Consider the following 72,089-nt stretch of genomic DNA (forward strand, 5'->3'; position numbering starts at 1 on the left):
AGGTATACTATATGACATATAGTATATGTTATTCAAAGACAGATTCACACAGGTTTTCAGGTAATAGTCATGAAAATAAAACAATACAGTATGATAACACATTGTAAGGCATTTTATAATGACTTACAAGGATGATCCACTGTAATTCCAATTGTTGTAATACATTATAAGAGTAATGCGACCCTGTGTGTTTGTGACTGTGTTCTTGCTTTTGTCAGACAACTGGACTTAATTAACAAAACTGCTGCCATGGCCTACATTTCATTACAAGTACAGTGTCCAGACACACACAAGCACAGAATCAGAGTACCCCAGTGCCCACAGCTTATACCAACTATAAATCAACTACAGAGAGGTGGTTGACATGGAGGAAACCCCCTTTTCCTCTCCATACCCACCTCTCCCTCTGGCTCACTCCCTCTCTTTCTCACAGCATTTTTCTATGACAGCACCAAAAACATAGATGCCCTCCCTCTGCCCTACTTTCAACTCCATTTCTCTCTCTCCTCTCACACTCTTCTTTAATCCTCCCTCACTCTCTCTCTCTCTTAAGGGGAGTGCCCAAGGATTATGACAATGGTGATTTTTGTTTTGGGCATCTGTGTCTACTTGACTTGTTGAGAAATGACTGAAGTGGAAGGGACTTTTAAAGTTCTAACCTGTGGGGTGGTTGTGTTGCATCAATCGCACAGTAAAAGGGTTTCAAATAAACTGCAGGAGATGGCTCCGCCCAGGAAACTAAACTTGATAGAAAATAGAAAAAATAGTGTTTGTTTTCGCAACAAACAACTCAAATTTACTTGTATTGCCCAATATCAGATAGACCTGTAATGACCTAATGCTTGATTTTAGAACCCTGACTGGGCATCTGTCAGGAGGAAGAAAGAAGAAGAAAACTGTGTAGAGAGGAGACATACAAAGAATAGCCAGAGACAAACCCACACAGAATTACAGACTCTGCGGTGTGCCGCAGCCCTATGGAGCATTTAAGCCTTTTCAGCTCATTATTTTGTTGGCCCACAACTTTATGGTTTTGAGTCAGCGCTCTCATCAACCTTGTTTCAAGCGGGATCAAGTTGTCCTCATATTATTTCTTTAAAAAAATGTCTATACGTGTCCTGCCCACGACAAATTTAGCAACTAGCTGGTGAACGCATTCAGCTGCTAGAGAGCACGATATTTCTCTCAGTAGTTGGTAAAGACCAAAAGAAACAGAGAGAGAGACGAGATTGTGTTGGACTTACATTCATCTGGTGGGCAGAAACTCAACTTAAAACAAAGCTAATGCTGGCCCCTGACCGCTGGATGTGTAAATAAATAGGCACCTGCTCCGTGACCTTGCGCCAGAGTGGCCAAAAAATGTATTAATGCCGGTTTAACAATTTCTAAGCTAGCAACTGACTTGGTCTGAGGTAAACCTAGCTAAGCCTGCACTGTACTATTTGTTCTGCATTGTGTAGATAGAGATGCAGTTTGTTGAAAGACAAAACTTTGTCAGGGTATGATGAACATATCGTGCCCAGTGGAAGTCTTCAGGCAAAGAAACATGGTTGAAGGGATTAAGTTCCCTTCCTGATCTTGTTTCACCGTCGTAAAAACATATTTAGACTTGTTAAGTTTCACACCACCCTGGTAAGATCGAATTCACTCAAACTGACACCTGAAAAGAATGACTCAAATGAATGGAAATCAGGACTCGTGCCACAGCTGAGATGCTGACATGACTCACATTTGTTTATTGTTATTTCATTTACATTGTGAAAATCACCTGTTTATTCGTGCTTTTAACCATAACAATATGTAATGCAGGACACTGTAATGGATAGACGGAGCAGACTCTGTTCATACCTTTAGTCCTTAATACAGATTTACTAAATTGGGCTTTTGACAATATATTTTTTCTTCAAAAGTAAAGTAAATGTTTTTAATACAAAAAAGTGCAGTTTGTCAGCATGTAATCCTATGAAACATAATACAAAATATAAAGGTCATGGACTTAGGGTAGAGTAATAAAATGACACATTTATACTGCTTATTAATACAGTCTTCCAGCAACGCTGTATTGTAAAGCCAATAAATAAAACAAACAATACTGTACATGGGCCACACAATTCATGTGTTCTTTCCTGAAACTTGAGGATTTCACATTGATTTTGTGACAGAAGACAACATTGTAGCACCGCTGAGTATGAAAGTCAGTTCACACAGCCTCGACCCATCTCAGAATAGCTCTCATGTATGATGCATTTCATTTTGCTCTTTCCTTTTTCTTTTATATGACAACACAAAGCTTCTTGCTATTGTCCAGCTATCGAGGAAGCCCACTTTGATGATTCCCTGTCTGTTTTTGATTAAGCCGTTGAGTAAAATGATGTTTTCTTACTTGCTTCTTTGAAACATCCCTTTTTATTATCAGACCCCAGATTTCCAAATTGATCAAGGATTGCAGTGCAGACCCGGGGCGTATCGCATGTTGTTGCGTGGCGGTGCCTGAAACGTCCTCAACTGTTTTTTCATTGTTGGCCTATCATCATCGGCCTGTGGTTGACCGGGAGATGTCGGGTGTCCTGGGTACAGATCTGTGCAATTACATACAGTATATAAACAAAGCTGGGGTTTTTCAGGTTTTCAGTTTCTTTTGGATATGTCAGGCCTATGCTTTAATCAAGATTCCCATTTCGCTAGTTTAATTCTCTCCTTTATATGTACTGTTCCGATCACTTCCCTGTGGAGCAGATCAAGTTCTTGCATCCAGATGTCCGGCATCACAGGGAGAAGAAAGGGCACTGCAACTGTCTGGCACTTCCATTGAAGTGTCATTTGTTTTCAGTGCCCGCCACACGCTTAAAGCAAAAACAATGTCTTTTCAAGCATGAATGCCAAATATAGTCTTTTGTCTATCTAACTACCTATCAGTCTGTGTCACAGACATAGTCCCTCCGTATGATTAAAGGTTTGAATTTGAACATGATTGACAGCACTGCTTTCCATAGAACTTGTGGTTGCAGACTCCATGCTGGGGCACCAGGTAACACCAGCTGAAGTAATCCCTACATGCAAGGTCTGGGGGGAAAAAAGGGGGAAATAAAAACTTATGAAAGCTTGTTTCTATTTTGACAGGATATTGTGATGACTCTGTTCCGACTACAGATTACAAGAGTTTGTATACAAGCATCAAACTAGTACTATAATCTGTTAGCGCTTCGGTACCTTTCTTCTCAGGTTGCGGGCAGAAGTTCGTGTTGCAGGCCTGGGACATTGAGGGTTTAAGATGGAGGGCACAGCCAGGAGAGGGCTTCCCTTGGACCAGACATTGAACTGTCCTGGCCTGCACTCCTCCTCCACACGTCACTGTGCACTGTGGAGTACAAAGAAACAAAACCTTGATAACAAATAGCATGCATGTCATGAGCCACGTATAGCACATTCAAATTCCTCCTCTCTTGTCAATCAACAAGTGTTGATTCACTTACAAAATGACTATTAACAAAAGCAGTAACTCATAAAACATATAGCTATAAAATGTATAGCTGTGCTCACTACGTGGTTCAGCAAAGTAATCCCCCTTTAAGTTAACGTACCTGAGACCAAGGAGATGAGTGCCACTCTGCTTGAGGCGGAGGTTGAGGGAGGGGTTGAGGTGGATGGGTGAGGTGATGCATGCTCCATCGGTGGACTGGTGGGGTAGTGCGGACGGGGCACTCAGCCAGGATGCAGGGCTTCTGGAGCTCTACTGAGGGCTTGGGGACGTGGTGGCACTTCTTGGCAGCGAGCTCTCTGTACTTTCCTGCAGTGTCCTGTATTATGGAAACCCCAAAAAATATTCATGTAAGCCAGAATATTCCACTGTGTAACATAACATTCTCAAGAAAACTATTATTTGCAATTAAATCTATAGCACTGTATGTATTACATACATATAGTACTAATGTATAAAGTTACTAATTTAATAATTAGGAATCAATGTTTTGCCATGTTTCAGTGAACATTTTTACACATGTAATACACACCTTCTCTGCACACTTGATGAAGCGTGCCTGATAGCCATGACCACATGTTGCTGAACACTGGACAATCAAAGCAGGAAAGAAACAGAAGAAATAACACATTTACACACTGCATTACTCATGACGTATTCATTTTAGTTATATATGTTTTTTTCATCAATCTTCATGACTAAACTTGAATTTACCTCCTGCCACGTGGAGACAAACCATTGGACTTTGCGTTGTTTCTGGCAGCGTTTGATGAAACAGGATTCTTGACTGGCGGGTTTCGACAGGCCAGCACACAGACTGTCTGCCAGCGTGTGTGTCTGGGCCCCTGGGTCGGTGCTCGTACACGGCACCGTCCTCTTCCTCAAGCCGCTGCCACACTTACGAGAACACTGCCAAATAAACAGAAACATGACAATGATCACATTTGATATCCTTAAATGCTTTAAGCTGTAACTGAAGTGAACTGGACACCATTTGTGGCAGGTAGTTAAGGATATTTGGGCTAAATGACAGTTGAAAAAAAGTTTATTAGGGAGACAAGTCACCACACACAATGTATAGGAACTGGACGTGGAACAAAAAAACGGGAGGTCTCAGTGGACTCATTCATACTTTAAAGCCACTGAGATCACTGTCATAAAATGTGGTGAAGCCATCAAGGCGTGGGTTCACTTAACAACAGTGTGTCGAGCTCTTGAGGCTAAATGGCAAGTGTGCAACTTTGAAGTGTGTTTTTCCTGCTTTGGATAAGAACTGCAGCAGTATGCCTTTACTGACTTACATCAAGCACATTGGAAAATCTTAGACTCTTGCATGACGTGGTTGATCACTTTCACACATGCTTACCTGTGACCATGGCCCAGTGGTCCAGACCGGTGGACAGCTGTGTGTGTTGCAGGCTTGCCTCCTGGCTGGAGTGGGCTGGGCACAGTGGGAGTCAGCCAGGGCATCTACGTTGGTCTGGCTGGTTCTCTGGACACACTGGACCTGTCGCATCTGCTCCCCTCCTCCGCAGCTCCGACCGCAACCCCCCCACTCTCCTACAGACCAGCTGGGACAACACAACACAAGGTCGAGAGTCAACATGCAGAGCTCCTCAATCACTTATTCAGACAGGCCTGTGGGAATTCACAAATGACATGATAACTGTGCAGCGATAGCAATTGCGGGAGACTCCCTGTGTCATATTCAAGCGACTTCTCTTCTTCGGTGGCCTCTGCAGCTTGATCTTCTTCAGAAACAACATAGAAGGGACTGTAAAACCCCAAATTATTATTCATATATCTTTGAGTTTGTTGTAGTGTTGCAGGCCTAAGTCTTTCACATGTGTTCATGGCAGACTGGCTTCAGAGCAATTCAGAACAGCCGAAACACCAGGCTTTTAAACTGTAACTTAAACCCTCAGCCCTCATCACCACTAAAACTAAACATCGTCACATATTTCTTTCATAATTACCGCCATTCGTAATGTACACTCCTAACAAATGCATATCTTGGCAGAAAATGGTGGCCCTCTCTACATAAATTCAGCATTCTTGATAATGATTCATCTGAGACACACAATCCTCTGACTCTGGTGAGTGCTCGGTTAAGGACAGTATAGTTTATGTTATTTTTAAGTCATTTCTTTCCCAAAGCTGCGTGGAGGCAGATCACATGACTAAGCGCTTAATCCCCGAGCCTCCGATTCCTTCTCTCTTCCTCGGAGCTTCATTGCATCTCTCCTAAGTGAACCCAAACTCAAGGTGCAGGCAGCTCAATCCCTCATCACACACACTCTGTCAACCTCTATCTAACTTCACACCAATGTACCCACCCAGCTTCCTAAGATCTACCCCAAACCATCCAAAGACATTGCTGTCAGCACAAAGAGTTGTGTATATTAACAGTCTAAACTTTATTTGTGGCAATTTGGTGCATCATTTGCTTGGAATGTTGTATAAGGCAGATGAGTAGAGTTTAGCTCTAAAGGGCATTATACATGCACTATGGAATCTAAATAAATACGGATGGAGAAATTCCATCTGGTTTTATATATGTTATGACTTGTCAGGAGGAAGAGACACGCTGTCGTATCATCAAAGGATGACTTGAGGGGAGGATGAGCGGAACGTAGAGATGAAAATCTACAATGCTTTAAACATTTAACCGAGTAATCAACACAAACATGAAACATATTTAAGACGATGACATGATGTGTATTGGCCCTTGGCGCAGAAATAGGAACTAAATCCCTGTGGAGTTATTGAATACATAAATAAATGGAAGCAGACGACCAACTAAAGTCACAGCAATTTTTAGAGCCACCTCGTGTCTTTCTAGAGCGGAGACATATTTGGACTCATTACGCTTGCATTGTTGGCTTCTAGAGAGAGGAAACTCAATACACCTTCTTAATTTGTAGTTCTTCATTCATATTTCAATACTTAAACTGTACAGGATCTCTGTGATGTAACAGACACGCTTGTAGTGGTTAGCCGATATCTTTATTCAGGTTTATTATGTGATTTACCTACTTGCTACAGTATGACATCATACTTAAGTGCTTATTTTGGCTTTCTTACATCGCATCTCAGATATCAGTTTCTGCACAGAGAAGTAAAATATAGTCATCTCTCGATGAAGGTTTTAATGTGGTAGACGATAAAGCTGATACATTATAGCTTTAATTATCACTAAAGGACATTTACTTATATCATGGATTTATTACCTCACTGGCATGGCCATTGGTATACTGATTAATGCCATAGCAAGTTATAAACCACCCTTGTGATCTTTGCCTTGGCTGTTATTTGAAAGTGGGGGATGTCGGAGGATGAGTTAAGCATCACACTCTCTGGACAGAGGGGATCAGATGTCCAGCGGACAGAGTGTCAGATCACCTCTGTGGTCTAAACGACGCTGTCTAGATGCTCACCGGAGGCATTAAATAGCTTCTGACCCGTGTTTAAGGCTGTGCCACTGTGTGCGTGTTTGAGCTTTCAAGTGTACATGACAGTGCGTGGGTGTTTCTCTGCTTATGTCAGTGTACGTCCACACTGTGAGAGAGAATGATATCATGCTCTAAATGTGAGCGGGCATCGGAGACCTTTTTTTTTTCCATGGTGTAATGTCAGTTTCAGTCCAACTTACTGGGTGCAGACACAGCAAAATAAAATAACTGCAGGGCCTCAGAATAGAATGAGCTGCAGAGATGGACGGGTGACCACAGATAACTTGTCTAGTCTGGCCTGCGTGTTGTGGTCGGTTCAGCACATGTTTCTTCTCTTCTCACAGTTTAATGCGCGAGGAGGGCCCGAAAACTGTAAGAAACCGGTACACTTTGAAAAACTTGGCCACATGCTTGGTGAAAAAAAAGAGAAACATAATATGCACATATACGAGGACAATATGTTTCAGTTTAGTTCAACAGAAATGTTTGATAATGTACCAGGCATTTCAAAAAAAGGTACAACTGAAATCAGTTCTGGTTGAAAGCTATGAAATTGAACTCTAATATTGTAGGATACACAAATCAATGTGATCATCTGATCCCAAACACCACAGCAACACTGTAACTATATTATTTGCATGTTATGAATGCTTCATGTGTAATCGGAAACCTTTATTCACTACACACTGCTGCAAATAACTGCAATCAGAGTGTGGCAAAGAATGGAAATAAAGCCTGGAGGCCTCGACTGCAACCAATCAGAAAATTACTTAATATTATTACTGTGCAAATTTTCTGCTGTAACATAAGAGCTCTCCTGCTTTTAACGTTTCATTTTTTGTCTGAATATCTGAAGTCTGGCAGTATATGTTGCTACAAAGCTTGATGGGTCCTGAACCCACAAAAAATGTACAAATTTCTGATAATATTGGCATAAAATGCTAAAAAAAAGAATGTAATACATATCCGGATATTTAATCACCTTGACAACTACACATTTATTCGAGATAAAATGATGCCATTCATAGATTATCTGACAGTTGTGTAATCATCAGTTCCCACATAAATATATAATGTACTCAAACACTAAAAATCTGCCACATATCACAAAATTAAAAAACACGTTAACAGCACAGTAGCTCTGTCAGTGTCTTCTTCACATGCTTCCACTCACACACATACATAAGCTTGTGTGTTCACACAAGCACACTTAAGCAGCCCCAGCTGTAGATAGTGAAGGAGATAGGAGACAAGTGTTAACAGTTGTGGGATGACTTTACAGCCACCATTATCAGTGCTTTCTCAGAATGAGTGTAAACACACAAATCCATTAGGGAGTAAATGCAGACTTGGGTGGTGTGTGTGTGACTTTGTAAGTTGTGGAACAGGAGAAGGTAAAGAGAGAGAAAAGAAAGCGAAGGGGGAGAAGAAATATCAGAGATAAGCATCAACATCTTAGCTTAATTATAGGTGACTTTTAAAAGATGCAGTGAGACAGACAGACACGCAGACGGAGTGTGTATGTTTGTTATAAAGCCCCACAAATCCCTGCTGAGAGATTGGAAGTGCTGCGACCAAAACACAACAAAGTTGAATGACTATCCTTGGCTGGCTGCTTGGTGTGCGTTTGTGTGTGTGTGTGTGTGTGTGTGTGTGGAAGGACAGGGTTGGACAGGTCACAAAGAAAAAAGAGACGTTACATCAAAGTGTCCAGGTCATTAGGGTTATGTTTACAGCTGAGCCAGAATAGGTCTTACAACCAAGCTCTGTGCAGTGTGTGTGTGTGTGTGTGTGTGTGTGTGTGGGTGGGTGGTTGGGTGAGAGGTGGGACAGAAAGATCTCACAACTGACCTCAAATGCTTCACCTATGCCTCTTTGTGTGAAAGAGAGACAGAGGGAGACAGAGTCAGACAGTGGGACAGACAGAAACTGAGGGGGGTAAAAGGACAGAGACAATTGGTGTGTGTTTGTAAATGAAGCATCTGTTGTACCTACAGTATATCTTGAGAGATGAGTAAGCAGTTAAGTACTGACTGAAACATATGGAAGGGAAACAGTCACGGTCTCTGGCTACCAGATAATGACAGCGTGACTGTAAATGTGAAGATAACGCTTGAATTGTTTGGCCTCTCTGCATAAACCCACAAACACAGTGAGCAAGAGTCTCCCGATATTCTCCTTGATGGATGCCCTCTTCTCTCCTGAAATGTTTTGTTTCCGACTGCTCTACAATCCATTCACCAATAGGAGCGTAATTCAATTTCCCAATGTAAGCGTGGCACAGAAACATAATACACTACATAAATTGGGTTCACATACGTATATATGTATAGAGTTTTATTTCCATTTGTGTTATCTGATTTCTACAAGTCTATAATCGACAAACCTAGTTAAGACCATTCAGTGAGTCTTGTTTCAATATACTGACATTTGTAGAGTGCATAAAATGAGCTCTATATTACATTTTGTGGTGAAATATTATCTTTTACTGAACTTTTGGTTCCAAAACTTTTTCCGTCATGACCATTATTGGAGGTAGAAAAAAATATCATGCTCCCCATTGACGAGTAAATTGATTGTCAATAAATAACAATACTGGGGAATCTGGTAACAAAAAGAGCCAGGATATGGTTTCTGTTGCTTACAGTAAGTGCAAAATGCCAGTTTGGAAGTTTTTACTGACAATTTATTGAGAGTTTCTTTATAATTTGGATTTAACTGCCATGGTTGCTTGATGGGCATCACTAGCTTATAACAAACAAAAGCAAATAATAAAACGGTAACGTGCTGCAAATTCAAAAAACGTGACACAGAAAGCCAACACAAACACATTAACAGCTAACACGCTGCACATACAGAAACGATGCAAGGTCAAAACCAATGAAACACGACATGAAAATGCTGCATATCCAGTCAACACAATGGAAGTTCTCCAGGCCTGTAGGAGGGGGAATAGCTTGGTTTTCGAACTGGAAGAGAGAGAAAGACCCTGACCAGAAAGTGTGTTTATTTTTGAGCTGAAAGAAAGGTGGAGTAAAGAGGCGATATGAAAAGTTACGCATTCTTTTCTACATTTGGCTTCTTTTATAAAAGCTACTTAAATCTGTTGTTCTTTTATCATACTGTAAAAGACCCAGTTGACAGTCTAAAGATTCCTATAAGCTTTACACATTACATTATAAAGCAACTAAAACATCGTGTTGTCTTCTAAAAGAATCCATGGTAACCCAATAGTTAATAAGCTAAACTGTAGGTGGAGTTTCGTGGTAGCCATCCTAACATAACATTTGGTGATCTCTTTCATCCAAAGTGCCTGACAACTCTCTGAGTGCAGACATTTCTAGCCTGGGTGGGAATAATCTGTAAAACTGGCACGAGTGCTCTCTGCTCACAGTACCAGTTTGTTTTTCTTGAATACAACAGTCAAACAAAGCAGTAATGACTGCATAACATACTGCACATTAGTACACATGATGACAAAATGAACCACAACCGTTTACAATTTACAATTACTTAAAATGTCTGACCTTACAAAGCTCTGGAGAAACATGATCTCCTTTTCTGATGATTTACTTATATATATATATATAATATATATTTTTTCTTTTCTTTTCTTTTCTGTCAACACGATCGCTACTTTATGTCAGTGAATATGAGACAGCTCTGCGGTCATCACGCAGGATTTTCCTAGGATACCTGCTCCAAAACGGAGACAGACACAAAATGAGCAAGAAGGAAAAATAAGGCGCTGACACTGCTGTACAGAGGATAGAAATCCCCTTTAGAGCAGCTGTTAGTTCCTATAAAACATGAGATGGATGGCAATAACTGGGATTCCATGATTTCAGTGCTGATCATATAATATTGGTGCCATGCAAAATACTGTGTTTTTTCAGCAGGTTTCGGGACACCACCAAGGGAATGCAGAATAAGGAAGAGATGACTTCACACAGAAGACGGGAGGTTTCAAAGAAAAGCATCCAGAACAGAAGATAGAGAGATATGTGCACCGGTGTTACTGTAATGTGTTATATCGTAGTTTTAGACTTTGTACTGCAGTGTTCATTGGGTGGGGTGTAATAGAGAAAAATGGTGAGAGATTTTGGGTGTGAGTGAACTTCATAGTAACCAAACACCAGCACTGTTCTTCTCCTGCCCTGCCCTGTCTTCTTCTTCTTGTGTGTGTGTGTGTGTGTGTATACATGTGGAGCAGCTTTGCTCAATCTGCTCTTGGCAACATTTTGACAGCAACAACAAAGTCATACACTTCATATGCATGACAACAACTGTAGTGCAAATTCAACAAAACCTGCATCATAGAATCTATTAACACTTAACATTTGATGCTATTTGCTCTTCCTCTTTATCTGTTTCTGTCCAGGGATTTTATATCTCATTGCTACTCAAACGCCGGAAACAACTACATCATATTACATCACGGGCATTTACCAAACACTGTTATAAAAAGCAGCTCACAACAATAGAGGCACTGGTGTCCAGGGGCAAAGATGAAACAAGGCCTTGTTGTGGCTGTCTCTGGCTTTGCCTTCTAATATCGAGAACTATTGAGACTTCTAAAATATTTTGAAAGGCTTGACTCAGCCACAACATAACTAAAGTGTTTTAACATGCAGGGGACAAAGTCGCAATTGGACACACAACAACTGAATTTTTCTGGACATGCACAGGCAACACTGACCAAGATGAGGTCAGCGTCTCAGCCTAACCACTCTCTGCTTGTAAATCAAAGCACAACTTGTCAACAGTGTCCACTTCATTTTCAAGAATCTGGCTGATATTTCAGACTATAGCGAAGAGCGTATGAGGGAACACTCAGAATAGCGGCACAGAGGAATTGACGCCCCAACAGCAGCTGTCAAAAGCCTCTAGATTAATGCTCTTGTTATTCCTTTGGAGACAGGCATCTACTATACTCTGTAACTCTCCTCTCTCTGTGCAGTGGCAGTCCTGATAGATACACATACTCTCTTTTGGTTGAAGCCTACTTACCACTATGTTTTGTTCCTTCGGCTAATAATTGCGGACAGTGACGGAAGTTATAAGCCAATACCAGAGGTAATATATTGAATTATTTTATACAAAGTGTAGAATAATTTGACTGTTTGCTCCTCTCGAACATTGTCCAATTATAACTTCGCAACTAGGAGGTCGGTGTCTTTTTCTAGCCTCTTCAAAACAAAAAACGGAATGTGTTTGTCTCCTCTAACGTAAGCAGCAATAGCAACCTAACACAGCGTTAACTTGACTTAAAAAAACAAAATCCCATTTTCATCAACAAAATCTCCTCTCTCTTTAACGCCGATGTTATCCCAAGAGTGTCTTTTGCTGAATTGTTTCCTGGCCAAGGCTTTACCCTTCGTGACACTGTCCAGAGCAGCACATACAAGGGAGGGATATTTCCCCAGTGTGTGTCTTAAATGCGTGTCTGTGTTCATACATGTCCTGCCTGTCAACGCACGCACCACTCCCTATGATGTCCGCAGCATCGGACCACGTTGACTGATCTTTGATCCTCTGCCTTGGCTCTGTGTGTCAGGGGAATAGACAGTGATCGAACCAACTACGCTGAGCCAAGATCCCACAGAACCTCACCCTAAAACCACAATAGCGCTCAAACTCTCTCTCTCTGTCTGGTATCATCAGACATCATGGAAAATGTGTTAGTGCCACTCTAAACGACGGCAATGACATTTTACAAATGCGAGAAAAGCCCTCTTGGCCACAACATCCTGGATGGGAACCTCAAAATATGATGACGCTTCCTACTTTGGTTCCCAACTGCAAATCTATCTTGTTTCTGGTGCTCTCTTGCGGGAAGAGAATGATGAGGATCACCAGGGTTTGGAGGAACCAACATGCACCCATCACTTCAGTGAAGCAGTTCATTTTGCATAAAGCACTGCTTCTTAAACTACATTCAAAAGTGATATCTCTGGTGGATCTTCATGTGGCCAGATAACTGGCAATTGTGTTATGAGCTTGGGTCCCACAGTGATGCTACATGTGAAAAGGTTTACAAGTCCTTGGCTTGCTGAGTTAAACAAACACAGAAGCTAACCCTTCCTGACAGTTGGTGAGGTATCATGCTGAACTGGATGAAGACACAAAGAGAATATCCAGGGAAACTTCCCCTTTTTCCCCGTGTCTCTCACACATGTTGAAGCCAAAATGCAAGTTATTTGTTCATGACATGAGAGGAAATTGTCATCATCATAGAACAGGTGCTCTGCTGGGCTGGGAAAGGGTGGAGGAGACAGCCAGCGCTGCCTGGCACCCCTCATTCGCTCTATTATGAGGAGATGGTGTGGGAAGTTTGGAAGAGTTGACTCAACCAATAAACAGCTTATTTTGACACCGCATGTCAAGAAATTACAGAACAGATGTGTAGGTGTTGTAGACCAATAACACATGGCGGTCAGGAGGAGTGAGCGAGGAGGAAGGTGAAAAGGACAGAAGGTAGGAAGACAAAGGACTGGATGAGAGATGCAGAAAGAAAATACACAGACTAAAAGGATATTAAGACTAAGTAAAGAGAAAATCTAAAATACAGTCCACAAGAAAATCTCTTCACAAACGTGAGCTTGACAACTGTATCAACCTATTTGGCTGGTGGCCCCTAAAGCTGCCTCCTCAAGTTCCAAGCATGAACATTCTGTGCATGCATGAACATGCATGCACAGAATGTCGAGCAGTAACAGCCAACAATGTATCTGGCTGTCACATAGCCTACAGTCCACAACATAGCCCTTACAGGCTACGCCAATTTAACAATTGAATCATTGACATACCCCAAAGTCTAGAAGTCTGGATGGGCCAACTATTCTGTATTTTTCCATCCAAAAGCATGTATGATGAAAATATGAGGAAATGTCTGCACCTTTCGAATACCGTTTTCTAATGATGTCCACAGTGAGAGCCAGAGAATAGGTATATGGATGAGGTCATTCATATTACTGAGGAATGGGTTGAATGAGTAGTGATTGCATAAACTCTAATCTGAACAACAAGACTCGACAGCCATGCTAGCGGCTCTGTGAGGCTGTGAGGCAGCATGTTAACATACTCACAATGACAATGCTTACATGCTTATTTTGAGCAGGTATAATGTGTACCATGTTCACAACCTCTGTTTAGCATGTAAGCATGCTAATATTAGCTAATTAGCAGGAACACACACAGTTGAGGCGGTTGGGAATGTCAAAAGTTATTAAGTTATAATCCAAACTGGACAAATGAGTCATCCTTTAATTTTGACCTAATGATGACTGGATAAAAACTGTGACAATCACCAAAGTGATTACAAATTATCCTGAGGGGGACATAAATGTTTGTATCAAATTTCATGGCAATCCATCCAATAGTTGCTGAGATAGTTCACCAAAATGTCAACCTCATGGTTGTCCCAAGTAAAGTTATAGGATTCATCTCCTGGAGACCATGAATGCCTGCACAAAATGTTATGGCAATCCATTTAATAGTTGTTTAGCTATTTCAGTCTGGACCACAGTGGTGGCCATTCATAGAGCCATCACGCTAGCATGACTGAAACAGAACCAATCACAATGGAGAACCCTTTGATTCCATGAAAAAAACACTACTGTCGCGGAGTAGATTTGTTTGTATCACTAACTATGGCTAGCAAACACAACATACATGTGACAGAGCAGAGGGTCTGACCTGGCGGGACATGGTTGGGTGTTGCAGGGCATCAGTCCAGTAGCTGGTCTTGATCTGGGATTGCAGTAGGATGTATTCACTTGCACTCTCAAGTCTTTGTAGCATGCTGACTTGGTGTTCATCTGACCTGTATGGGTGATTTTTAAATAATTTCAGGCACATCATCGTAAAAGGAGAATATCATTTTCATTTTGACTGACACTCTATTCCATCTGCCACTTGGCTACTATGAGATACGAGTAAAACAAAACTTCAGGCTCATATTTACATTGATGGATTAAATAGTTATGGAGAGGGGTGTTATAGATTATTGGCACTGTATTAAAACATCAGTGTTATTGAGCTAAATGGCTCATTCTTGGCCTTGGAAAGGGCAGTTTGTCAAAAACCTTATTTGGAACAAAACAGCATTGTTGCGTGAGTCTTTGTGTGTCAAGCTACTTGTCAAGATGCTCTCAAATGTTTGCACATAATATACCTGCAATATGTGAAACCTGTTTAATAATGTTACAGCGTTTTACCTTGAAATATATTCTAGGTAGTTAAAGGAATGTTGATGGATATCTCAACATGTGTCTTTTCAGCACACCTCCTTCTGCATGTCTGATGTGCAAAGGAACTTTCAGTCTCTAAAACATTTGAAAAAACCCAATTCTTTCTTTAAACAAAATAAATAAACAAATACCGTGACTTTGGTACAAATGTCGACCTGATTTGATTTATGAGAAACACGAATCCGAGCTTTACAGATCAACTGGTTGGTATTTGGCCTTGGGCATGGTCAATCTGCACATCCTAACTCATTCGAGTCAGTTAGTCAGTCACACTCTTTAATAAAGCAAACGACCCCCAACCCATCATGGCCTACAATCAGGACACAAAGAGGCGGAGGTGGTTAGGGTGGACCGCAACAGACCAGGGTGGGGAACTTTAACCTGCAGTGTCAATCAGTAGGAACTCTACACTGGGCGCTTTGTTCACACTTAAGTGCACACACACACGGACACACACCTAAACACACGCACACACGCACACACACACACGTGCACATACAAGCACTCACAAAAAGCAACATGTAAACACACACAAGCAGTCACACACACTCTTGTGCGTGCTCGTTTAATACTAGGCCTCAGGTGGGACAAAGGCCACTGGTCAAAGTCATGCATGTGTGTGCTTGTTTCCTTTAGCGTATCTGTGCGTGTGCATGTGTGTGTGTTTGTGTGTGTGTGTGTGTGTGTATGTAATAGCAGGTCTCCAATAGAACAAGAAGAGGTCCCACCAGTCCCAAACAAGAGCTACTAATGATGGGAACACTCCCCTCACCATTTAACCTGCAGCTAAAAGCCTCAGCAAAGATCAGAGAGGTTAGACTGAGCTTTAGATGAATGGCCAAGATTGAGGATCTGAAGGTGATCTGTTCTTTTTCGTCCACATAATAGACTTTTTAAAATAAGTTTAGAATTACATCTACGTAAAAAAACACACAAAAGTATTGTTTAAGAACAGCTAACGGCACAACATATTTGATTGACAAGGGAGATGAAAAGGACCATACCACACTCTAAACACATCTATCATTGCAGTTTTAACCTTAATTTCTGTGTGATTTAATAATGCAATAAAAAAGATCTTTGTCATTCATGCTTACTCTTACCTCCGGCACAAGTAGCTGAGCATTGGGCGCGTATGATGGCCCATGTATAGTTGTGTTTGATGTGGTTCCTTTTCTCATCAGCTTTCTTCAGAGTGTATTCCCAACGTACACCTGGGTTCCTGCCCTGCAACAATATCTACAGGGGAGAGAATGTGGTAAGAGCCATGAGACAAAGGACAACAAGAAGTAGCACAATTATATAGACCTACGTAATAATGGGAAGTAAAGAAAGTATGTCACAGGAATGAAAGACACCTAGTTGCACAAATTGCATACATTTATATATTAAATATATGACATCTTTCTGTGTCCAGGGATCCTTTACCTCTATGACTAGTGTCTCATTAGTGGGGCCAGTTGATATGAGGCTCTCTGGTCTGTTGTAGGGTCTCTTGTACTCAAATATAGCTCCAGCGATGGGGTGTCGGCCTGGCCAGTCCACCGTCCAGTGCCCGTTCAGGTAGTAGCGTCTCTGGGTGTCCCTGACAGCCAGGTAGGAGCTGGACGTATTCAGTTCCATCACACGGATGCTCCGAGCTCCTGCTGGGATTGTTACCACCCCAGAGTACTCTGAGAAAGAGAACAAAATATTAAGCGACACGCACATATTGCAGCTGTGTATAAGCTGTAAAAGGCAATACAAATTCAGTCGGGATAAGGAAACAAATCATTAAAATCCCCAAAAGCCAATGAGGTGAACAATTTAACCTCTCTGACTTACGGTTGGTAAAATACTGCTTGGTGTAATGTCCTTTGTAGATCTTGCAGGTGGAGTTGTCTCCGTTACACACCCCGCAAGCGTCGGGCACAGCCGTGGAGCCCAAAACACGGTCACAGCCCACTTTCTGTGGGAGAAAAACATCATTGATTTAGACGAAGAAAGTAGATTATACACATAACATGCAACATAATGCAAAATGAATTACGTCAGTTGAAAACACCCATCGTTTAGCCTGTCCTTTATGTGGTGACAAGTCAACGTTTTCTTTTTCATGACATTTAAAGTAGTAGTGAAACAGCACAACAAGGGTGTCTTTTGATCTTCTCCTGGTGCTAAATCCACACTCAACTTCAAAGACTTCAAATATGATATCACCTTCAAAAAAGAAATGGAGCACTAACTCCAAACGCTTTGAAATCATTCTTCAGTTACCGTCTCACTGCTTGACATTTAGAAGTATTACCTCACACAGTCCGTCAATGCAGACATTAGAGCTGTCCTGTGAGCAGAGTGTCCCATCCTTAACTTTGCTGGCCAGGGCAAAGAAGAAATCATAGCCCTCAGCGAAGCAGTACAGTTTACATACATCTTGATCTGGGAGGAAAGAGGAAAACCACATGAGCCACAGTGAAAGCAAATAGTTTACGAACATGATATGGCTCGTTGGTAAAAGCCTCTCCCAAAATGTATTTTCTACCATTTTCAAGTATTTTTTTTTTTCTTGAGTAATTTTGAAAGTGAATAGGTGAGGGACAGTTGTCTCACCATCCACTCTGGTGTATGGCCTCCAGCTGTAGTACCATCCTCTGAACTGTTTGCCGTTGAACTCGGCACACTGCTGCGCTCTGTACTCGGCGGTGTTGGGGGGACAATCCTCAGTGTTGCAAAGTTTGTACGCCCTGAAGGAGCCCTCACAGAAATTCCCTCCATATGCAGGTCTGCAAAGAGGGATTGAAAAATATGTCTTCATTTGTTGCATAACACTGTATATTTGATAAAAATGTAATGCTAAATGGTATCAGATTGCACTGTATGAACAAGAAATTCTGAGGAAGAAAAAAAACACTTGTGTTGCATTTGAACTGACTGAGCAAAAGTGTGTTAAATTACAAAAATCTTTGAATTTAATTGTAATTCTGTGTGCCATCCTGACTAATAGGTGCATATGCTTGCCAGTATATGCGGCTGTGTGTGAGTGTGCCTTTGTGAAGGGTTCTCCAATCACAGGTGTACTGTATATCCCCAGGCTATGTTCCTTAAAATCTCTTCCACGGCCCTCTAATCACATTCTCACTTATCTCTCGCTCGCTCTCAGATTCTCTTCTTTAATATTTCTGCATTTCATCTTTTGCTTTTTTAATCCCTTCTCTGTCATCTCTCCTAGCACCCCCCCCCCCCCCCCCCTCCCCCCCTCCCCTCCACCTTTATCTCTTTCCCCATGCCTGTCTTTGTCTTCCTTACCCTCCACCACCATCTCCCTCTCTCTCTCTCCTCAACACCCTCTGTCTAATTTAACCCACCACTTGTCAGGATCTTGGCATGACATGATAAAGAGGAGGCCCCGGCATTTGGGATGGGGCCCCTTTACTGACGGGCAGAGCAAATAATCCTGAGTGACTGATGAGTAGAGAGACTAAGTGAGCAGATAAGTGATGAAGCGACAGACCCATGTGAGTGATCCTCACTATTTTAATCACATGTCTTAATATACTCTTGGCCTTGAGTCTTGCAATCACAAACAGTACAGACATCTTCAGTGTGTCCTGAAAATGAGGAAATGGTCAAAGTTGATGTTTTTGATGTGATTCAAGTTGCAAAAAGGCAACAACAGCATAATAATGGTCAGCTTTAGCTGTGGGTTTTACCCTTGTTTTTGAGTTTTTCTACTGCATAGTTTCAATATATTAGTTTGAAAGGTGTACTTAACAAATCCACTCCGAGTTGACAGATTCATAAAAGACATTTTTAGATATTTTGGGAAATAATTTTTCACTTTGTTGCGTTCGAGAGTTATAGAAGAAGATCCATTGCTAGAGCCAGGAGGTGGTCAGCTTAGTTTTCCATAAAGACTGGGGGAAACGTCTTGCTTGGCTCCCTCACGCCCCCCAAAGCTCAGAAATAAACTATTTGTGATTTTATTTGGAGTACCATGCAAAGTTGAGCTCGTACCGATCTCCTTATCTACATCTTGATAAGAAAGCAAAGCATTTCTCAAAATGTCAAAAGCCTCTCAAACGATTGCAACAATATTTAAATTGTTGCTAACATGTGCTACTGTACTTCTTTTGTTCGGGCCTGTTATTGTGTATATCTCTACCTCGGGTTGTTGCACTGGCGCTCTCGATAGGTGACTCCGCTCTCGCAGCTCCGCGAGCAGGCAGACCAGGACGACCACTCTGACCACTGGCCGTGCTGAGGCCTCGGGCCCTCGTCACCCTGCTTCACACACTGGCCCCTACGACACCACTGGAGAATGAGAGAGAGGAATTATGAGTGGAGCGGAGGGAGGCAGAGAGGCCGAGGCAGCAGAGGGGAGGTACACAAGAGCAAAGAGTCATAAAAGTGTCAAAGACTTTCCAGTGGACCCTGCCCTTTATCTTCTTTATGACGACTGTCTGTCAAACCATAGAATATGTCTGTAAACCATAGCTTTGAGGTTTAAATGCTGTCAAAAATGTTGTGGACCGGTCCTGGTTACATAGTCACAATCTATCAGGCAAACTCCAGTGCTGCTGCTTTTTGGACAGCCTCTACCTTAAGCTTTCACCAGCTAGAATTAAGGGTATTCTCCTACAGTAATAGTCTGTCATATTTGCATTTCAAACACAATAACAACAATAAAACATGAAACAGGTTGAAATACTATTGCCAACAATGCAAAAATCAATATAATAATGTTTCTATGCTGCTGAAAAACATGTTTTGAAAGTTTTTTAGTGCAAAAACAAAAGAATAAATATCTGCTAAGGCATAAATCTAACGTCTTTCCAATGCAAATCAACTACTAAAGTGGGGTATCGGCCTTTTTGTGAATTGTGGCGTCGACATAAATCTTGAAAGAATTAAACCAGAACCAGCAGGTTTCTACCATGCATTTGAAAAAACATATGCCCATGTTTTCCTAATTTGGTGAGGCAGAGAGCCAGGTGCTCACATGAAGTCACCAGCTGCTTCTTTTTACCCTACAGAGAGGAGCGTCAGTGGGGTCACAATTACCTCCTCAGATAACTCCTCTGCACAACAGTCACACTGACCACGTGGCTTTCCAGCCATGATCACTGCAAAATGTGTTTCATGATGAGGCAACCAGGCCAGGCAGGAGAGGAATATTAAACTAAATGGCAAGTAATGTAAATACAGTTTGTCTGAGTTGGGACATGCTTTATTGGATGCACCTTTGAAAAAGGTTGAGTCATTACCAAACCAACCAATTACACTTTCCAAAAATGAGCAGTACTTCACTCAAAATCCCTAAATGTAAAGTGAGAATCTAGACTTAGTTAAAGCAACATTGTGTCACATGGCTGTTCACTGGCACAAGATTGAACTGGATTAGTGTGTGTGAAGACGACGTCAGTCACCAACTGCTCGTCTTGGAGTGATCTCAGGCAAGCACAAACACACACTGTGCTCACACAACCCAAGCATTAGTTTTGATTTGGTGACATATATTAAGCTGGTCTTGTTCCCATTGTGTGTCCATGCCTGCCACAAGATGCACACTAGAACACACACAGTCTCACACACAGCACAGTCTCACACACCCCTCCAACTAATCTCGAGGTCCTTGACTCGAAAACTAGAACAGCTGATTTCCCCTCAGTTTTCCCCCTGCGGCTGAGTGCCACGGATTCCTAAGTGAGCCTGTCATTGTTTGTGTTCAGTTAATTGTCCCGTGGAGGGAAAGGGTGGGATTAAACCATCAAGTTCAATATATTGAGAAGCGAATGTGGATGAGGGGCTGTCAGGGGAGAGAGAGTAAGAGAGAGTAAGAGCCTTGGGGGAGAATCATCTTGAAAGAAGTAAGAAATGAAACAAAGAATAAATAAAGAGCACAGATTGCTTTTTGGCCCAAGCCCCAATGGCATATTTTTTGCTACGTCAGCAACAAACCAATTGCAGCTGCTCCCTGAGGTAAAATAATGAAGGGAGAGTGTGGTACCTCTATCAAAAAGAGAGATTTTTACCGAGACTGCACTCAAGTGAACCCAAATCAAAGTGAATCCAAACTCTTTGCGTCGAAGTTGATTTATTAGTCTGCACTGGGACAAAGGCATTAGTGTGTAAAAAGACGCCTAAACAAAGTGCAGTGTCACTCAGTTCAAGACCTTTTGTTTTGAAATGGCCGAACTGGGTGGAAGTATTTGCACTACATAACCATAAAACACTCAACAAATTTTACTTTAATGATAGCATCTCCATCAATTTCGCTCTGATCACCATATAATATAATATCGCTCTTTGTCTAGTGCAATTTACTCACTCAGAGGTCAGTGGTATCCCATGGAGGAGGAATCTATGCATGCATTTGTGTGTGAGACATCTCTTTACAAGCTCTACCTCTCTTAAACTAAATGCCACACAGCTGATTATACTAAGCAGCACAGTGAAAAAAAACCCTCAATGCCTTAAAGGGAAAAATCCACTCTGCAATTGAATTCACTTATTTCATCCGTCTTGTGCAGCCCAGTCTGTTGACATGCAGGGAATCTGAGAGCTGTCACTTCCAATGTTCTTGTTTGAATTGTGTTGTTGAGCATATTTTCACCAAAACTGCAAATAAATTTGTGAGAGGCTATTGTTTGGTGCCTTTCATTTGTGGATTTATTTGGCATGATGTTGCCATGGAGCAGTGTGCTGGCGACAGTCAAGTAAACAGAAAAAAAAATCACATGCTGTCCTCATTTGACAAAACAGGCGTACCAACTGCAAAATCATTTTGGCTCCTTTGGCTAAAATGAAACACTTTATCTCAGTGTCGGTATGATTAAACGGTAATTCTACACCCTGCATGGAGCATGCATTTAAAAAAAAAACAAAGATATGAATAATGACATTCTGCAGAAGGATTTAGCTGCATGTTCCTGCAAGCTGCTAGAAATGTTCTTTGGAAAGAAAACTTGAATTGCCTCAAAGGCGAAGGATAAAAAAGTCCAATGGAAATGAATTGGTTCCCATGCAAGTCATGTGATACTGCTCTTGAGGTGACCAAGCTTGTGAGCATATCGCCCAGCCCCCTCCACCCTCACACACACACACACACACACACACACACACACACACACACACACACACACACACACAAATACACGTGTTAAGTCACCATATTAGGGCCGCAGGTGGAGCCTTCAGCAGCTGGCATGAACTTGGTCTCACACTTCCTCCCAACACGGTGGCACCACAGAGCCTTGCAGATGTCCTGGAACAAGATGGGAGAAAGGCAGGGAGGGAATTACACGGCGCTACTATCATGTTCTCGTGCTCAGTATCAGTATCTCACAACAGCTGTAAACAAGGCTAGCGATGAGGAGGACAATAAATAATGCGAACATTGCTGTTTTGCCACTCGAGAGCTATTAAAACATGCTGATGGAAACTTGCTGAAATAGAGATTGTCTGAATAATGATCTTCTGGCAAGCTTTCAGTGTGCAGCAACCTTGTATCTCCAAAATATTTATGCTGTATGCAGTAGCTAGGATAACAACATTTTATCATCCCACAGACCTTGCATCAGTTTAATACGAAAAAAATGCACATCCATTGTTTCTCCAGCCAAATGACAAAATAATGAATGATAAAGCTGATGTAGTAATTTCATACATTTTCTTTGCCGAACATACAGTGCATCTTAAGGTCAGAAAATGTGGAACCCACAAAGGATATGAACAGAGATGATGCTATGCAAGTATGTGTGTATTGTAACAGGGTACAATTGACTTAAACTTACACGACTTCATGGCTGTGTTTCTCAGCAGAGGTCTGAAAGATTCAGATGGGAGCACCGGGTGCTTTCCCTGTTCACATTGCTTGAGAAACATGGCCTGCTGCTTTTTTTTTAACATATCCACTATATTACTTTCTGAATGGCTATATCAGATTTTGACAACTCAGTGCAGATGTTGACAGGCACCTCGGCCTCAGCTTGTTGCTGCCAAGAACCACCATGGAATTCATCCCAAGGCCGATTTGTCCAGCTGTTTTGCTTGCTCAGGCCTTTTGTAGCAGTAAAAATAGCAGAGAGAAGCAGGGAAAAGAGTGAGTGAGTGATGGAAGTAAAAGACAGAGAGAGATGATGGACAGAGTGGGACAGAAACTGAGTTGAAGAGAGAAAAGGTGAAAAACACCCACACTTATTATTTTGCTTTTTGCAAGGGTAACCCAGCTCTATCTAACCACACACACCATAGAGAGTATCATTTAGCTCCTCCAGCGGTACCTTATCTTGACATCGCCTCCCAAAAGGTTTCATTAAATATGAATTCATTTCACAATGAATTGCACCACTGAGGACGATTCTCATATTTTTTTTTTCATGAGTAACAAGTGTCTGGAAAGACAGTGAGCATGAGTGCTGCTTGGGGACTGTGCACCTTGCCGCTACCAGGTGCATGAAAAAAAATAGTGCAGGACCAAAAACAAAACCATGTGGGAGCAATTCTAAAATATCTTGCAGTTGAAATGATGCATAGATGTTTCAATGTTCAAACGGGCGGGCTAAGTAGGGAACCATGTGCTAATATCAAGGGTATCCTACAAATTATCTCTGAGGCGTTTCAAAGCCCCTTTCCAAACTTTTTCCAACATCTTCTTCAATAAAGGATTTGCCAGTCCCGTCCCATGTCCCAACTCATTACAATCCATTCAGTTTCCAAACAACGTGAACCACAAGCTGTGAGAACGTTTAAGAATGTTTGCTACACAAAGACAATTCTGTAGCCTAAAAAATGTACTGTGGAACAAGGTAGTTTTACCATTGCGCATATTCAGGAGTCATGAGTGGCATCATCCAGATAAAGTTGATCAGTTTAAGGTGCGACAGGAACAACGCTGGTTGAATCATTGCCAAAATAAATAAATAAACTGGATTGGAGCGTGGAGTACGCAATAAATCCCTCGGTGGGAGATAGGTTCACTTCATCTCAATCAATGGCAACACAAATGACCATAAGGGCTGCACACAGGAGAACAATTGTATCACATGGCCTGAAGTTCTTTTATGAAATGCTGTGACATATGTTGCTATAGTCTTGCAGTTTAAGGGGCCAATCACACGCTGCCCTCAAATCCATTGTTGTCAATGTAGATGTGCGGAAGGAAAGAGACACCATCTCAACAGTGCGCAAGCGTTCCCAAGAGCCTAAGACGATATAGTATAGTACGGTAATAGCTTAACTTTAAGAACGCTTTGGATAAAAGGATAAAATCGACATTACTTGTACTTTCCACACATTTTTACCTGTGAACCGCCCCTTAGATTTCTATCTGCCTGGAGATAAACATGGTGGCAGTTTGTTTTGGTGTAAATGGGTCTGCTGAAAGAGTTCACGTACGCACACAGTGTGCAGGGCCGGACTAACGTGCAAAGTAAAACGTGAGCTGTGTCAGAATAACAGCAAAAGAAACTGCTGTCTCAAAAACAACAACTAATAAATAGCCATTGACTCCTCTTTTTTTTTGTCTTTTGGAAGGGCAGGTGCATCTTATGAGGTTCAGGTGGGGTACCGTTGTTGTTCCTAGGAAGATCACCAATCCAGATGCAAGACCACCAACAATTTAAAACATCTATAAGGTGCCATTAAACACTGAAGTAATCTAAATCCTATCTGGACTCAGGCAGCGTCTCTCAAACAGTAACATCAGCAATAATGAGTCAATGGGAGCGCAACAAGGAGAGATTCCCATTGGCAATGCTCCAGTGTATATTTAGTCATCCATCCCAGTGAGCATTTCATGAGCAGCATTATAACTCTCACTGTTTATTTTATGTGTGAGAGAGTACAGTATGTATGCTTGTGTGTGTATGAGCACATGCGGGAATTCAATCCTAATCAGTTTCTCTTTTCCTTCCTCTTTCCTTCATTCTTCCTTTTTTCCTCGACCTCATTCCCGCCATCCTGCTCTCAATCTCTCTCACTGTTTTTTTTCCTAGGGAACAATTGCCACCACATTGTTTTAAAGTAATTGAGCACTCGAGTTTTAGTGTGTGTGTGTGTGTGTGTGCTGAAAAAAACCCAGAGAGAATTATAGCATGGCATGGGATTTTGAACCTGTTTTTAAATTTGCATGGGGAGGCATAATTGTGTCAAAATCAATTGTACCTTCTTAAAGTCCAGGGTGCACAGTTTGGCCTTCTCCCCAAATTGCCATTTACACTGTGTGTCTGCATCGTACAGCTCGCCAGGCAGCTTCTCGGGGTACCGATACTCCTTGACCGCTCTGGGTTCATCTGATAAGCACACGGCCTGGGCAGAACTGGGGGGGGGAAGAGAATAAAAGAGGAAGTAATGGAAAAGTAGGTAAAGGAAAGGAGAGATATGAAGAAAAGAGAGGACACAGGACAAGGAAGAATAATTAGGTCAACAAAAGTGATAGAAGAGGAGCAGAGCAGCAAGGCGAGTGGAGGTGAATAGGTCAGCGGAGGACCGTAAAAGAAAGCAGAATTTATCATTAATCTTGAAACAACTGGTGATAAACAACATGTATGGAGACATGCAAACAGCCAAACAGACATGTGATTCAGTACTTTATAAATGTAAATAAGGCTCCATGCTGTGCACACAGAAATTCCGAAACGGGGAGCACCAGTCCATGATGCTCCACTGCTTCTGACTTTGGAGAGTGCTGTAAAGTGTTGCTGTGGTAACATAACAATGCTGCCAAACTCAAACCCTAAGTAAGAGTAAGGGGTTTAATGCATCAGGGGCTCAATTATGACGGACATATAAAACACGTGCCCATATCGCTCATATCCTAACACCAGCGGGGGGTTTCCAATGTTAACTGATAGCACTGGTTATTATACAGAGATGTTTTACTGCTTATACACTGCAGTCAGGGGAATATAATACAACAATATGGTGGAAAGAGCATGAAAAGGCAAAATATGTTGGAAAGGTTCATCGTGCTAGTGAGTGGTCATGATTGCTTTAGCAGAGTGTGTCTGTGTGTCTGTGCGTCTGTGTGTGTGTTTGTGTGTGAGATGGAGATCTTCCATCGCTTTATGGGTCCTTTGTGTCGACAGAGAACAATGACTCTTCTGCAAGTGCAATATTCAGATTTTCAACATTAGTCACATAGTAAGGTTTCTGAAAAATACATTACATTTACAGTGTACACGCATCAGCACAAGTAAGGCCTGTGGAGCACGCCTGCAGGCAGTCAGTCTCACATGAAATTACAAGGCCAACGTAACAGACACACTTTAGACTAGCTTTTAATATTCACTAGTGAGACTGTGAGAGCCTTCAGAGGAAATGTTTTGATGCTGTAAGCACTGAACGCCATGGGATTATCATCAGCTGTGGATGAAAAGAAAAGATCAAAAGAAAAAGAAAAAAAAGGAGAAAAGCACCGTTCTTTTCTGGGATTCCCTGCAGATCCCCTGACTCATTTCTTCCAAAATCATGGTTTGTTGCTATATCAAACATGAAGACAGCAAAATGATGTTATGTGGGAAGGGAAAAAGTCTTAATGATATAAGGCCAATTACAAGACTGGCAAAAGGATCAGTGGTCACAGGTGAATTACCACCTAAAAAAACCACTTAGCAGCCAGTTGACTTAGGGGGGGGGGCATCTAGCCCCCCCCCCCCTAAGTCTGTACCCCTATCACTGTACTTAATGATAGGAACTAATAATACTAATAACTAATAAAGACAGTAATCACCACTGTAGAGGTGTTTCTCTCTGTAGTCTGTTAACAAACTGTGTCCTGTGTTCTATTTATAAGCACAGGATCCATTTCTACCGGCGGAATGCGATCGTCTTATTTATGAATTATTTGCGTCTGTACGTTTTGAAATTCAGATTGTGACGTCGATATTAAATAACCCAGAATATGATTATTGTTTCTCTTAAATGATAAAACTCATCAAACCCGACAATCAGGAATGAACAGCCTCACGTGACTGAATGAAATGATGATAAATGATGTATAAAGTGTTTCGTCTCTCCAGTTCCCTCTGACTTTAATTGTTTCCATAATAAAAGTTCAGATCATGAAAACACAAATCTTTCTAATAAATGAAGAAAGTTGTTTGTGGTCCTTTTGTTGTTCAGTCTACAATGAACATTTATTTAAACCAGATGTTGAATCAAATATAAAGCTTGAGTTTAATCTGTGATCCGTCTTCACTGTTTACATGTTGAAAAAAATCTCATCAGTCCGATCGGCTGCAGCGTCCAATCACATGACTGATGAACAATGAGGGGGCGTGTCGGCCGTTAAAGGACTTCCTGTAAGTCTGTTCTCGTGGGTCCTCGCTCATGGCTCCTCAGAGATCCCTCCTCCTTCCTCCATCCTCGATCCTCAGAGCTAAATAAGAGCTTTGGGACGGCCGTCAATATGGCGGCGCAGAACAACTTCCGGTTCAAGCGAGGATCGAGGAGCGAGGAAATGAGAATTAAGAGACTTGGGATGTACCCTCTGTCTCTGTGTCTGTGTGTTTCCCCTGATTGCACTCATCCTACTCACCTGCCCAGTCCACCCAGCTGCCTTCAATCTTCTCATCACCCCACACATACGGTATATACTCCCCTGCTTTCCCCGTTCTGGTTGTCAGATCGTCCTTGTTCGTTCCCCTGTCAGTTCCAGTTTTGTGTCTCCCTCGTGTTTGCTCGGTGCTCCAGCGTTTGCTCCTGGTTTGTTCCTTTGCCTTTTTTTTGTGATTGTGGATCTTTTTGCCCGCTCCGTTGGAGTCGTTTTCAGTTTCCGTTAATGACTTTTTAAGTAAAAAATCTTATTTTTCAACTTCACCTTGTCTCCAGTGTCTGTGTCTGCGCTTGAGTCTCAGATCTGCCCCTCGGACGTGACAGGTTGAGGCCAAGAAATAGTCAGGCCCCTCATAAAACAGCAAATTGCTGTTGTTACACTTCATACAGATTTTGTTCAGAAGCGCGATATACCGTGTTAATCTGTTAGATTCAGAAGTCACTGATTAACACAGATTTCCTTCCGTTGTACATTGCCAAGCTTTCTGTGTCCAGTTGTTATGCTGAGCTAAACTTATCATCTGCTGGGTCCAGCTGCGTACTTATCGTACGGAATTGAGAATGGTGTTGATCTTATCTTGGCAATCACTCGAATAAAACGGCACAAGACAAAAAGCTTCTACAAGAGATATAAATACGTCACCTCAGATGTTGGCTATAATGTGACAAATGGGCCGAACTGTGTCATTTGCAGCATGTCTGACCCTGGGAAAAGAAATGGGACCTCAAGAGAATCTTGTAACTTTCATGTATCACTGGCTTTCTAATGGGTTTCACCAATGCTCACAAAATAACTTCAAGTGGCTTTGAAGGGGATTTTGCTTCCCCTGCCATGGAAGTTGTCCATCCATTTTAGAGCATGACAAAGAGGTCAGATAAAGCATCTGCCTATACATACAGTGTTGGTGCAGACCTCACTGTCATGGCTGACTGAGGGAAGGCAGATTTAGAGTGAGTGTGATGTAAACTCCCCCTCCGTAACAGATGATGGCTTAGACATTTAGCAGTCTCAGTTAACTCAATGAGAAACATTTAGATCAAAACATTTAAATATCATAACCCTCTGTTGTTTGCAATTAGGAAAACGTACAGCATTTCAGCATTTTTATCATGAAGTGGTTGTACAGGAAGACGTCCCCTGGTTGTTTCAGTGGTGAAGAGATTCCCTCCACGTGGCCTCAGGGGATGACGGGAGTTTAATATAAGGCTGACAGGCCTAACAAGGGTGAGGTCACCCCAGCTCTAATAACTCAGCGAGGAAATACACTGTCTGTCTCCACCACTCTGAGAGGGGGGACCTGACAGTTCAGTTAACACACTGGTAAATTTAGTGGCGGGCACTGGCTCTGAGCTATCTCGTTTCAAGCACACACACACACATGCACAGACACATAGAAACACAGCCAGACACATGGACGCTATGCCTGTGATGCTAGTTTTCCTCACATGGATGAGCACGCTGTATGCATGGAAATGCAGTTATTGCACAAACACACACATAACTTTCCCCCCCTCGCACACTTTCCCCCACGCATACGTTGACACATAATAGTACGCAGTCTGTAAAACAACACTTACAGGAGAATAGCAGCACCACATATCACTTAGTTGCTATGTCAGCTATATATTCCAGCCTCCCACACACGCACAGTACATACAGTAGGCCTGTTGGTCATTGTTTTTTGCGAAATCAAGTCCCATAATAGTTAGCTGATATATCTGCTGCTGACATGTTTTTTCTATCAATAACACGTGTGGAATAATACAAACACAAGGCATGTTCAAAATGGCAATTACCAGCGGGCTCCTTGCTTCATTAAGTCTGTTAAATAAACTGACACAGTGCTTTGTGTCTGTGTTGCATGAGCACTTAACAAAGGCTGGCATGAGGATTTGCTCATTAATCTTTATCAATGTGCCATATGGATGTGATTGAGCTCTTCTGTTGTGAAAACTTAATGTGCCTCTTCAAGCGGTCATATCCATAAATGTCATTTTCTAAGAATAAGTGCTACTTAAATCAATTATTTTAACATTGTGTCAGCAAAACCACAAAACCAAAGCAGTAATATGAAATATGTCTGCTTACTTGAGGAAGCGGCTGAGGTACTGGCGGCTGCAGTCAGACCAGGAGAAGATACCATTGTGACCCGCTAATGTGGGAGACATGATGTTGCCTTCTGACTTCTTACAAACGTTCCCTTCACCATCATGGACCATTCCAAAACTAAGGAGTGTACATAAGATACAAAAAGTATTTACAAGTTAAGACAACAGTGCTCCATAAGTATGGGGCAATGCAAGAAAAAGCCCATGGCTGGACATTGTGGATCATGGTTGACGCCTTAACTCCACCACCAGACATCATTTTTTTTAGCACTTTCTTTTTTGTCATCATGCACTAATGAAAAGGATGGAAATCCTTACTTGTGTCCGGATTCATGCGCGATAGTGAATGCCAGACCCAGGCCTGTGTCCTCATTAATGGTACAGCTCCGGTACTTGCTGCACATCCCACTAATTGGAGCAAAACCTGCAAAACCAGTGATATAATTTCACAAATTTTACATCACACCTGAATTACTTCATCAATGGTAACTCACTCCATTCCAACATAAACTGTAATTGATTGATTATAATAACCACTGTCAAGCTGTATTTACTCCTGCTCAACAAAAAGAGAACTTTTTAACTCCAACATGATTCTCTCAGATGGGAAGCACAAGACTCACCCCAGTCTCACACTGCATGAATAAAAAATATCAAACACATCAGAACTGGGTTAAAACCCTTCCACATGTTAAAATATGGGACTCCATGGAAACCTTCCTAGATCCCCTGCTACCTTTCACGTCACTTTAAAACATTCTTTATGTCTTCACTTCTTTCTCACATCTCTCATTTATTAAACTCCCTTTTACTATTCAGCTCCCTTTATGCCTCCCTCTGTCCATTCTCCTTCTGTCACATACACCCACACACACACACACACACACACCTGCACACACACTCACACACACACACACACACACACGGCCCCCCTGGCTTTGAATCAAAAAGGATAATACCCATGGGGGCCTCTCTTAATGTTTTTGTCTCGGTGTCTCAGGGAGAATTTAGCCTGGTGTTTTGTTATTTTACGGGTCTAAGTCATTTGCCATAGAGCACAAAACCCCAAAAGTAATGTTCTCATGTACATTGCTAATGTGAATAATGGTATTAACCACAAGCAGACAGATTGACTGTGAGAACTACCATTAAGTTCCCTTTTTGTGTCAGGAGAGAGGTAGATCATTGATATTATATACTGGTTTTGAAATATAGAGGAAAACATTGAGAGATAGGGCTGTAACAATAATGCAAATAAACTGTGTTATATACTGACCGGTAGCTCTAATGGTCATTTTGCCTTGCACCTTTGGGAAATTAGTTAGAAATAACTCATTTTTTGACTGCAAACACCCAGAGACACACACAGACCTTTGAACTGGGCTTTCATAGCAACAATTAGGGCTAATGCTAGCCTCAACACTTTGAAGTCTAAACTTAACTCTAACTGGGGTTTGAAGGGAATGTGCGTTTGTGTGTACGTGTGTGTATGTGTGTGTGTTTGAGTATAACTCTGGGATAGAGAAGTTTTTTCTCACAGTGGGGAAGACAACAATGTGTTTGCATGGTCATTACCACAAACAAGCTGTTGTTAGTTAGTTAGATGGTCTACACTCACGATATGTGTGAGTATGTTTAAAGTAAGCTTGGTCTGTACAGATATAGCTAAAAAGCACGTTCTGAATGCTCTGTGAATTCAGTGAAAACATGATTAGTACGTGCAATTTTCTTATATTCCTGTGATGTTGCACCTGCATTAATGCAGCAATGTATGTTTTGAATTTGACAATGCTTTTTATGCTAATAGTAATCATTTTAATTTGTATCTGCTGTTAAACGTATACTATTTTTACATTATATACAGTGTGTAATACTGTGGAGCTAAAAAGATCTGAAAGCTGTAGATTTTTCAACATCTGGTTTGGCTGATATGACCCTCGGTCACATCGCGAGACAGAGGACGGGGGCACCTTCCCAGAGAAAGACAGCAAGAGAGAATACCATCTTTCTATCAAGAGCAAGAAACAACAAATAACAAAATAAGGACAGATGGTATTTATGTGACTTAAGACAGGTGGCTTGAGTGTGTCGAAAAACACTTTCTTACTTGTCCTTATTTTACCATTTGATTCAGCGTTTTCTTCTTGTCCTTGCTTTTTTTCGGGGTATTTACATTGTTTAAATTACACTTTCAGGCATTTTGTAACTGATGTTAATGTTGAGGATGTAGCCTACCAAGAGTGTCACAGGGTTCATTCTTCCAAGAGCAGATGTCAAGTCCTGTGAGGAGGATGGCGTGGTCGTGGTGTCTGCCCTCTCTGCCTCCAAGAGTGGACTGCCAGTGGCAGAAGCTGTTCAGTGTGTGGTCTGCATGGTGGTTGATCACCAAGCCATCCTGTGAGATAAAGCAGATAAAAGTAGGCAGAAATAGAGACAACGTTGTCTTTATGGAAGGTAAGCTGTGAGCTCAAAGTGTTATGGATTTAAATGGTAAAACAGTTGGTCGAATGAATGACATTACCTTTCCCCTTCCCCCTGTGTTGACAGACGTTAATCAAACCACCTCATAACATAAACAGAAGAACGGAAGGCAATGCAAATACATGTATTGCTAATCTTTTTACCAGATCCTTGCCTGTTCTTCACATTCAATTACCAAGATCTTTAGACATATGTGATAAAGGCAATATGAAGATGTCAGAGGGCACACTGATCGTTTAAGTGTTTCTACTAGGAAGACAAACGTCTGGGATATTTTTGCCATTTTTGGCATGCTTCCCGCAGATAATTGCCTCTTAAGGAAGATTGAAATCTATTAACATCACAGGTGGATGGAAACCAGAAGCCGTTCACCTCTGCCTCCTTGACTCTTTTCGCTGACAGTGCCCCATCTGTTTCCTGCTCCCTCTTTTTCTCGTGCACTCAAAGTATCCTTCATTCTCCCGCACTCTGAGATAATTTCCCTCCTAAATCTGGCAAAGATCCAAGGAAATGTGCACCCTATAATTAACCACTGTAATTGTCAACCCCAGGAGACCTAAGAGAGCTGGGCCTCGAGGCATATAGACAAACAAACAAACAAATGATCTGTTCTTGGCAGTTTTTTGTGTTTTGCTTTCCCTTGGTCTGAAGCTCACACACTGTTTTTGGTGCTCTTGAAGTCCCTTTAACAGTATGAATTCAAAGGAATTTCCAAAACCTTCAACCACACAAACCAAAAATTCAGCCACCAGTTACAGTGTAGCTGTTTTAATAGCTGGATTTTTGGACATATTAGGGTTTTCACCTGATAATGCTTACATGCTTTGAGCTGCTCACCTGCTCTTCATCCAGAAGCACAAGGCCAACTATCACTATGTTGATGTTCCCCCCTATTGTACCGTCTTTGAAGAGACTGGAGACCTAGGGCACACAAACAGACATTATCGAATTATTAACACCATTGTTTACAAAAATGCATTTCAACTGTCTACAATTGCCTCATCGGTTTTGGCTACAAGACAGTCAATGCATTTTTATCAAACACAGGCACTGTTATCCAGTTAAACCTGATGTAGTGTTGAGTGGGGGAGGTGAGCATATGTAACTTTTGAACATGACTTTTCAAAGAGCTTTGTACTGGATTGGAAGTATTCTGTCTTCAGACAAGCAGGATTAGTCATTCAAATATTAAGATTCAGAAATAAAGACTTCTTCAAAAAGGTATCTGGACTGACACAATGAGAATCAGTATGGGTCAAGTGTACCAACTCTACATTAAGACCTGATTTTGATAGTGTTGTACTCAGGATCTATAAGTTCTTGTGCCATGTAGACAATAGAGAGGTCTGTGTAAAGTGTATGAGACAACACACCTTGGCATTCCTGTAGAAATAACAAGGAAACCCCTTTTGATAGTATCGCTGAGGTATGACAGCCACAACTGCTGTTCTCAATTCAGCTTCTAGTACTCACGAATATATGACCATCAATCATAACACTCTGGGCTTTGAAGGTCGACTCCTGATCTGTTGCTCTTGTTCGCTCAGTCTTTCTCTCGGGCCCTTTGAATACCTCCGGTGCCAGGCCCCCCCCCCCCCCATTCAGCAACACTCTCATTCGTTCCTTATGTTTGGTCTTCCTCTGCACTGACTCATTTGAAGACACATGGCTGTGGTTTTTTACCAAATTCAAGCTAAATATAGAGGTCAAAGAGTCAATGAAAACCACTACTTAAACTAAGGTCTCCTGGAACACCATTGTTTGACAGAGCTCCAGATTTGCAAAATTCAACAGATTCAGTGAAACAGTTTCCATAGAGCTTGAGTGTTTAGTGCTACATAATGTGCAGTGTGTTTTTTAAATTTGTAATTAACGCCTTTGAAGACTTTCCACTTTGCCGCGAAGAAAACATAAATCTACGCAAATGCTGGAACGGCATATCAGATTACATTTTTGACAAATATTAAATAACCTTTTTGAGGCCCATGAGAGCTGGCAGCTCGGGTAGGGGGTTGGGTATTTTTTGTGAAACTCCATACTGCATTTAGGTGACTCCTCTGAGGCGGGCTGTGACTGCTCCAACTTGGATTTCTACAAGAGGGAACTATGTTTTCAAAATAGACGGATTATCTTTGGATTTGTCAGTCACTCATTAAGTAGCAAAACGACCGTGACGGAATTTGCTTGCGGATCAGCTGAGAGTGTCGCGGCGATGATCTCACCCAGGTATCAGTTTCATGTTTTTAGATGTGCTCTTTCTGATAAGTGAGAATGGAATACAGGGGTGTTCAAGTCACTAAACACTAAGCTAATGCAAACTTCAAATTAATTCATGTATGGCTTCCAAATCAATCTCTGCTGATCCAGGCCAAAACTTTGTGTGATGAGAGGAAATATGCCACTGCTAAATAATAGACTTTGATGTTATGTCGAATCTACTTCACGACATATATGTTTGATGCATAGCAAGATTCTCTCCCTTGCATAAAGACAAAGCGTAGCTAGTAGAAAAACATATCCTACATCACGTTTCTTTTTCATAAGAATAAGATTGAGCAGGCCATGCTAGCAGCTCTGGGAGAGTGTGTCGAGCTAAATGCTAACATCAGCATGCTAACATGCTCACAATGACATTTTGTCAACACGCTGATGTTTAGCAGGTTTAATGTTTACCATGTTCTTAGAGTAGTGTGTTAGCATGCTAACATTTGCTAATTGGTACTTAACACAAAGTATCACACCTTTTCTGTTGGCTCCTATGAGTAGGATTCCCTCACCATATTAAGCACAGTAAGAACATATGTGGTAATGTTCTCGTGACCGTGGTTGTCCATCATCTTCCTGTCCACCACCACCAGCGTCTCCACATTGAGCTTCTGATTGGCCTGGTCCTTCATTGGCACCGCTCTTTTGTTCCTCAGGATGAACTTGTACTCATCTGGAAGGATAAAGGCATCCTCTTCTGGAGGTTTGGGCATGTCTGAATAGAACAGGATGCAGAATAAAGGGAGTGAACAAAAAAATATAACAACGACAAAACAATCTGAATGAAACTGAATGAAGCACACTGTGGCTACAGAGTCAACATGAATAGGATCACACTGAGTATAGTGGGATCTAAACGATTGATGAAAGCAATAAACAAAAGCGCATATAATAACAAGTTAAAGGCGGTTATGACGTCCATTGCAGATATACAATCCTTCCTTCCGACAGCTGATTATAAGTTTTACAATATGAAATGAACCAATAGCCATTGGCCAATTGGCCAACTTCGCTTGTGAGTGTTAACCAGCGATTCTGGCAAGTAGCTGACAACCATTGTGGATGATTAACTATACTCTCACTTTCATGAACTGGTGTCATGGATAAACTGCAAACTGAGTTTTTTTTTTTGTTGCTACTATTAAGTCAAGTGTGAAACCACAGTATGTGGTTGTACATTAGCAGCAGCTAGCGAGTCAAATGTTCTCATATGCAACTACTATATAAAAGCTTTACGTTGACATTACCTTGACATTAATAAAAGCCAATCCATCAAAGAGATCTGAGAAATTTCATATTCTGTAGACATAACAGAAAATGCGATAATGATGGACAAGGGCCAATTCTTAATTCAATTCATGTATTAGCTTATCTCTGTTTTTAACCACTTTACAAACATTGTTAATGAAGGTCATTTTGAGTGTTATGTCAGCGTGTCACAAATAAGATAAGCTGTTTTTCCTCAAAAAGGAAGCTGTATTCTTAAAAAAGTATGACGTAAATCGCGATGAATTCACAATACAAGCTTATTGTGAAAACTTATCAGTGCTTTGTTAAGTGAACATGTGACTCAAACAAACACACACTTAATCTTGACATCAAATTCCCAGCTCTGCCCTGTTTTTGACTCTCCTTTTGAAAGCTGTGTCGCCTTTGGGAACCAGTCTAACATTCATCCTCACTTCTCAATAGTACTCACAAGTCAAAGATAAGCACAGCCTAAAACTAATGTAGCTTGGGACATTATCACCTCAAATCTTTTCGTCTACGTTTCCAGGTCATCAAAACGTTCACTGCTTGGCTGCGATAAACTATAAAGGCTAGAAAGTTTGCTTATGTAGGCGGACAGCAGGTGAGCGACCTATGTGCCTATTTGACTAAAACATGGCCCAGGTGTTCAGTGATGTCATGCTATGGGAATGTAAACATTATCGTGTTTTCCCAGGGAACAGACAGCTGGGGTTCTGCAGGGGTAATGGTGGTGGTACCAGTCCAATCCTCGCCTGCTCTCTTTCAAATGACCCCTGTGACACCAGCAATGTCAACTGATCTTGTGGTAATTCCTTGAGAGCAAACATTTGTCACAGTGTCAAGTGAAAATAAAACATTTCCCTTGACCTTTCACAGGTCACGTCACGAATGTCAATAGAGATTGAGATAATATTCTTCTGAAGAAACATTAGTCATCACGTGAAAAACAAATCGAAACCTTCACAGAAAGCTCAGGATCCTTTTTCAAGGAAATTTACCAAACATGTTGATTTAGCATTGTGTTCAAAGGTTACAAAATCTTAGTAACTCAGTTAAAAAATGACTGATAAGTCAAAAATGCTGTCACCTCAAAAAAAAAAAAAAATCAGTATGGATTTATAATGTAGCTTCTTGTTAAGTCAGTAAAAATACACATCTTGTTCTCTCTATTTAGCACAGCAGTGGTTAATGACGTGTTGATGACAGCAAGTTAGCACAGAATGTGCTCGTTCTAATCTTGTGTCGCAAACGATGCACCATGTGTTGTTTTTAGTCCATGAATACTGTAAGTACTAGTGAATTTATGAAGCACTAAGTGAATATATGATAACAGGCATTTATTGCAATAACATTAATATGGCAACAAATTAATGGTGGTGTGGTTCTCTTACACCATCCAACGCCTTGGAGGCTATCTGCGAACATATTTAACCGTAAATGTCAACAAATAGAATTATTATTATATGTCAATCTTTTTTCTTTTCTCTATGAAGTGATGTGATAATTCTTTGAAATGTGGCTTCACTTTTTTGAGTTCAAACCACTAATTTAGTTATATCTGGAGAGTAAAGATTATTATTATTATACTGCCTAAAACGTGCAACGTGAGACATATGTCCAGGTGGGAGCAGTCTTAGGTTAACCATTTTCATTTGAGGGATTGGAAAGGGCAAAATGACTACATGACATGTTCCAGAACAAAACATGTCACATAATCTAGGTTTACGAGTTAAAGTAAAAAACAATATCCAAAGGCAATTATATAGGTGAGGAGTAAGATTAACCTGATTAAAAAATCGTATTGAGTTGTTGAAACATAAAAAAAGACATCGGTGCAAAAAAGGGTTCATGCAATGTTTTACTCATCTCTATGTCCTAAGTGCCTACTTTGATTTGTAGAGTGTAAATAACACTCTGTCTCCCTGTTTACTTGATTTATGCATGTGAAGCAGTTACAGGACTGTTTAATGCATCTCAACATGAAGATGAGAGTGGTATATGAGAGGGCAGTTTATAATAACACCGCATGCTACGCGTGGATTAGAATGAGAAATTGCCCTTACATACATTTCTTCCGTCTCCCGCAGAAGTGTTGCCTTTGCTTCTCCCCGTGTCTGTGGTCATTCTCATGGCGATGGCTGCTGCGGTGATGGCCGCTGTCATGATGCTCCATCTGGTCACCGTGACTGATGTCACCTTGTTGATCTTCATGAACTGTGCTGTAGGTGGTGGGGTCTGCCTGTGAGTTTGTGGATCTCTTGGTGACAAAGTGTCCCTGTGATTTGTGATGAGTTGAATCTGGGGATCTCTTCTGAAGCACCCGAGGGTCGTGAGCTCTCTGCTCCGTACGGGTGTCCCTCTCGCTCTTGTAGAGGATGTGTGGCTGGTGACTGGAGGGTGCTGTGAAGTTCCCTCTCTGGGCCAGGCGGTGGGACACGGGTCTCAGAAAATAGTCTGCATCCTGTGTTCTGATCAAACCTGACTAGAGGCAAAACAGAAAGGTCCTGTTAGCTTTACAGTGCTGGCTCTTTAGGATCTATTTAGCATGGGCAAAAATATGCTTTATTTTGCAGAAATATACATGTTTGACTTGTTATACCTACTTTCTGAGCCTTAATTCAAGTAGCTGTACTTGTGTCATAAAATATTTAAAAGTGACTTGTGGAGTATATATTGTTGGTGTCCAACACCTCAACAGCTGACATGTTCTCCTCCACTCAAAAAGTAGCCTATAGGGCTGCAGTCGTATTATTACCAGCTCTCCGCTTAGCTTTCCAATCTGTCTCTGTCAGCAATTAGTCAAGATTTTACTCTGGGGTCACTGCGAACCTGACCCCATCCTAAACCTCTGCGAGGCACAATTACTGGCCGTGTTTCTTCATGTTCAACATCTGTTTTCCTGTTCAGCGTCAGACATTATCTCAGCAAAATCTAAATCAGACTTGGTCGGATAGAAAGAGTTTCAAACAAAAGAGCTGATGTGAGGATGAAAGGAGGTGGCATCTCTTTTGTAAACAATGTATACGCTCACAGTTCTCAAAGTGTAGGTATTCCTTACTCACTCTATACATACTCTATCCATTACTTCAGTATGCACGGGTATGAGAAATCTAAATATCCAAAGCATTATCTAAATATGAAGTGTAACAAATCTTTTTTAAAAGTACGTTCTTAAATGTAATGAATACTTCTCACTCTGTGAAACTGCTGTTACAGAGGCCCCCACTTTATGTACCAGTGCCTTATGCTTTCGATTTTAGGGGATAAGTTATGGGAAAGCCTATTATAAATCTGTAAAGGTTCAGCACAGGTTTTCTTCGGTTGACCTTATTCTCTCTCTAACTTAGTCTCTCTCTTTGAGAAGGAGACAGATACTTTTCCTTGGAGATTACTTGGTCTCTGCCTCTCTTTGTCTCTCTCAGTCTCTCCAAACATGCACCACATCTGTGTTGACAGTCAACTGGCACAGAGTGTTTGGACTGTAACTGTTCTTGGCAGAAAAAGTAGTTTCCCTAAAATACGTTTAATTGACTCACGTTTTTTTTTTCTTCACTGGGAGTGGAGTGTGAGGTCCTTGGCTGACAGAAACAGGCTGACACAGTGGCAGTCGTGAGGCTGTGTCTGGCCCAGGGTCAGCGTGTATGCATATGTGTGAATGCCTGTATCAACACAGTACAAAGGGGACGTGTGTATGCGGGACAATAATTGGTGAGCGTGGAAGCTGGAAAGACAGAGATTATCCATGTGCAACTGAATGTCTGTCTGTGTGAATGCACTGATTTGTGCACACCTGTGTGCGCATTCAAGTCTCATGTTGCATTTCATCAGTCCATCTGATGTGTTTGATGTTGCTACAATGATCTCCACAACAGATTTTTCCCCATTTCGTCATCCCTTACTACCCCAGCCTTTCAACCACAGATCAGGAAACCAGTGGAACAGAGTCCTTGGAAAATGCTGCAACTGCACTGAGGTTTAAAATGATGACCTCTGTGAATACAAGCCAACACAGACACAGATGTGTAAGCTGTGACTGCAACGGCTGTGGAGTTTACAGCTTTCATCACATAGTGTGGCAAAAGAGAGTTATCATGCATTTATCTTACGAATATGATATTATTGGTTCTACAGCAGCCAAATTGGCTTTGTCTCTCAAATGTCGTAAAACAATATCCATCCAACTTTGATTAATCCAACAGCAAAAAGAGAACAAAGACATTTCAAAATGTTGCATGCATCTGTTTGACTCCTGAAGTCCAAGGATTTCATATCAGTTCATTGTCAAATGTAGGCTACTATGTGGGGAGCGCCTGCTCAAATCCCACTGTTAACTTTTATGCCCTTGCTACAAGTGGAGAGCAGTTGTTGTTTACAGGTGTTTCTGCGTCAGATAATGATCATTTCCCACCGTACAGGAACTGGTATTTGACAGACAAAAGATGACCCCAAACAGCGACACAGAAATGTATTCAGAGACATATTTACAGCCGGAAACACACTTTTTGGCCCAGTCTTTTAGGCCCCTTAAAACAATTAAAAAAAACAATGAATCTTCACAGTGAAGTCCTCACATGTTTTTCTACATCAGCAACTCACAACACAGCACTGTCATTTCTACACCCAAACAGTGCAGCTGGGGTTTTCCACTTGACAATGTTGCAACCAATTCTATGAAACAACTGACCCTGATATACACTCCAGTTTTCTTTGGGGAATAAGAAAGAAGAGGGTGTGGGATCAATTATTGAGAAAAAGAGACAGAGAGAAGAGAGAGACTTGCTAATGCATTACCACCTTCCACTATAACTTGATTACCAACGGTCACAAAATAAGGCTTGCCGGGAACCCCGGCCTGGATCGTTGGTTACAATCACATGTGACAACCTGTGCATGATCCTGTCATCCACATGGCACCCGCCCCGGCGCCGCGTAATTACAGGCGATTGTCATAATTTGGTTCCAAGGCACGGTGAGGCCTCTGACCTGAACTGCTGTCAACCTTGACAATTTCACATGCTAAGTACTTAGTCTGCCAGGATGGGTGCTTTTTGGGGGTTGAGCATTGGGGCATGAGTGTGGAGCTGAGGCAGCTCTCCGTGGAAAATGGGTGCCATGTGATAGCTAAGAAAAAGGTTTCTGGTGATTTGGCATCTTGATTCTAACAGTAAAGAGGTGAAGGTATTGGAGGAGGAGAATGAAAGGTTGTTTTTGTCATGAGGGGTTATTTTTGGTCAGCTCATTCCAAAGGCAGTAAAATGAGCTGGGACAGATAACGAAGAGGAAAGCCATGATGGAAAGAAAAAATGGTATGACTTACACCTGCAGCCTCTGGACTGGACTGTTTAGTTAAGAGTTGTTATTGAAACTGTCATGTTCTGATGTATATCAAAGAGTAGTCTGGAGTTGACAGGGTAATCTGGCTGACATTCAGTTTTACGAAGAACGGTGTATTTACTGTGAAGATATGTGCAGAGCTGTAATACTTACAGTAGGCTTATTTCCAACTGCATTTCAACTGAAATTACCAAACATGGCTTTGCTTTCGCTGTTGTATATACTGTATCTGCATACGGCACTTAACTATTCAAAGTATCAGAGTAAACTATCAAAGTGGAATCATGCAGAGGTAGTAACAAACGGCTGCAACTTCAGCCAAAGCCTTTGTAACAATCCCACTTGAGGGAGGTCAACAGGCATGAATGTCATGATAGCTATGACTGAATTTCATGGTGACAATGTTGACTCTCTGACTGCCACTTCTGTCTCTTCTCTTTCAGCACCACATGCACCAAAAAAGTTTTGAATTTTTTTTGATTCACTGACTCCGGAGATCTTCAAGGGTCCATGATGATGCTTCAATTCTGGGGTCCCTCCTCAGCAAAATAAGGGATTTATCGAGATTACTGTGTAAGCTCATTTTCGACCGCATACTGCCAACTCTACATACTGTACATGAGGATGAACTGTATGTTATGAAATGGAAGTAGATCCTTGATTCCATCTCCCTGCAACATGACAACTGTCCATTTCCATACAGCTTCAAATTTGTGTCAAACAACCCTTATCTCCTCACATTTTGGTTCCTTATTAAAGTTGTTCATGCTCAGGGATGTGCTACTGGTATGACTTGTGTTTGAGGCTCCATCATAACAAGATACACGTGTCTCCACACACCCTCTTGTTTCCTCTCATCTACGTTTGCTGCCACACTGACTGGATGGAATGTTACCCCTCAAGTTAGATCAATGCCCCTTACTGTTAAATGAATTCTGTCTTTGTGCTTTTGTCCTGTGCTTCAGATATTTAATCCAGATGTGTGTATTGTATTATTTAACTTATGTTGGTAGGTTCTGTGTTCTTCTAAAGGATGGAAATGTTATATCTAGTGTGCAGAACCAGCTTTATAGGCAGAAACCAGACTAGACGCTGTACAGAAAACCATATGTAATAGCAGCGTACTGTATGTACAATGAATTTAAAATGTGTTTTGTCTGAAACAAAGCAACATGCATCCTCTTTGTCTTCCTAAGCTTAACAGCCAACGTACCCCATAGATCATCTTTTTATGATGTCTTTAGCCTGTAAACTCTGCACAGTCTTTAAACTTAAGCCTGCTGTCACACAGAACAACATGCGTCCGCTACTTCCTCAGAGTATGTGTGTCTATGCAAGTCACTATGCCGTTGCTAAATAGCCAAAGTCATCAGATTACACACTTCGCTCTACGAGGTGGAAATAGCAGTCATAAAATGCTGAAACACTACTTGGGAGGGCGTAAACATCTGGACTCTTTGGAGTCAGACGCATCCAGACAAGCAGCGACAGGAAAGGAGGGGTAGGAAAACGGAACTGAGGGGGGGGGGGGGGGGGGAAGCATTCAGTGCATTACAAGGTGCACCTGACGGTGAGTAGTGTATGGTTCTCTCCTTCATTCTGCCTACCTCTCTTTTAGTTGCTCCCCTTAATGGAGACCAAAAGAGACCGAACACCTACTGCTATACTTACTTAGAGTTCATATTTATTACTCACTTTTTGGTCAAAGCTTGATTTTTATTTCAGTCCAAGCACAAACAAATAATAAGGGTCAGATTTATATCAACAACCCTTAGTTTTTTGTATTGTAACCACAGCAACACAAGAATTTAAGCTTTTTAAAAACAAGTGGGGGAAGTTGCTGTCACAAATCTATTATTCAAAAGCAAATTTCCAAACAACCTTACGTTTCTTTTCAACTTTTCTCTTGCCTGTGTTTGGTGCATGCAAACTGGTTCCACGATGGCAACATTTCTAGCAGTTGATGGCACATTAAAACTTTGGCACAACGTTGACAGGGCTTATTGGAAAGTTGGAAATGATACTCTGACATTGCACTTCAGCACTAGACACCATTTCTGAATCAATTAGCGATTTCACTTCACGATGTACCATAGTCATCTGTTGGCAAGCTGCCCAGAACACATTACACCAACTAGATTTATATCAATTTGGAAAAAACTAATGTTCCAAACTGACTTAATCCCAGACTCTGACACATATGTATATGACTCAATGCCTAATCTACGTTGTATGACTGACAAAACAATAGTGATGTGAGCAAATTAAAAACTTTTGATTGATCTTACTGTGTGGATTGAAAATTGATTACAGCAACCTGTCAAGACCATACGGACTACTTTTCAAAGCATCCTCACATCAATAGACCATCCCTCATATATTCTTGGAAATCCCAGAGGTGTGACGAGTGCACCACATTCTATTATTATGACTTCTACTAGGCCTGAGGCAAGAAACACACCCGACCTTTTACAAGAGGGAAACACATGACCTCCAAGTGATTTGTAGTGGGAGGACGCTTAGCATTTCCCTTTGGTACAAAAGAAAGGTGTGCATTAGAAGTCTGAGTAAAATTAGATTAGACAAACAGATACTGATTTATGTGAAGCTCAATATAAAGTAGGAAGTACATTTAGATCGTCATAATATAGTAATAGAAGTAAGCAGGTACGTGTTTCAGTGGTGTTTTTGAGCCAAATCACCCAAGATGTCATATATTGGAGAATATTGGTGTTAAACAATGCCTGCATGGCACTCTACTCACCCCTCAACTCCCTCACCCCCATAAAAGCCAGACTAAAGAGGATTAAGCCGCAGCATGAAGTCGACACAGAGAGGGACCTAGCTTTATGATCTCCCCTTCCACATGTGTGTCACTGTGCAGAGTCTCAAACCATTTGGCAGGTGAACAGAGTCGTGGGATTGGCCTGCTTCTTTTATTCCACCAATTCCTTGCTTGTAAGTACAAGATTTTTATGGTTAAACCCTCTACTGTCATCAAAGCAAGACTAACCGCTAAATGCGCTGCCAGAGGAGTTGAAAGGGCAATTTATGCATACGCTTTACAACGTAACACTCCTTACAAGGGGGTTTTCAGCACTTCAAAATGCCAGGAGGGAGCAATGACCCTTACAGCCTACATCTTGAAGGTATAGATTTGTTATCCTTCTCTCAGTCTTTCTTTCTTCATCTATCTCTGCCTTTACTGGCACGGCCGAAGAAACAGACAGTGTGTATGAGTCAAACGCATACATATTAACCAAAAAGCATTTGTTTAATATTAAAAAGATCCATTGTTTACAACAACCACTGCAATTGAAGCAATGCAGAGAATGTGAGTTTACAATATCTCCCTGAGTACTAGCTATCTTGATAAATGAAATAGCAACATCGATGTATGACGAAACGAGGTCTTTTCCCTATTTGTTTAAAGAGACTCATTACAACACAATCACACTCAACAAACAACCCGTGCTGCATACATAAACACAATGACATATGTTAACAAAAAGTAACACGATGTTCCTGTTGAATTTCATGGTCAGTCTAGGTCAGGGTCTGTTGTGGAAAACACAATTCCCTTGGTAAGTAAAATTTCTCAAACAATTACGGAGCTAATGAGGGTGATGGAATCTAAGTCGTATCACGCTGCAGTTGGTGCTCTCACTGATATTGCGATTGATCCGAGTTCCTATGGTCAATATTTACTGCCAATAGGAACTTGACCAAAGTGCAAGGTCTCCTATACGAGCGCACAGGTGGCATAGTGAATTTGTTCCCAAGTTTTGACCAGTTGTCGTCAAGAAATCTGGAACATCTGGAGCACGAGTACACAACAGTCAGATCATCAAAGAAACATCTGGAGCACGAGTACACAACAGTCAGATCATCAAAGAAACCTTTTTCAATGCACAACCAAGTTGGTGCTGCAGCTAGATGAGTTCAACACATAATCAGTGACAGAATGATACAGATATGAATGTAAAAGGTCATAAAATATTCAGTATTCAGGTCATGAATGTGTTTTGCTATAAAATATACCCTTTTTTGAAAAATGGTAACTGTCGTTGGCATTCCCAGGATCCTGAATATCATTGTGTTCTGATGTAGCTTTGCAATTCCGTAATTCACATAAGAAAAAGTCAAATTCTCATTGATGCATTGACCCAGTCCATCCTAAACCAGCCTCAGACGTGAGAACCACATTTACAGTCTGTGCAACCCTGGACCTTTTGGCTGAATCTTTTATTGGGATCTGGTCTGAAATGCGTGCACACACACACACACACACACACACACACACACACACACACACACACACACACACACACACACACACACACACACACAGAAGAAGAATCCCAGGAGATATGCCATCCTCTGTCTGAACTGAACTGAACAGAGGGCGATTCTCAGACACAGCAAATGGACTTCTACGATGAAAATATAAACGGCAAACCAGCAAAGACAGGCCAGGAATTTATCATATTTAAAAAAACTGAAAAGCTATGCTGAAGTGAAAGAGGTCATACTAGTTTTTAAAGCATTTGTTTGGTTAAAACTGTGAAAAGATGGCAAATTTGAGAGACTATTTCATTTTCTTTTCTGCTGTAGCAAGGTCCCCCAGATGCAAAGCTTATATGTCCACAAGCTTGAACGTTCTCAAGACTTTTTCAATCCATGAACTGCAAGATTGCACTCACATTTAAGTGCAAAAAAGTAACATGACAGGAGTTTTGTCTTCTTGCTTCCCAGTTGCTGCTCGCTGTTTCCAGTGACTGTTTGGTTATAAATGAATACATGTGTTTGTGAGTCTAAGACTGAACGGATTAGTTTGTATTCATAAAGTGCTTTGTTCTCTAGTTCGGGCTGCTAAGAGGGCTAGTGTGGTCTTACTGGGCTGGAACTGCTTCACTTCGGCTTACTTAATGTCATTCTCACAATAATGTTTCCTTTATAAAAGAGGAGGACCACCAAGGCAAGAACTGAAATCCAGCAAGCTTTCTTCACAGAACACAAAAGAATCTGGGTGTACTAATTAGCATTTGTACGTTTAGTTGTATGAGCCAACATATTATCAACAACTTTTATCTGAGACAAGTTGGATGCATAACATGGTTGAAACTAAAATATAATTACTTTTGAACACCACCAGAACAACTACAGAGCTCGTCTTTAGTTCAAACACTTCAATCCAACACAAAAACACCATGTGTTTCTGTTATGAACTGATCATCTAATAAAATACTGAGCTGATCAAACAGTATAATGTGCTAAATATGAAGATGGACTACCACCATAACATTGTTTTGGGCATGTTTGGCACGAATGTGTTTTGGGGATTTTCTTGGCTAATTGACCAAACATGTTGCAGACATGATCTTTCCATTCATTAGCAATAAATTAGCTGATTTAGGCAAAAATTCAATATACACAGAATGAGCTAGGACTAATGATGCACGGCAGACAGAAGGAAGATACTTCTGTGCATGACTTGCAACTTAGCCACTTGGGTTTTTAAGTAAATTTCAGTCAAGTGCAAGTCGACTTTCTGACCAGACCAGATCAACAATGTACCGCCTCAAGTGCTGTGCGAAAGGCAGCTTTACAGTAACATACTGAAAGGACTGCATGACGACTGTGTTTGTGTCATAGAAATGGGCAGAGCCTTTCAATGACACAAAAGGGTTAATCTAGATTTACTGACCGGGTGTAATCGGATGTTTCTCCTCCTTTTGTACTTTGTTCACTTCTCACTCTTTCCTTTAGATCAGTGTCTGATTGGCATCTGGTGTCTAATATCTTACATTTCACGTTTTGTATTGCTTTCAGTAATTTACTTCGACCCCTCTACGCTGATTCAGCGTGACAACAACACTAATGCTGTGTTAATATTATCAGTGGTCCCAGGATGAGCTAAATTTCTTAAATTTCACTCCAATGCTGACTACTTCTTCTAGCTCAGTGAATGCTATTACAGTGCTCACTTGGTAGATCAATCCAAATGCTGCCAAAAATAATTAAAAATTAAAAAAAAAACTTTAAAATGAACAGACCCTGTAGTCTTTCTCACTGATGCACACCAGCCCACATCTGACTCATCTACTCCCCCCTTCTCATCCAAATCCTCCCGCAACTCGACTCATGCATGTTCAGACTCACCATCCCCGTGCATGTTGACAATGCCACCGAGGAGTTGACCTTTGACCTCAGCGACCCCTGGTAAAAGCAGAGGTCGTCCTGGTGGTAGGCCCTCAGGCTCTTTGTGCCGTTCTTTCCCAGGACCTGGATGGTGAAGCCAGGTGCAATCAGGCTCTCCGAGGCCTCCCTCAGCTCCATGTGGAAGTCCTGCCCCAAGCCACTCAGTCGGAAGTGGACCGTTTCGCTGCCGCCGTCGGTTTTTGATGAGCCAGCACCTGGAGTCAAGGATCTGCGTCGCCTTCTGCGCTGGTTGTGGACAACTTCGTGAGAGATGTAAACGCCTTGGTGGTCGACCTCATAGGGAGATACAATCTCGTATTCTGGATGAGAGATAAAGGGAGGCAGGGAGAGAAAGGAAAGAAATGCAATGAGAACAGGCCAAGAGAGAAAGCAGACAGTTTAAGAGAAAAATCTACTCTTTTGATATGGATATGTTCAATTAATAGAGATGCCATGGGTTCAAACAGCGGAAAAGATTGCTGAGAGAAAGCTATAAGTTCATGAACTATATTTTGTAGATGCAACTTGGCAAACATTTAACACATTGTCCATGTGCTCGGTACTTTAATTAATTTCCTCCTATCAACATAATTTACCGTGATGAAGAGCATGCTGTGTCAGCTGCTACCTTGGTTGCATCATGGTCTGAATAAAAACTACAACCTTTTCCATTTGTAAGGTTACCTTGACCTGCCGCATATACCTTTGCTGGCAGGGTCAAGACAGAGTTACAAGAAAAGGAAGGGTTTTAGACAATTCCAACACAGTCCCTTCAGCTAAGAGTGAATCATGTTTGACCTTGTGTTTTACTGCAGCTTTTTACTACAGCTTGGGCTGAATAACTGCAGGTCATAAAGGGAGATGGTGGCAGGTCACAGACCTGGCCTTCTAGACCACTTAAATGTCTAATGGCTTTGTGGCCACAGAAACGGGCTTTTCTCCAAGGGTCAAATCCAAAGAGTAGCTGACTCCTTCAGCTGCATCGAAATTGGTTTTCCAGAGGAAATCATGACAGCAGACATCGCTACCTACTGTGACCTGCTATGTTTTGCATGCACAACTTTTTTAAAAAAATGCAATAAAATCAATTGAAAGTGTGAATTAGTTTCAGCTTGACCGATGCTGGGAGAAACTATACACTAACTTTTGTTAGTGCGGTGAGATCTTATCGGTAATAGACGGAGCCTGGTGCTTGGTACACTTTGGGTCTATGTGTAACCTCCAAGCAAACAAATACAACAGTGAACAGTTGATCTTGTTACAGTGTTGTAATGTGTTCAGTCTTGCCATGGGAAAATGATACGTGGTCACTTTATCAGCTTTAAGTGCACACAAATAACAGCAACCTTGGGCTTAGAGTCAACAAGAGCCAGTCTCTGTTACTGTACAGTATGACCAGCTTTAGCAAGCCCGAATAATGAGTAAATATAGCACAGAGACAGACATGTTTTGGCAGTGGGAGAAACATTCAGGGTGACAGACAGCGTATCATCACTGGCAGTGTGCATGCCTGAGGTTTGAACTTGGCTATTTGGTGCATCTTGAGGTAGACTTAAAGACCCTAACCCACAACAGGACACATGCTTATTAGTGGATGCATTTATTTAAGGCACCTTGCAGTACCATGACTGCATACGTCTTAGCTTGGGTGGACACAGCGGGAAGCCAACCTCCAACCCTAAAGTGTTACAACGGAGACATGGCCAGAGAGTTACAGGACTGCGAAGAGCAAACACATACTTCAAGTCTCAAGCATTTTCTCTGCAGGCACCGAAGCACTTAGGCAAAACCAGAAAAGTGTGTTCTCTATCTTTGGCGTTTTGTCCACCTACCCCCAACACACATTTTCACCTCGTCAACTGTGTTTGTTCCGCCCTAACTCAAAAAACAGCTGCAGTGACCCATGTCTGACAGTATACAAACACAGAATCTGCGGGAACGGAGCACACACACACACACACACACACACACACACACACACACACACACACACACAAACACACACGCCTTGTCTGATGGACCGAGACAAGATCCTGTGGTGGCTACTTTGTTGGTTTAGTGGCTCCTGAGTGCCATTAGTACTGATAGGAGGTCCAACCAATGGGTGCTTTGGCTTAAACTCAACAAAAGATTGAACACGTGAACTCTTTCCTCACCCGCTCTGACATAGCTGCATGGATGTTAAACACATTAATACTGAGCAATAGTTGTGCTGGCTGGAGATGATCTGAAACAGAAGTAAGGGCTTCCCCTCAATTCTGTTTCAGATCATCTCCACATGTGCCCAGGGAGAGGAGTTTTGATGTTTATTTGTTTATGTGTCTGCTTTTCATGGAAACTGAAAAAAACAACAACAACAAAAAAACAAAGGATCTGAAGGAGAATGTACAGCCAAAGCAGTTGCTGACTCAGCACACCACATGGGGTTGGATCCACGAAACAAAGAACAGATGAATGTCTTGCACTCGCTGCTCGCACTAATTGCTGAATTGTCTAAGCAGCTATAGCAGGCCTTCAACGAGGCTTTGGGGACTCTGGTGCAAACATATGAGGGAGGCATTGTTATTGTGCTATTAAGCGACTAGATTAATGTCACATATTGATACTTTTCTTTTTGCATAACCAAATCAAACTGTTTCTTTTTTGTTTTTGCATTGGCTCCCCTGCTGCTGCGGACACTGATGGCTCCGTGTCAGTGGTGCAGGTCGCCCCCCAGCGGTGAAGAGAGGCAACAACACACAGCGCAGGTGAGCGCTGCTTGATGCTGCTGGCCATTGGAGGGATGCAGTAGGATGACTTTACTTTTAATCTCATTGTACTGAAAAGTAAAAACTAATCGGGCGGATCGCAATGCACTCTCCCACACACACAAAAAATGGTCGCAGGAACACTGATGACATCTGCAAGACGCTCTGTTCAACACTTGACATACCTGTATGTTGAGGTAAATTGAGAGACCGGAGCAGGGCCGACGCTTCTCGGCGAGAATCAACACTGTTGGCACCATTATTCAAAAGCACGCTCTGTAAGGGAGGAGACGTAAATACGACTTGGTCTGTTTGGGCTATCTTGCAAAATATCATGGAAAATAACTCGGCTCTCTGTCATTTGAAGTGTTGACAACTTTATGAGCTCAGCATGCATGTGCGTACAGGCGCAGCGGAGAAAATGCAACTGACTTACTTTGCTCAGAGTGAAAAAGCAAAAGAGATGAAAAACGAGCAGCAGCCGCCGCGTCGAGGTTCTCCACTCTGCACAAATCCGTAGGAAAGCCATCTCTGCGACTGCGGGTCACCTTCACGCACAAACCGAAGCCTATAAGTCACACCACTTGGCCACTCGCCAGCAATCCAAAGAGCTTAAATAAATGAAATAAATAAGTCCAACTGCAGCTCTGCAGAGCCCGTGGCGAGTGAGGCATCAACGGGTGTCAGATGCAGACTTCTTCACACTTTGTGCCACTTCGGTTTCCGTTCATTTTCTAAAAGCGCAGTATTCCGACGCGGCAAATCGCTTGAACTCAAGTCTTCTCTCCCGGCAAGTCATGTTCTTTTCCCTTCCACTCATACAGTCCGACCAGTATCCAAAGTCTCCCTCTCTCTTTAACACACACGCTCTCTCTGCCGCTGCCTCTCTCTCTCTACCCAGTGACCCCCGCGGACCATTTTGACTCCCAGTGAAATCATGTGATTGTCTTAAATAGGCTGCGTCCCGTCTTGGCAATAGCAGACTTCTATGCAAGTCGCACTGTTCTCTCCCCCCACCCTCCTCCGGGAGCCTGTCGAGGGAGCACTGAAGGCAAGGCAAGGCGTACTGTGTGTGTGTGTGTGTGTGTGTGTGTGTGTGTTTTGAGTAGGGTGTGTGTGTGTGTGTGTGTGTGTATGGGGGGCGGGGGATACAGCCTGTAGCCAATCACATTTGACACCTGTGCTGAGAGATGGGGTTTGTGTCCATCTCTCAGGTTGCAGGTAGATGTGTGTGAAAGGAAGAGAGTCAGTGTGTGATAAAAAGGAGAAAACAGGCACAGTGTTCCGCTTTGCTAGCAGAGCAATGAATTAGCCTAATTACATTGCACCGTGAGGAGACTGCAATAACAAGGGTAGTTCCACATCAGGTAGTTCTAAATTGATGATGCATTTCAAAGTAGACATGATAATATTTGTTTTAATTCAGTAGTCTGTCTTTTGTAACCCAAACGTGATGCGGAGATTACACCCCGAAGCAGGTAATCAGTAATTTGTGATGGATTACGGTCTTAGATGTAACCTTTGACCCCCTTTAATCCACTCGTCATTCTCCCATCTCTCCCGTATTCCGCAGCTGCACTGATAGGCAGCGCGCCAACATTTCTGAACTCCCCACAATCATTCATGGAAGTGCTTAGGAGTGTGGGAGCCAAAGGGTCGGGAGCGCTTGTTTCATATTCTGGAGCATCTCATCCTCCCAAAAGAAAACCAGATGAGTGTTCTGCTGTGCTGCAGCAGAAATAAATGTGTGACGGTTTACAGTTTGATCGTTTTGACACGAAGTCAGAATATCTGGATCAGAGTGAAAGGAATCAGAAGTGATTGTAAGCAAGCGGGTCTTTTAAATTCCACCCTTTTTTTACGCTATATCTCTGTTCCACAAGTGTCAGTGCGCAATGGATTTGTAAAGGTTTAATTTACCGATGCGAGGGTCCTGGGACAGAGGATGTCTTGTGTGTACAGATTGTCAAGTCCTTTGAGGCAAATTGGTGATTTTGGGCTGTACAAAATAAATTGAATTGAATTGAATTTATTTCAACAAAGCTGAAACATGCAGATAGGAATCATACAATTCTAGCAAATAAACACTTATTTTGTTGGGATTCAACAGCAACAAAGCCGATGGGTCTTAGCCACAGGTTCAGGTATCAAGGACGGTTAAAAGACACCCATTTAGTTTGAGATAAGAAAAGAAAAGCCCACTATCATGTTTCAGCATTTTAGAGAGGGAGTGATGAGAGAAGACCTCTATGATAAATTACACTGAGTGAAAAAGTGGGACAGGACATTCTCTAAGACACTCTGTCCTGAGGGTTTGTTGCGAGGTGTTTGAGGCATCTTCCAAATGCTCTTTGCCATGAGTGATAGTGTCACACATGAAGGATTTATGTGTTTTGAAAGACAGGACAGGAATAACTGAGACAACGCTGTATAGTATCAAACCCAAACGACCAACTTCCCCTAAATGCAACTCTCCACTGATAAGAAGTGGGCAAAAGTAAACGTAGGAACATTATCATCCTGACAGTATTATGCTCTACGCCTATAAAACTGATACATGTACAACACTGACTTCCAGATTTCTGCCAGTTCTGGATTTAATCAGTGATAAAATGCCATCATGGAAACAATTCCTACCATATGTTTGGAGGCGCAGGAAATCTTTACAGTGTCAGCTGCTGTTGAAATTATATCACCCCTCCTCTTGCATTAATACACACATACACACACACACACACGCACACACACGCACTCCTTACTCGCTTACATGTGTGCACACACTGCAATACAATACTCACTCTGCACCTGAAAACATACTGCTCACATATTTTTGTGCGAGTCAGTTCCTTGCATTTGTTCAGCAAATGCACACGTACATAGCTGATTGGAGAGTTTTGAACTTTGGAACAGTCAGACAGCAGGCTAGTGAGTTTTCATTGTGGGCTGTATGCAGGTACAGCAGATTGAGAAATAAAGAGAAGGCCCTGAGCTGGCTGTCACCTCTGAACCCCCGACTTCCCGTTTGTTTTGTAGCTTGTCTATTTGCCTGACTGCCTGTCTTTAACATCATCTGTGGATGTACAAAGACAAAGAGCTGGCTCATAAAGGGAGCTCTTTCCATCCCATGTATTCTCACACATACAGTGCATCAGTTTACATCAAGTTAATCTGCAAACATTACTGGTTTACTGTTCACTACAGGAGGGGTTTGAGCTGTATGGTGGTCTGAAATGAACTAAAGTGACCCCGGTACCGTGGTCAGTTGGGCACATGGCAACAAACACTAGATAAGCACACGCTTAGCATGTTTAACATGTGGCAACATATTCATCCTGCATACATAATGGGAGGAAGCTCGGCTAAAAACTCATGATCATCATTTTACCGAAACAACGCTCAATTCCAACACTAAGCAACTCAGGGAGCGTGTAACAAAAATGCTAACGCTAACGGTGCATGCTTGCATAGCTTAGTGGTCCTGGTGCTAACGATTTTCATTCAACCCGCACACACAATGTAGCTGAGACTCCACAGGTTCAAAGTTTATCGGTCTCATCACTCAACCTCCGAAACTCAGTCGACCAGCAGCTGAAGAAGAGAAAAAAAAAAATTCACTTTATAAAGCCATAACCATAAACTTTGTCTTACCTTTGCTGTTTTGTGATCAGTTGTGTTCCAGGGCACATCAATGCGGCTAATGGTGACTCCAATCATTTGTAAGTTGATTCCAACGTCTTTATTCATTTGCCTTCCCCAGCATTGCATGTGAAAACACGGTCTATGTCTCCATCTTATGATGTTTGTTGATACAAATAGACCAATGGGTAATTGTTTTCTTGGAATGTTTTTTTGTCTTTTAATGGGAACATTTATAGAGGTCTGATTGATTGATTTTTCAAAACGAAGCCAAAAACAGTTGTATTTAGACATAAATAATACCTTAATTAACATGTAAATTAAATTTTACCGTTACCTGAGAAAAAGTTAAAATGGCACAAATGTACCCAAATGGCCAATTTGAAGATTCTGCCATAACATGCCTCCACTAACTTTGCTCTGCTTCACTTTATTAGCTTTATCAGTCAGTGCACAGGTGATGTTCAGATGTGCTGTGGTTTGCTAGAGGCTTGGGCTGCAACTGCAGACAAAGCCAAACAAGCTGTTTCGCCCTGATTCCAGTCTTTATGTGAAGATAAATTAGCCGGCTGCTGGCGGTAGCTTCCTACTTATACCATTCAAATATGGTGGCAGTGATCTTCTCATGTAACTCTCAGCAAGATACAAATAAGTGTATTTCCTAAAATCTCAAACTATTTCCTTATTTATTTAAATAGACCCTGTAGTTACAGAGATACACTCTTCATTTTGGGCATTTCACATTCGAGCTAGTGGCCATGGGTTCGAGGAAGATTCGTTTTATGTTTCATTCCCTTAATTCTCACAATGTGGGTCTTAAATTTTCTTTCTGCTTTTGTCTCTCCGGGTAGTTTTCACTTCATGGTCTAATTTAATTAGCTGCCTAAAACTGTCATCAGTGCAACATGAGTGTAACAGTGTACGGGGTTGTAGGCTTGTGGTAAGCACATGTGAGCTTGTGTGCTTGCTCTTTTATGTGATTTATGTGCGTATGTGTCTTTGTGTGTTGGCGTAAGTGTGAAACTGTACATGCATGTATGCGTGTGCGTGTGTGTTTTGGTCCCGATGTGTGTGCGTGTGTGAATAGTAAGCTGACAGCAGCTGTAAAATTCCTCTCTGAGCATCACAGAGGGGAGGCTGATGGGAGCTGACAGGAAGCAAGAGTGAAGGGAGGTGGGAGAGGAAGATGAAGGTGAGTGTGGGGCAGGGGGAGACTGCGGTTGCCAGCCAGTTTGATGATTGAAGGTTTAGTCAGGCTTTGCAGAAAGGCTGTACTGCTGTCAAAGAATACTGATGCCCTGACTGCTATTGTCTTAACCTTATCGAGTGTAACCCATACACGTTGGATGTATCAGCTAAGAGTGAAACAACTGTTTCCCCTAAATATTTGCAGATGGTGCTGAAGTCTGGCTTTTGGCCAACACTGGACCTATTCCCATGTTATCCATTTATACATCTTACTTTATATTTTAGAAGACTTATATTTATTCTATTTTGAAAAAATAGCAACTAAAGTAAACTATACTGCTAAACAGCACCATATTTGGGCCATTTCCCAAATGAAGGATTTATACAACTTTGGAATCATTTAAGGTATTCTGGTCCTGTTTGACAAAAGAGAAAGCAATCATTTTTACATCAAATTTGCAGAGAAGATACATTTCCATGATTGTATGCAATAAGAGGCACATATGAAAGGCAAGTGCCAGTTTGAATGGTTTGTGCAGAAGAGGCTCGGGCGATTAAGTGGGAAGAACAGTGGCAGACTTACTTACAAAGCTTTATTGCTAATTTGGCAAACCAAGTGTTCTGAACAGGAACAGGGAATATGGGGATTGACTGACAGAGTGGTTGGTTTGGATGCTGGTGGGACTGCAGGCGTTATAGAGATAGAAAGAAGACTTCCAAAATAAGTTACCTGCCAAAATGAGGTATCCTCTGTATGAAAATCGCAGAAACAAGCGTTATTTAAAATGATATATACGTTACATAAAACAACGACTGATTGTCAATCCAACATAACTTGGCAGCATTTATTTTCATTCTCACTAGCAGTTCTCAAAATCTTAACATCATGAAGGTTCTATCTTCACAACACATACCGTAGCAACTGCAAGCAAGGACAGCAGTCATCTGCTTTGTCTCTAGGCCATATGGTTTGTCTTCAGCAGTGTGACTGGATACTGGAATACATATGAGTTTTAACACAAAGTCAGATGTGTGAAGGAACTAGGAACAGGACAGTTGCTCTCCTTCAAAGTTATTTCAGATGAATGTGTGAATCTGTATAGAATGATCAGAAAACGACATATTGTACTCTATGTGTGACTGGCCGAAAAAACAGGCTGCCAACATGTCTGCCTTTTTCAAGCACGAAACAACAAGACATGTTTGTCTTCTTACTCTAGATGTGTTACACTGAATCACTTATTAATTAGGCCAGTTTTATTTGTGGGTCACAACAGCAGTCAGTGAAATCACGGTAGCTTGGTAGTTTCAGTAATTTAGCACAAAACGGCAGAGTGTTGGTACTGTAGGTTCTCCAGCATTCCAGTGGAAAGTTTCACTTAGAATACGTTACTGTACTGCCTCACCCCTCCCTTACACATAGCTTCCACTGAACTAGATAATGTATTGGACATGGCTGAGCGACTGAAGCATTATTCTTCATAATAACCGCTGATTAGTGAAGTTATTGTGACGGCCGTCCTCTATATCAGTTGGCCCGAGAAGTGTTGCAGTGTGGGAGGTCTTGTCCTGACCCTGTGAGTGATAGTTCACATTGGGACACGATACTGGATGAAGCTGGCATATTCCTGATTAATCTGATTTATAGTGGTAATCATCATGTTGAACTATTGTCTAAGTAGAGGTTTAGCCTATTTAGCTGTTGAGTGCGTGAAGTCATTTAATTACAACACCAGCAAAGTTAATGTTTAAGGTCACATATTCCTCCTTGTAAGTAATTTAGATAATTATGTTGTATTTTACTTTCATTTTACAAGATAAACCAGTTAAATCCATAACTGCAACTCACATACACAGATTCTTTGTTTTCACTTATTTTCTTTTTACAAGGTGCTCCCTTACATTAAAGTTAAAGCGGCAATATCAGCAACTTGCTAACACAGCACCCCTCTCTCTGAGTTTGAGAGCCCAAGATGAAAATGAAGGGCTGAAGAATTGCGCTAATTATTGGTAGTCAGCTGTATGTGTTCGCTGGGGCAGAAAGAGCATCTCTGGAGGGGTATAACCTAAAAACAAAGTGGCTAGTCTTATGACACTCTGCAGGGGTGAGAGCCTGCTAAAGTTCACCACCTCTGTATTGTGTAAGCAGCCCAGTTATAATAACTGCCTTCATCTTGGCAGGGAACAAGACTCTAAAGCCAATTTGAAAGGTTTTTGAATCAGAGTTGGATGTAACTTGCAGCATATTCCGTCCACATCCATGAGTAATAAATGTGTAAGATGTGCAGCAAATGGGGCTCTACCATTCTCATTAAAAGCCTTGATCTCCAGAAACTTTGCTTGAGTTTTGCACAAATCTAGGATAAATGTGATGCCAGTTTTAGTAGCACTGCCAGTCTCACCTTCTGTACTGTACAATAGCTCTATTTTACACTGCCAGACCCATTGGAAAGTGTTTACTCTCTCGGCACTCAAACATTTGCATGTTTGCAAACTGGTGGCAGGGTTTCACCCTGTGGGAACTGATGTCTGGCCAAGAGTCTCTGACCCACACAACCCACCAGTGTCCATAGTGTGGTGTGGAACTGAACCTGTTGGCAGGAAGATGAGGAAAAGAACAACAGTCCTCATTTAGCTAAAGGCTATGTGTGAATGTTCGTACTGCAAAGTTCTTGCTGAGTCGAGTCAAATTCGTAAAATCTCAGTGCACCCATTTCTATATTGTAGATAATGCAATAAAATATGCTGCAAGGGTTTTCTGTGTTCCGTTTCACTGGTACTATAATCTATATTCCATACATAGAATGGAGAATGAAACAAATTCTGACCTTTGACCTCTCCCATTTATGTGATAACTGCATGGATAATCTCAATCTTTAATCTTAAGTATTAAACCAGCATCAGATAAACATCCTTCTACATGCTGTACTCGATGGACATTTGCTGCACTCCTTCAGTACTGCTTCACAGTTGGCTTACATCCCAGTGAAACTATGCAGGAATACTTGCAACTGTACATAGTAGACACACAGTGTGTGGGCTTATACAGTGGCTACCTCTGTACCTTCAACGGAACCCCTGGAGTTTCTCGGTACCAATGTGGGTCAGTCAGAGGATGAAAAGGGCCAAGTTTTAACAATGTTAACTGAAATAGTTTGGTCAGGCTAGCATAGTTAATTAGCAATTTGAAAGAAATCTCCTCCTCAACTTTAGGATTCATTCAGTGCAACTCAACTCAGATGTTATGGAATGAGATGAGACACAGAGTCTTGAAATAGATGAGTAAATCACACTTCATATAATAATAGTGCTGGCATACTTTACACATGTATTTGTGCACCATAAATCTTAACAAATGAGCAGCACCACAGCACTTTTCAAAGCTGCACCGAGTACACTTGCTCATATGGATTAAAACGTCCTTCGCCTGGATATAATTCTGACAAACTTTAATTCACCATCAGTCATCAAAGTATGGAAATCTCAAAGTGAGACCACCCACGAATTCACACACAAACACACAGGCACTTGGTGCAGGTTGCCCGACTTAATGGTGAGTTGCATTTTTCCACAAAGTCCTGCGTGATTAGCAAATGACGACGGACTAAAAAATATCAGAGTAATGGTGGAGAACATGGCAGTTATCACACGCTTTTTACATGCACAGAGGTTTTTCTAGGTGGCACAATGGCCTATTTGACGATGACTACATCCTCCACCAAGATGCCAAGCCCTTAATTTTTAACTCCTTAATCATGGCTCCCATCAACAGTGAAATTTCAGCCATAGCTGAGGGGATTGCCTTGTGTGGTTGCAGGAAGCCTCCACCTTCCCCTATGAAGGGCCTGCTTTGTTCTTTTAGTAATGCTTAATTTCTTCAAAGTGCAGACAAGCTGAACAGCATTATACTAATGGGCATTCAAGCTAAGGTTTACTAACAGCAATGAATTAGTGTCCATGAATGAGCCTGTAAGAGATAGAGCAGGTGATGTAAAAGGCCACGAAGGAGGATCATTGGGGTTGTAGAGAAGTCAAAATAAATATAACACCAAGAGAGGTCATGTAATTACCTGCTACTGGGCTACTGACAGTGTGATACGTATTTAGTATGATTTATGTATTATAGTTAGTCAGTTTCCTCAGGGTTCACACAGTCATCTTTTGAAGTATAAATATCTAGTATAAGAAAAGTGCTGACTATTTGCCAAGTCAATTGAATATAATTAAAAATGGTAACACAGGTTGTGCGTTTGCCTCAAAAATACAAACTGCTCCATTGACAGAAATTACATATTTGCTAGTGCTGCTGTGAAACGAGGTTCGCTTGGATGCACAAGCTCAAACGAATTGTATCAGTCTGCAGGGACCTTTTTTAGCCACCTCCATTACAAATATGAGTGGCAAGTGTCCTGACATAGGTTTCACAAGCTTATGTCGGGAAGGTCACAAGGTTGATCCTCAAATTGGCAGGATAAGTCTTGACAAGAAAAGTGAAAGAGCAGCACTGAGGTGCCCTTGACTGATAGGCATTTTATCCCCACCTTCTATAGTGAGCAGCTTCCAGGTGTGAATGTGTGTAAAAGAGAGCATACCCTAAAAAAGATGTGTGTGTGTGTGTGTGTGTGTGCACATAGTCATAATTTAACAACAAGCGAGGAAATAGGCATTAAATTGGGCACATTTCCGTCCCATGAGCTCATCCAGCCTCTAATTGCAACCTCCTCTATTGTCACTTATAACACATGCGCTCACACATAGAGAAACAACAATAGCAACAACAACAACCACTCGACATGCAGTCGGACAATCACCTCCCCCATCAAAGACAGAATAGGTGTCCATCTGTGGCAGGGGCAAGGCATTATTATTTGGTTGTGAGGTTCAAAGGTCCTGAGATACAAGTTGACAGAAGCTGTCATGGCTGTGTCATTGAACCGGAAAAATATTTGTTTGGAAACATCAAACGCTGAGAGAATGGATGAAAACTATGGCGGTAGAATAAAATCAACTGAAAACATGCCCACTTTGTGGTTAGATTAAAGGGTAGGGTAGTTTGCACCATTTGTTTTTCTCAATGTATTATATTATTATTATTAGTTTTTAGCAAATTCTAAATTGGCTGTAAATTAGCAGTTTATTGGCTTGAAATCTACCATATGAGGTGAAGAAAGCCATACGGTGGTATGATGAGCAACCAAATGATCTTGGAGGGAAACAAATGAGTACCTAACCACCAGTCTCATAGATATATTGACATTTCCGCATACTATGGAAATCTCTATTTTGAATTGATTCATAGTTGATTTGTTCAGCATAACAACGAAAAAATAAAACCATCACCCATAAATTCTATATGAACATATTTCTGCTGTCACTATTATGACTTTAAAATAGGGCTTCCTTCGGAATGTTTTATGCCCTCTGACCCCATAGTGCAGGGAGTTTACATATCCATGTCTCCACCAGTAAAAACCACATTCCTACCTTCGATATGGGTCAAAGATAAAAGATGACAGAGATCTGATGCTGACAAGCGAGACAGATCTGACATTCAGAGACAATATTACTTTTGAAAGGCTGAAAAAGAAATTACAATAAAATAGAACCACACGTTATGACCCACAGATGTCAAGTAATTTATTGCACCAACTTTTGATCTGTGCTGCCTTGAACCAGCCGTCTCTAAATAATGGAGCCTTTTGTTGACTTCCTGCCATTGTTTATATTCACCTTAACTGCAATTTCTGTTGGGAACATTCAAAGACATTGACATGCATTTTGGCATAACGTGGGAGATGCACTGCTTTGTCTTGATTTAGTATGAGTAGAAGTGCTGGAGGCATCTTCCTGCTGTCAGTCACTTAGCTAGCGTAGCTGATGACATTATGTAATAGAGATCTGAAGTCCTGTCCCCTTTCAAGGTAAGCTTTTGTTTTGTTAGTCTTTGTTACACAATTTGCACATAGGGAGTATTTTACCAGGCTTACTGGAAAACTAATACTGAGACTTTAATCTGTCTCAATGGGTATCTGCCACTGTAACTGCTTGTAAAATGTAAGAACCTCAGCATTTTAACACATTTCTTTCAGCTATTTCTGCAAGATGAAAAACACAGGAAGACAAGATCATTGGATTTTGATACAGAAATATGAAGAAATGGATTTTTTGGATTTGTTTTTGCATGTATTGTTAAATATTTGCACAACATGACCAGGGATGTGATCTAAACTGGTTTACAGGGCATATTTAATTTTATCCAGACTTTGGTGAGTTGGTGAGTCAACCAATTGTGTAGCAGTGGGAGACTGTTGAAAATGTTTGTGATGGTTTTATTGGCTGGAGTTTTTTAGTCCTGCCTTCCTGAGCTGCATTTCACCAATACCTCATCCAGGAAGTAACTTTTTTTTCCCAGGAAGTTGAAATCCCACATTAGTGTCAAACAATTAGTGTCAAAATGTAGTTCACTGTTTCTATTCTTCAAGATGATTAATCAATCAAAGTTTCCCATGCAAGCGGGGCAGGACTTTTACAAGAGAAAAGACATCTTCATGATGAACAAACCACAACAAACCGTAAGCACTTTACAGTTTATTCTTTGTAGTTTCTATTGTGTTTTGTTTGTTTGGCCGCCTGTGCTTTTTGTAGTGTTGTAACCTACTAAACTCCTAGTTGGCCTGTATAGCTTAGTCTTATGCATTTCTTACAGAGCCATGTTGTGTCTGAATTGTGTTTGTGTTTTGCTGACTGCCTTGCCATGGCCTTAACTGTTGTAACTTCAAAATAATTTAGTGGCCTATGTCAGGGCTGCCAACTTTTCAATTTAGTCAATTTAGTTTGGAGTGATATTATGTTTCGGTCGGTGCATTCTATGGGTACATCCCCAGTCTTTTAATTGCATCCCCGTTTCCCCTCACTTGCATCTTTTCATGAGTGGAGAGAGGAAATATGTTTTAAGAGAAAAGAGACGTCCTTTCCTCTAAAGCGTCACATGAAGCGACGTCTGTTTCTGATGACGACGGCCGCTGATCACTGCTGGATCAGCTGTCAGTCGGCTTTTTAACAGCTGGAGAGACTTTTGACAGAGTTTGTGTCTGCACAAATGATCAGTGTACTTTTACTAATAAATATACTTCATCACTGTCAGAGTAGAGGTGTTTTCTCTCTGTAGCCTGTTACCTGTTTAACAAACTGCATGGTGTGTTTATACTGTGTTCTGTGTCCTGTTTATCAGCGCAGCACCGATTCCTACCGGCAGAATGCGTTTGTCATGTTTATTAATTATTTGCGTCTGTATGTTTTTAAAATTCAGATTGTGATGTCATTGTTAATTAAACCAGGATATGATTATGGTTTCTCTTGAATAATGGGATACATTTATTAGGCTCGACGTTTCGGGGGAAATTTAAATTACCGGTATATAACTCATCAAACCCGACACTCAGGAATGAGCCTCGCGTGACTGAATTGAAACGATAGTAAATTATGTAAAAATTTCTCCAGCTCTCTCTGACTTTAATTGTATCCATGATACAAGTTATTGAGGGAAATATCGGATGATGAAAAGACAAATCTTTCTAATAAATGAAGACAGTTGTTGTGGTCCTTCTGTTGTTCAGATCTACAATGAACATATACAGTATTTAAACCAGATGTAGAAGTATAAAGCTCGAGTTTAATCTGATCTGTCAGTCTGGTATGAAACTCCAGTGATATTTAGAAAAATCTGATCAGTCCGATCAGCTGCAGCGTCCAATCACATAACTGATGAACAGTGAGGGGGTGTGTCGCCCATTAAAACATTTCCTGGCTGTTCTCTTGCGTCCTCGGAGATCCCTCCTCGCTCCTCTATCCTGGCTCCTCTGAGCAGGAATAAGAGCTTTGGGATGGCCGTCAATATGGCGGAGCAGAACAACTTCCGGTTCAAGCGAGGATCGACGAGAGAGGACAAATAAGAGACTTGGGATGTACCCTATGACCTCTGTGGCAATACTTACCGCAGGGGTCAGGGTCATCCCTCCTCAACCCCCTGAAATTTTGTTTTAAAAAGTTCAGCAGCCTAATTCACAAATTTCAAGTATTTAGAGATGAAAAGTCAAGCCAATAATCATGAGCAATGATGAATAGGTGTTGATCAGTTGTTCATTACTTAAGTTTTACTTAAATATTACTTAAAACATCTTGCTCCACAAATGACTGCCTCCTTTCCCGCCAGTCTTTCACCGTGTCTCCATTCTGAACACTGCAGTTGGGGCTTTGTGTGTATTTGTGTTTTTTTCAATTAAGTCTGGCCAAAATCTAAACTTTAAAAAGAATTTGGCCCTCCAAGACAACAATAACTTTCCTCCGATGAACTCTGATTCCCAGGATTGGCATGTGTTGTTACGGGGAGAGCTCTGTGATGAAAGGGGGTGAAAGTTTTGAATGTGACATGATTGTCAAATTCTCTGATGCACCCACCTATAATAATGCGTTCTGTCTGATCCCACCACGTGCCGACGTAAGTGCGCCACAGGAGCCCCAAGGGAGCCTGGCCACTAAAGTGCCACTGTGTTCAAATGGGAGATGAAGCATACTCATAACATTGCACCTTGAACTGTGACCCTCTCTTTGCAGAGAATTGTGGGTCAGAATAGCCCGAAAAGAATGCTGGCTTGCATACCTCAAAACGCAACCGGATGCAGTATGACACCTGATATTTTTGGCATACTGCATTTGACATACAATGTATTGGGACATACCAAAACTCCATCTGGCATACAAAATAGTATGGTGGTATGGGTATTGGAATGTATGTCTTTGCCACAGTAGGAATTTAGGGATTATTTTTGTCAATTTAGTACATTTTTATTTCTGTCTATTTAATTAACGTTTTTTTTTTTTTTTTTCGTTTCTGCAGGTAGAGCTACAAATAGTAAGTGTCATTTTTTAAAAGTCTGTGTAATAATTCTATCATGACCGCCGTCTCGTGACTATTATCCATCTGCTTCTATCTAATCAGCTTGGATCAATATTGGAGCTTTTTTTAAATGTAATTATCCATTTGGGCCGCTGTACCATGACTATCTCTCTATTTATCTGTCCCTCATCTCTCTATCTATCCCTCATGAATATATCCATCCCTCGTCTTTCTAACTCTTTAACCATTACGGGAAAAAGATCAGTGATCATCTTTTACATTTTCTTTGAGTCTGTAATGTGATTTTTGTTGGTAGCTAGCCGTGCCTACCTATCTATTGAACATGGCCGCCGTGTCATGACTATCTATCACCTATCTGCTTCTATAATGTGCTTATAGATCAATATAGGTGCAATAACATTTTTTATAATTATGAATCCTACTTTATCAATCTATCTCTTTGATTATCTGTCCAGATCGCTGTGCTATTTCTCTATTTATTTAGTAAACTACAAATTTTTTTTGTCCAATTTTATCAATCACTTGTCGGAAAGTGAATTTTCACTCTATTGTTATTGTTCATTACACAAAATAATGAAATACAAATGCACACAAAGGGCCTATAGACATGCATTAGTTCCAAAAGATGTCAGAGTAAAGGGGTTGCCACATATTCGTCATTTAGAGCAGTTAGTGCTGTGTTGCCTTGCCCAAGGGCACCTGCCCAGGAGGTGAACTGTCACCTCACCAATGACCAGTCCACTCTCTGCACGGTGGTCTATGCTGGACTTATGGTCTTGAACAAGCCACCCTCCGGTTCCCACATGAAGACCCTGCAGACTGAGCTACCGCCGCCATCTACAAAATAGTAAGTGTCATTTATATTTTCTCTAAGTCTGTAATGTGTCTTTGACTGGCCGCTGTGCCTACCTATCTATTTGATTATCTATCATGGCCGCTGTGCCGTGATTGTCTATCTTTTTATCCATCTCCCTATCCATTATTTATTACTCTGTCTATCTCTTCATCTATCCATCCACATCTCTACATACTTTTTAGTCTCTCTGTCTCTTCACTCTCTATCTCTATGCATCCATCATGACTGCCGTGTCATGACAATCATTTATCTGTTTCAATGTAATCAGTTTAGATCAATATTGGTGCAATAACGTTTATTTATATCTATTAATCTTTCATTGGGGAAATTACATTTTTTAACTCTATTGTTGTTATTCAGTACGCACACATTACACGGTTGTGCAGAGCAGTCAGAGTAATGGGGTTGCCACATATTTGTCACTAGTAGTGCTACTACTATAATAGTTGGAGTTGCATTTTCTGGCCCAAGGGCAGCTCTGCAGTGCCCAGGAGTTGAACTGTCACCTCTCCAGCTACCAGTCACCTCTCCATATAGTGGTCTATGCTGGATTTTTGGTCTTGAAACAACAACTCCCTGGTTCCCACACAAAGTTACTACGGACTGAGCTACCACCATCATCTACAAATAGTAAGTGTCATTTTTATCTTCTCTCAGTCTGCGTTGTGTTCTTGACTAGCCGCCCTAGCTTTCTATTTGATTATCTATTATGGCCGCCATTCCATTATTGTCTATCTATCCATCATGTTCTTGTCTCTTAATCTATTCATAATCCCTCTATCTAATTAGTGTGAGATAGGTGCCACCTTCATTTTTTGTAAATCTGTTATGTTTTTGTTTGGCCGTCCTGTCAACCTATCTATCATGGACGCCATGACTGTCTTCCTCTTATATATAACTCCCTATTCATCCCTCTATCTATCTATCTATCTATCTATCTATCTATCTATCTATCTATCTATCTATCTATCTATCTATCTATCTATCTATCTATCTATCTATCTATCTATCTATCTATATATATATATTTATCTTTCCCAAAATATTCCAAAGAATTAATATGTCCAGACATTTTTTACAAAGAAACTTCATATTTGTAATTGTAGAGATGGTAAAATATCGAAAATAATTAGCGATGGATACGGGTACAGAATTACCGGTTCGCATGTGAATGGAACCCAACCTTAACAGTAGCAAGTCCCACCAAAATCCACAGGTAGCCAGAATTAACGAGCACTGGTGGTACAGTCTGAATCTGAATCACCAATGTGAAGGACAATAAACTCCCCATGCGGTATCTGCATGCATACCCAACAGTGAGGTTTTATTGCTTCCTTTTCAATTGCTGGCAATTTGTTTTAGAACATAAAAGCACAGTAAGCAGGAGACGAAAATAGATTTTTCAGCAACTCATACTCACATCCTGAACGAGAAAACATTTGTTCATTCATTATTTGCTGCTAGTAGTAAAAATCTCTTTGTGAGAACAAAACGGAGGGATGCATTTTGTACTCTAACTCTTTTCATGTTTCAATATCTCTCGCCTATGTTGTTTAGTTTACTGTAATGTTTGTGTTATCAACGTTACTCTTATCTAATATTATATTTACTAAAAGTGACACAATGCAAACATCAATACAAAGATTTAAAACACAAAAGACCCATGCAGACCCAAACAGTCAACCAATGCACTCTCCCACAAGCCTGTCCCTCTTATGAAAGGGAGAGCATTTCTGTGTGGGCAATCCCCAAGTAGTTGTCACTCTGTCCTTATAGCTGAGACAACCACAAGCCCATTATCTGGAAATGGCAGACCATTAGTCTCCTGGCATGAAGAGTCTTTCACTGCAGATCCACATAAAGGAAGCTTACAGATTCAGCAATGTGAGAAGTGGAGGAAAATGAAACCTTTAACATGGGTGGGAAAAAAAGGGGGGAGGGGGAAGAACTCTCACTGAGAATGAATCTGTCCTGTGTTTAGCTTTGTGACAAATGACAGTGATGCTAAAATGCTCCACTACACTGTAGAATCTATGGGAAAAGTTACGTATTTAATTGAAAAGCTCCTTGACCTCAGCTCAGGAATAGTGATGTTTGTCTTCATGATCAAAGAGACTCGTTTCTTTTTCCCGAATAAGTTGAGACTCCATGCCATCTCAATGGTTATAGTCACAGAGACTGCCCTCAGATTTTCCAAAAGATCACTTCTCAGCATTGTGAGCAATGATAATGGGGCCAACTGTTTTGTTACTTCCAACAGTCTGTGATCACGGATGTTGCGCTTCAATAGAGCGTGCACTACAGCACAGCCACTGTCACTGACATGTTTCCTGATCTGTTGTCACCCAACTGCATGCGTTTCAAATTTGATTTAGTCCAGGGTCACATAATTCTAACTGGCTAATGGAAATTCCTGGGAAAACTGTCTGCATATATCTGCTCGTACTGTATGTGGTCACATTTGAAAGTGTGTGCTCCCGTTTCATGGTGCCAGTATGTGCTCATGTAAGTTGTGTGCATGTATGTGTGTGTGTTTTTCTGTGTCAGGGAGACCCTTTTGCTCCCAAGGCTCTCCTTTATCCACTAGCAACTGGTTTTCACTAATCCCCTCTCATTGGAAACAGCCTCTCTTGGTAGCAGCTGCCCTGACTACGTTGCAGCAGAGGCACGTTAGTGCTTGTCCTGTCCAATTTGGAGTCAAGATATTAGTTTGTCATGAGCATGCAACTATTCAGAATGTAGACCTAGCTAATGCCAAATAAATAGAGGTCAACAAAGACCCCATATAGTAATTTCTGGAGATGCTCTCCTTGTCTTACAGACCCACTTCATGTAGTGTTGTGGTGATACTGATTTATAAAATGATGCAGTTGCCATGTTGTGACACTAATGAAGGAATTTCCTTCAGGACAGAGGTTGAGACTTGACATTAATTAACAGATTCATGCTCAGCACAACCTTACACCCGACAAGTACCTACAATCATTTTACAAGCTGCATGCCTTCATCTCCAAAGAATTACTGGATGTTTATTTTTCAAAAGTGGTCCATCTTCACTTCAACCTTGTAGTCCCACTGCAGGAAGCAAAGTGACATACTTAAGTAGATACTTGTTATGTGATATTAAAAATATCCTGTGTGACTAAGCAAAATCTTTCTTTGAACCAGGGACAACAAAGGGCATGGGGTAAAAAGCTATTTTTTTTTTTTTACTTCTTATGCCCATGATTTGAGATAACTAGATAATAGAGCTGTATCTTGAGATCATAAGATAATGAGCCACACTCAACAATCTTATACTGTTGTTACAGTATATATGTATTTGTTTATTTATTAAAAGATAATTTACTCGCCAACAAATTATCTATTTTGTATGAACAATTCCCCAATGTTTTTATTTTAAAGAAATGTCTTTAGAGATCATTGCTGTACCACTGTTTTAGTATTTCTTGAAGCATTCTGTATTACGTCAGTCTTTTTTTTTTTTTTTTTTTTTCAAAGCGGTTGTCACTACAAAAGGGCTTTTCTTCCATCCTGGGTTGTAGATTGTGGATTTGATACGGACATCAGTTCAACTGATGTTCTGAGGAAGGAATCGGTTTCCCTGTGATGTATTACACACTTGATTCACACTTCACTTACCAAAGGATGTTCATTTTCTCACCAGTTGTTTTTAACAAGTGTTTGAATTTCCCCATTACATTTCTTTGCTACTTTTGGAGAAGAACAGAGCTATGTGAAAGGGTTTGGACAAAGACACAACACCTGTTGTGATGACTAAAACCACTCGACAGATATCAAGAGAAGTCCTTTGTCTCAACAGGTGCATTCTCAAGGTCTCCTCGTTCCTGCTGATGCTCAGGGCGTTGATTTATCACGCATGGAGATTTGTCCTCGATGTGTCCAATGTCGAGTTTGCTCCGAAACATAGATGATAATTTCAGATGTTTTGAGAGATGATTGGTGGCTATGGAGCAGTGGGGGATTTGTATAACAGCCAAACCATTGCATTTGAAGCCATATCACTTCATCTCAGGGTGTTAAAGCTGCAGTTGCCTATTATTCATTCATCAGATGTTTCAAGTCTCTGTTTTTCCACTGTGCTTCCTTTTAAATGCTGTCATTTCTACACTCCTAACCTTGCATTTTATTGCATCCTCTTGTACTCCGTGTCTTCTTCAGTCTTCATCAGTTCGCATTTGTTTCTTGTGACAAAGTGTGAATTACACTCGATAGGTGAGACCTGGCCTCTGTCAAAATATCTTGTACATGAAGCCAGGATGAATCCCGCTCACTTCAAATGCTATTTTGTGTACAAACAGTACAAACATATTTGCTTCAAAATCTACTAAAAGTATCAAAAGTAAAAATATTCATTATGCAGAATGGCCCATTTCCAGTTCATGTACATTTTATCACTGGATTATATTAGTGATGCGTTAATGTGTACATCACTTTAGTGTTGCACCTGTAAAAAGGTGGAGGTAAGGTGCAGGCAATATATAATCTAAATCTGCAAACTAACCAGTAACTAATAAAATCGTAAGTACAGTAGTTGCTCCTTACATTCCACCGATTTATTACCTCACGAACGTGAGGTCCGACATTTGCTCTTTTAGCACAATGTGTGATTAGTAAGTGGTACGTCGCATGGCATTTTTCTCCTAATTCCACACTGTTGCCTCCAAGTGACCCCCACACAGGCTCACACTACCATGCTTTCCAGTCTATTAGACAAAGGCTGGCATTGTCAGAGCAAAGGCTCCTCTATGACTCGCAGGTAATGTGGAAAGTGACACTGTGAGAGAGGGATGATGGGGGGAAAAGTGTGTTAGATTTATTTTAGTTTGTGTGAGAGTATCTGTACAAGTGTGAATGTCCTGGTGGTGGCATGCTATTGCATTACCGGGTGGGGCATCAGGGATTCCCCATGGAAAGTTAATGACCGAGAGATGGGAAGAATGAGAAGAGAGTGTCAAACAGACGTGGTGAGGGCTGACTAAGCTCAAATGGTATTCAAAACATCTCCTCAATCACTCTTACATTGTTTAGGTACCCACCCTTCATCCCTCACTATAAAAAGCTGCCCACTCAGACGCATCAATCAATGACTTGCAGAGCTGTTACAGTTCATTAGTCATTATTAAAAACATTAGCCGAAGCTGATTACAAATCAGGCAAGGGTTCCTGAGGTAGGCGTTTGCATGGTTTAACTCATCATTCATCAGCAGTCGAATCTTTGTACTTCGCTATTTGAAGCAAGGTTGGTTAGAATGCCTCTTCTCTTTGGATACATCCAGGATTATATCCGTGCCTAAGTATTTTGTTAGAATATGCACATTTTTCTGTTCATCAACCGACTGAAAATCCAGAGTAGTTAGTTGGGATGATGTCACGATCTACGGATCGATGCCAAAAGAAGTTAATGAGCTTAATTGAATTTAATTGCTAACAGTTTTTGTCGAATGGGGTAACGGAAAGAAGCACCGTGTAAACTCTGGTGTGAAAATGTTTTTTATTTTTTTTTGTAAAGACTGACGTGGCAGCAACTCTGCTTGCATGGACAATACAGGCTTCGGTGTTGGTTGGTAGCCAACAGAAACACACACGGCCAACAGAGTTTTCCTACTTTTACATTAAGTTTTGATTCTGCACATTAACGCAGGCAAACGAAAATGTTTGCTCCAGCACAAAGTACTGAAATCGGTTGTTGTGCTCCATTTCCATGTTGAGTAGCAGGTTTGAGGATTTGCAACCTGTCTTCTCCTTTTTCCTTATAAAGAACAAACCTTAATACTCAAATGAAATTGAGACAATGCATTTAGATCTGGTTACCTTGCATGTTGGGTTGTCATCGTATCAAATGCATAGTTATATTTTCTAGTTGTACGATGCATGACCGATAATTACTACACAGTAAATAGAAATTACAGAAACTCTCCACATGATATAAATGTAGAATGAGAATATTGTATTAAAATTGGTGCTGTAAGACAAGAAACAAGCAAACATTTTTCATTTGTGGGTCAATATTAGCAGCTCAGGCAAAGTAATGGCAGTATACTTTGCTCTGATGGAGGTAGGTAGGTAGGTGGATAGACAATTTGTTGTTACAGTCCCAACAGAGCCTCACATTAATTCATAATCGCAGCAATATATAACACACCACAACATAAAGAACGCAGATGAATCTAATTTATTTAACATTTCAAATAATTCAAATAATGTAGTGCTATATTGTACACTGTGTATGAATCTTTTCCCTGTTTAGATTGCCTCTTTTTACGAAAGACGGTAAACGAGTGAAAGTACACAGTTCCTCTACCTTCCGTATATGATCTAGAGAGACAGAATGGAAACTGGGATGGAAGAACCACATTTCATGCTTTTCATTCTTCAACAAACATCCTCTGTCTAATGAATGGAAAACTTTACGTGATAATCTAAGGGTGCATTTCAATCAACCTAATTAGGATGGTAACATATCTAGGGCCTCCGCCAACGGTTTGACTTATACTGTGCTTTGTTATACAGTATAAGGCATGGACACACACACACACACACACACACACACACACACACACACACACACACACACACACACACACACACACACACAGACAGAGCCAAGGCTGCATTCCATAATGACTGAAAAAGAGAGGGGGGTGATTTTGTTTTTAAAGGGGAAAATATTATTCTATGATTGTTGGATAATTGGAGCTGCTGTACTTAAAGACTGACAAGATGAATGGCTAGCACCTGCTTGGATGTTATGCATGCGTGCACAGTGTATGCATATTATTTGCATGTGCAGTTTGGAGATTAGTGATAATGCATGATACATGCCCTTGGTGTAAGTTTATCTGTTAAAGCATTTCCACTTCAGCATTTAAATCTAGTCTTGGGCATGTGTTGTTGATGAGGTTTTGCTGTTTGAGACAAATTGGGGGCAAGTCTATCATCAGCCACATATCAGTAGTTTGTGTGTGCATACTGTACAGTTTTTTTCATTTTTTACTTATGCGTTTACTTGTGATAAAGTGAGTTCATCTGTGAATCTATGTTGTCTCGTAGCAGTACACCATCTGGCCACCAGAGGTCGTAAACACTTAGAGTAAATGTGGAGAGTGAATTATTCCTGAATGATGTTTACAGTAGTTGCTGGCATTTAAAAGCTTTTACTTTTCCAAATTCTACTTCCTTTAGTTAAACGTGTTTCATTAAACATCTGCATCTATGTGATCATCTGTGTGATGATCCACAATTTTAAAGATTTAAATTAACTGAAGATGAGGCAACAGGGGTGGTTAATGTGTTGGCAATTTCAAACTATACCGAGAAATCTAGAAAATGATTTGAGCTGAATGGGGGAAATCCCTGCGTGTGAC

General features: G+C 41.2%; 1 protein-coding gene across 1 annotated transcript; it reads right to left on the bottom strand.

Moving 5' to 3' along the window:
- Positions 1-2,947: 2,947 nt before the first annotated feature.
- Positions 2,948-50,633, bottom strand: adamts16 (ADAM metallopeptidase with thrombospondin type 1 motif, 16). Its single transcript, XM_076081409.1, has 24 exons — positions 50,541-50,633; positions 50,290-50,380; positions 47,319-47,677; positions 37,890-38,304; positions 35,084-35,286; positions 33,144-33,227; positions 32,061-32,220; positions 30,144-30,249; positions 29,806-29,943; positions 25,326-25,479; positions 22,330-22,425; positions 19,324-19,472; positions 17,772-17,944; positions 17,470-17,600; positions 17,007-17,130; positions 16,611-16,855; positions 16,286-16,421; positions 14,629-14,755; positions 4,845-5,049; positions 4,193-4,387; positions 4,011-4,067; positions 3,582-3,797; positions 3,211-3,358; positions 2,948-3,063 (listed from the first exon to the last, which is right to left on the bottom strand). Exons 1-24 carry the CDS (start codon positions 50,631-50,633, stop codon positions 2,948-2,950), a joined length of 3,921 nt encoding a protein of 1,306 aa, XP_075937524.1.
- Between the last annotated feature and the right edge of the window lie 21,456 nt (positions 50,634-72,089).

Source organism: Anarhichas minor, unplaced genomic scaffold (assembly GCF_050575085.1).
Source record: "Anarhichas minor isolate MPS153535 unplaced genomic scaffold, ASM5057508v1 ptg000080l, whole genome shotgun sequence".
Lineage (NCBI taxonomy): Eukaryota > Metazoa > Chordata > Actinopteri > Perciformes > Anarhichadidae > Anarhichas > Anarhichas minor.

Bases quoted from the DNA above. Each gene is read 5' to 3' on its own strand.
- adamts16 (XM_076081409.1), bottom strand. From the start codon at position 50,633: ATGGCTTTCCTACGGATTTGTGCAGAGTGGAGAACCTCGACGCGGCGG. The intron at 47,678-50,289 runs GTATGTCAAGTG...TCTCTCATCCAG, and splicing joins CAATTTACCTCAACATACAG to AATACGAGATTGTATCTCCC. The intron at 29,944-30,143 runs GTAAGGATTTCC...TACACTCCTTAG, and splicing joins GCGCATGAATCCGGACACAA to TTTTGGAATGGTCCATGATG.